This window comes from Microcaecilia unicolor, chromosome 12, assembly GCF_901765095.1.
Source record: "Microcaecilia unicolor chromosome 12, aMicUni1.1, whole genome shotgun sequence".
NCBI classification, from domain to species: domain Eukaryota; kingdom Metazoa; phylum Chordata; class Amphibia; order Gymnophiona; family Siphonopidae; genus Microcaecilia; species Microcaecilia unicolor.
The window spans coordinates 21018918-21083621 of record NC_044042.1 but is presented as its reverse complement, the minus strand read 5'-3'; the positions used below and the strand labels follow the sequence as shown (position 1 = coordinate 21083621).

Here is a 64704-nt window from a genome sequence, read left to right as displayed (position 1 = left end):
GTTGGCAGTATAAGAAGCCTCAGCCCTTAGAAGTGTTCCTGTGGGCCCCCAGCCCAAACTAAGTGGATAGCCAGATTGTAGTATGTTTTGGTAAATGCAACTACCTCTTTGATACCTCTTTAGAGGCTTATGTGGCAATAGAACAAAGATCTACAAGGAACATTAAAAAGGGCAGTAGTCCACCCTCTGCTGAAGAAAAACAACTTTGACCAGGACAAACTTGAAAATTACAGGCCAGTATCCAACATCCTGTTTCTAGGGAAACTCATAGAACAAACAGTCTGTGTTCAGCTTAATGACTGGTTAGAAAAGAGAAACTGGCAAGATCCATATCAATCTGGATTCAGACCTGGTTGGTACAGAAACTGTCCTTGTATCCCTACTAGGTGATTTTCACAGAAACCAAGACAAGGGATTCGCCTCGATGTTAGCACTGCTTGATTTCTCTGCAGCTTTTGACACCATGGATCATGATATGCTAGCATGACTGACAGAAACAAGTATCAGTGGAACAGTACTTGCTTGGTTCAGATCCTACCTATCAGGCAGGCAACAATCCATAATGTTTGGCAGCAACTCATCACCACCATGGACACTGACCTGCAGGGTACCACAAGGATCGGTACTGTCACCTATTCTGTTCAATATCTACCTCAAACCACTAGCTGAGCTGATTCGGTCAATGGACACTCAGCGGATGATGTGCAGCTACTCATACCTGACTTACCTACAGCCTTGAATAAACTGATTACCTGTCTAACATCAGTTTAAGAATGGGCTAAACACAACAAACTTTGCCTGAACCCAAGTAAAACTGAGCATCTCTGGGTCCCTAACACAAATGGATACATACCTGACATTAAAATCCCTTTTGGGAAGTATGAACTCCTCCTCAAATCACAAGTCAGAAACCTTGGAATTCAGTTAGATTCAACACTTACTCTGATTCCCCAAATCCAAGCAACATTCAAGAGCTGCTTCTACTATTTGCAACAGCTACGCTGCCTCTCTCCTTACATCGAGAAGGTAAATCTTATCCCACTTGTACATGCCATGAAAACATCAAGACTGGATTACTGCAATGCACTATACACTGGTCTGACTACAAAGGGCCTGCACCAGCTCCAGTTGATTCAGAATTCAGCAGCAAGACTCATAGAAGGTTGCAAGCGATGTGACCGCATCACACCATTTTTGCAAAAACTTCAATGGCTACCAGTACAATACAGGGCTAAATTTAAAACTCTATGTCTGATCTTCAAGGCCCTGAAAGGAAATGGCCCCCGAGTACTTGAAAAATAGGATGATTCTTCACACACCGTCAGGAACATTAAGGTCCTCCCAAGGACTTTCACTAACCACGCCCTCTCCAAAAGACATTACACAATGTAATACCCGCAAGCGGGCCTTCTCCGGAGTAGCCCCCACACTGTGGAATGCACTGCCTGAAAGGCTGCGCTTAACACAAGACTATCTGCACTTCAGGAAGCAGGTGAAAGCTTGGCTCTTCAACCAGGCCTTTACTGGAAGAAGTAACTAACTCGTTAGTCTCACTCACTCACACACACAAGGAGTACTCAGGCTGCATAAACTACAGCAGGCCATGTTTATCCACTCCTACCCTTGCTGAGATAACATTTAACCATTTCTCTGACCTCATGTGCAACTTTCTTTAAATCAATCACCTTACTTTCTTCTAACTCTTCCTACTTTCTTACCCTTCTATATGTTACATCTTTGCTTTACCCTTCGCTATCACTTAAAATGTTCTATTACGTATTTTGTTGACACTGTAAATACCATGCCATACTTTATATTGTTTTTGAATATTTTTACTGTTGTAATTGTCTATTGCTCATGTTTGATCTATTCTTACTGTACACCATCTTGAGTGAATTCTTTCAAAAAGGCGGTAAATAAATCCTAATAATAATAACAACATTGGATGTCTGGGAGATTATTTGGCCAGCAGCACATTCAGTTTCCATGTGTTGTTGAGTTGAATTTATGATTCAGGACTTACATCATACTTATAGGTCTCCCTAAAAGTGGAAGCCATTTCAACTCAGTGCTGGCAGCTTGTGGATGTCAAGAAGAGTAGGAGGTATTTTTTCAAAGCACTTAAGACTTACAAAGTTACATATATGTGGTAGTCTTGCCCTGTGGTAACATAGTTTTGGGAACAGGTACGTCATGTGGTTGGAGATATTTGGGGCAAGCACCATTATTCTGCCTTTTAGGATACTACTAGTAAAAAATGCCCATTTCAAAAGGCCAGGAAACGGGCGCTAGCAAGGCCATCCCCCACCCTCCCTCCCTCGCTGTTCCAGACTCTGCTGTGCCTCCGTTTCCCCCCCTTCCGCGACCCAGTCGACCCCCCTTTTCGGCGAAAACCGTCCCCCGCCGCCGTCCAGTACCTGTGCTGACGGGGGACCCCAACCCCCCTCAGCTGAAGTCCTGTGCTGGCCTTCGCGGCGTTGCTTATTCAATTATTTTGTGTTCAAGTTCCTCTGCGTGCGTCTGACGTGAGACTCACGCAGAGGAACTTGAACCGAAGATCACTGAAGAAGGAACGCAGCGAAGGCCAGCACAGGACTTCGGCTGACGGGGGTTGGGGTCCCCCATCAGCACAGGTAGTGGATGGCGGCAGGGGACGGTGTTCGCCGAGAATGGGGGGTCGACAGGGTTGCAGAAGGGGGGTCCATTGGCGTTTCGTCAAGTGTCAGTGCTCCGCCCTCATCATCACGTAGTGACGCGAGGGCGGGGCAAACACTCATGAGCAAAGGGGATATCTCGACGCCTCAACTTCCGGTGTTGGCTTCATTTAGAACGTTGGGGTTGCGAATTATGTGCGGATGGGGCGTGGCTGAGGGCGGGTCTTTGACTGACAGTGCGTGTGCATGAGAGTGAGTGTTGCTGACAGCTTAGCCTACCAACACTGCAGAGCTTCAGTGTTTCCCTCCCACAGAGTGAGCTTCAGAATGTTCCAGGTGAGAATTATTTATATAGATAGGAGAGGATCAGGTACCAGTGGGCTCTCTTATCCATGTGGCGAGTCATACCATTTCTACATTTTGGAAGGGAAGTCCATTCTTGGCTCTGAGTAGGCAGTGGAGATTGCTTCAATAGAAAAAGTTCTTTTATTTGCAGCTGTTAGGCCAGTGATGGGCAACCTTTTGAGTTTGGTGTGTCAAAATTCGCCAAAAAACCGAGCATAACTCGGGTGGTGTGTCACTTCGAGAAAAAAAACATAATTTTGCGATATTTATAGTTTAAATAACAAAAATGTATAATTGTAATATATAACTGTATTTAATAAACCAAAAACTAATTATTTAATTTACCTGCCGCTATTTCTAATGGCGGGAAACGGCACCCATGATTTATTCTCCCTTTTTGTTTTCCCTCTCTCATAATGAATTGCTATAAACAAGTAGTGAAAAGAGCATTATAAAAGTGATGAAAAGTGATTTCTTAGCTGGACTGGTATTTTTAGGAACGTCCCAAACAAGTGTGGAGCAGGAGCAGCAGTCAGTGTCCAAGCACAGCTGAGCTAAGGCTGCAACAGGATCACAGAGAGGAAGAAAGCGGCCGCTGACCCGACTTTATTTGTCTGAAGAGAGCAGCAGCTGCCTGGGTTACTCACACTCAGTACTCAGGTTCGACATTTAATCACAATTGCCTCGAGCCTCAGGCAGTTTTTTCACCTGGCTGAGCTACAACTGCAGTGAGCTGTGATTGGTTGTAGGGAGCCTGTCTGGCGCCTAAAAGGACACTCCTAATTGGATGATTCTGACGAAGAGGATTGCTGGTTACCAAGGCTGCGAGGTGGGGCGGAGCAGGGGGTTCCGACTCGGAGGGGGGTTCTGAAGCTGCGATAAGACCACCAACGCCCCTGTCGCCCCTGCCTAAGACCAGCCCTGGCAGTAAGAGCAGGTAGGCTGGGTTCTATTTGCTGCCGGCTTTCAACCCGCGTGTCATAGGTTCGCCATCATGGTGTTCAGCAAAAGTAACTTTGTGCGTCTCTCTGTCACTCAGTGTTGGTACTTATGTATGTGATTTATAGGATACATAGCTGCCCATGTACTGCATGAACGCAGGCACTCTGACTTGGCCATGTAAAATGCTCAAGTTGCTGGTACAATTAACCCTTCAGTGGCCAAAAGAAATAAATACATACAATTTCATAATCTATAAATCTGGTACAGATATTAGCAAAGTTTTTACCCAAGAGACAGTGCATGCATGTTTCTCAAGAGTTGTTCAGTGGGGTCCTGTGGGTATTTGGGAAAGAGGCCACTAAGCTAGAAAGCAAAGTCTGATTCCAGTTATCGTTCTTGAGAGCAGGTGGCTGGGCCAGGACATTTTTAGGTCTGCCTGTGTGCGTCTGTGTATATGATACGTTTTATTTTGAGAGATCATAAACAAGGTTATAGAAGTAAACAAGTAAAAACACTCTCCTCGAGCACCACTGTGAAATTGACCTCTAAGTCTGCATTCCCTCGACAGCAGCTTCTTGGGTAGGGTTCCTAAAAGGCTTTTCACATTTTGTATCTGTGGACAAAATGTTTAGCTAATCTGATCCACAGATATGTATCCATGCTGCATGCCATGCACAATAAATAATGAGCTGCTTTTCCTATTTACCTTGCAGTCAGTGGCGTAGGAAGGGGGAGGCGGTGGGGCGGTCCGCCCCGGGTGCACGCCGCTGGGGGGGTGTCGGCTCTGCTGGTTCCCTGCTCCCTCTGTCCCGGAACAGGTTACTTCCTGTTCCAGGGCAGAAAGAGCAGGGAACCAGCGGAGCCAACGCAGCTCCCAGCGACGTGCACTCGGGCCGGATCGGTGTTCCCGCCCGCCCCCCGCTTTCGTATGGCAGTAAGAATGCACTCGGGGGGGGGGTGCGCGCTGAGGGGGGTGCGCCGTGCTGCACCCCGGGGGGGGAGTGTGCAGCAGCGACCCGCCCTGGGTGTCAGCCGCCCTTGCTATGGCACTGCTTGCAGTGCTCCCTCCTCCTGATTCATGCGCCCCATTTCCTTCCACATAATGTGGGTAGAGGGAAAGAGAAAGGGGTTAGGGCAGTGGTTCTCAACCCAGTCTGGTTTTAGGATTTCCCCAGTGAATATACATTAGATCTATTTGCATACATTGGAGGCAGTGTATGCAAATAGGTTTCATGCATATTTATTGGGGAAATCCTGAAAACTTGTCTGGGTTGTGGCCCTTGAGGTCCGAGGCAAGGTTGCCCACTCCTGACCTTAAAGCGGTGTTTCTCAACTTGGGGCACATTGAGCCAATCAGGTTTTCAGGATATCCTCAATTAATAAACATGAGATAGATTTGCAAACTAAGAAGGCAGTGCATGCAAATCTAACTCATGAATATTCATTGTGGTTATCTGTGTTGAGAACCACTGGCCTAGAGTCAGTCCTGATCCATGAGCCTTTTCTTTGCCCTGGTCTGAGTATTCCACCTCATCATATGACCTACCCTGCTACTCCCACTGCTACATGAGAACTATTTAGCAAAACAGGTACCAGCAAGATTTAACTATAGGTCTTGCTGCTATGTCTGTATTATTTCTTAGGAACTGCCAAGACTGAAAATGTTAATGTTGTTGCCTCTTGCAGAGCTGCCAAGTTACCCTGTTCCAAGAGGGAAATTTTAGGTCAGCCCTGGCTTTCTGATAGGCCTATCCTGCTGCATCATGGCACCTGCAACACTGTTTTCAATGGGTAGACTCAGGGACCGCAAATCCCAAGATTCATTGGGATGTAAATTCAAACCCAGGACTGGCCAAAAAGTCTTCCTCCTGAAACTGGGTAAATTGGCAGCCCTGTTCTTTTGATGCAGAAGAAAGCTTCTGTGGTTCTCCAGGCTTCTGCTTGTTAATGATCTGCAAATTCAAACTACCTTTAAAAATTGTCTCTTATCACCTATGCAGCTAGGAAATCTCTCTCCATATACTGAAGAGATGAGTTTGACAACAGTGGTCCATCCATGCCATGATAACATCAGGACTGGACTATTGTAATAATGCCCTGTAAACTGGTTAAACCAAAAAGACTTTGTATCAGCTCCAACTACTTCAGAATGCAGCAGCACGACTGATAGAAAAACAAGGCGCAGTGCCCCCACGGGTGCACGGAGCCGCCTATAATATGGCGCCGTGCCCCGATGGGCATGCGCTCCGGGACAGAGGGGTGCAAGCGAGGCGTGATGGGCATGTTCCCACCGCCCGAATGGCACCCCGCTGAAAAAGGGGAAGAGCTACGAAGGGGGTTTTAAAAGCCCCTGGGCGGAGCCAGGACGGCCTCTTCAGGCGTCCGGGCACCAGCAGACAAGATGGGATTCGGCCTACGAGTCGAGCTCCAACCTCGTGGAGCACATCAGCCCACAGCGGCGACTCCGAAGGCGGATCGATACCAGTCTCGCAGCCCAGAGGCAAAGCAAGTGCCCAGTCGCCAGAGAGCAGTGGTGGGGAGCATGGAGCAGCAGGACTGATAGAAGGCTGTAAACAGCGTGACCACATCACACCTTCCTGCAAAAACTACACTGGCTACAACAGGGCTAAATTTAAAACTTTGATTTTCAAGGCTCTCAAACCAAATGGGCCACAGTACTTAAAAGTTAGCTGTTTACACACCTTTGAGACCTCTAAGATCCTCTTAAGCACCATCATTATCTGTCCCCTCATCAAAGGAAATTGTACAATGTGATACCCACCAGTGAGCCGCCTCACTCTGGAATTTACCCCCAGAGGGGCTATATCTAAATCAAGACTACCTCTACTTCAGGAAGCAGGTGAAAGCCTGGCTTTTCTCCCAAGCCTTTAATACATAGAGTTGACTGTACATTCATTCTGCACCTAGACTAGCTTGCCACACACACTTTGTATAATTAAGCTAGAGATAAAGAACTTATCAGTTCCTTAATTATACAAAGAACTTGCCTTGAGTTTAGCTAACCATCTAAATCCCAACTGCTTCTGTACCATCATGCATCTTGTTCCCATCATATATCTGTACTTGGTCCCTCAGCTATATGGTAAGTTGTATTTTTTTTTTTGTTACATTTGTACCCTGCGCTTTCCCACTCATGGCAGGCTCAATGCGGCTTACATGGGGCAATGGAGGGTTAAGTGACTTGCCCAGAGTCACAAGGAGCTGCCTGTGCCTAAAGTGGGAATCAAACTCAGTTCCTCAGGCCCAAAGTCCACCACCCTAACCACTAGGCCACTCCTCCACTGTTGCTACTATTTGAGATTCTACATGGAATGTTGCTATTCCACCAGCAACATTCCATGTAGAAGTCAGCCCTTGCAGATCACCAATGTGGCCGCGCAGGCTTCTGCTTCTGTGAGTCTGTGCAGGACGTCAGACTCAGACTCACAGAAACAGAAGCCTGCGCAGCCTTCTACATGGAATGTTGCTAGTGGAATAGCAACATTCCATGTAGAATCTCCAATAGTATCAATTTTATTTTTGTTACATTTGTACCCCACGCTTTCCCACTCATGGCAGGCTCAATGCGGCTTACATGGGGCAATGGAGGGTTAAGTGACTTGCCCAGAGTCACAAGGAGCTGCCTGTGCCTGCAGTGGGAATCGAACCCAGTTCCTCAGGCCCAAAGTCCACCACCCTAACCACTAGGCCCTAGGCCACTCCTCCACTCCAGAAAATCATTGGCATCATGTCTGTTTGTTGAATATTCTAATGCATGCTTATTAGGTGTATCAGTATTATACTGACAGTGTATTATATCTCTGGTATTTGAATTCCACTGCTGTTAAATGTGTATATTTTTGATACTGTTTCACAGTGGTTCTATTATTAGGTTTCAATTTGCTGTTTTCAAGTTTAGCTCATTTATTGTAGTTTTGTTTATTTTACTATTGTTATGCTGTTAAAAGTTTTTATGTTAAACTGTACCTACATTGCCTTGGGTGAATCTCTTCATAAAGGCCGTTAATAAATCTCAATAAAAAAAAACAATGAAGAAAATCTTCCTCAGCAGTTGTTCACTTGCTGATGGCTGTGATTTTGGCTAAATATACATAAAGCATTATTTTAAGTAAACAACAAGAAGAAATTATAAAGATCCTATTTAATTACAGGAATAGTCTTTTAAGCTGTAGCAAACCTGCGGGGCGGCATTAAAAGAAATTCAGCCCCACCTGGAGTATTGTGTTCAGTTTTGGAGTCCGTATCTTTGCACCGCTTCAATTCTTTTTACGTCCTTAGCAAGATACGGACTACAAATGTACCACTACAAATCTATGGGAAATATGTTTAATATACAGAGAAGTCGTTATAACTTAATATCAGCCTCAACAAGCCTATGGTTTTAGACTGGATTTGCCACTGCTCAGCATCTCTGGTGAAACTTGAAGTTCAGGTTAACAATTAAGGGGGAAAAATCCCCAGCCCTGCAACTTGCCTCACTTTCACCATTTTAAGAAGGCTTATCATTTTCCTAAGACTCGCTTCCTGCAGCAGCTTGAAGGAGAAATAAAAAGAACATTCTACAGAAAATACAGTGCAAGCTAAAACTTGTACATAAGCATAATAGCCCCTCAAGGACAAGAGTCCTCGCATTCATTTTGAGACAATTTCAGGGATTTGTTTTGTTTTGGGTTTTTTTGGTAGCAGTTTTCCTTCCTTGAGATTCTGTGAAATTAAAGCCATGGGCAAAAAGATGCTCCATTGCAGAACTGCCTAAGTTGAAGTAACTTTTTGTATTTTCGGTTGTCCAGTTCTTAAATGTAGCCTCAGGCCTGAATTCCATTTCTATATCCATCATCTCCACCATCTCCACTGAGTTCACAATTATGTTCCCTCCCCCCCCCCCCCCCCCCCCCACACACACTTTATGCCTCTAATCTATTGTAAACCTTTGGGGGGGGGGGTTAATTTCTTTTCCTAGTGGCTCAGTGGATGACCTGAGATACATTTCTGAGCTTGGCCTTTGCTCCATGTGGATATAGGGATGCTGCAGAGGCTATGATCACAATCTCTAGGTGAAGGTGGTGGGCAGTGGTGACATCTAGTGGTAGAATTAGGGCATAGTTTGGGGTGAGTGATAATGCTGAATTGGCTGTCTTCCCTATACTTCCAATATGACTTCCTTACTCCTCCCCCTCCCCAAAGAAAAAGAATAAGGTGGAGGGTCGAAGTGCATGGAGCCACCCATAACATGGCACCCTGCACCCATGCTCCAGCTGTGAGGGGAAGGGTGAGCTGCAATAACCAAGGACCCATGATGACCAGAAGAGAGTTTTTGCACCATGAGGGCTCCCTGCAGGGAAGGAGGGGCTGGAGCTGTGGGCTTATAGCTCACAGAGTTACTGCATGCTCCCTCTTTCTTCCCTGAGGACATGAACGGTAACAGCCTACCCTCCCACCCACCCCTTTCTCTACTTATTGGTTTATATTATATTACGCATATCGCAGCTTGGCGGGTGGGAATATCTGAGCCTGAGTGATTGGAGGAGCGCTAATTCACCAAGTTACGGTTTGGTGCAGATGGGTTCACTGCACCTGGGTTTGACGTACCTTGCTGGGTGGCGGGAGCGTCCTGTGTACTGTCTATAGTGCATTTGTCAGTCTTGCTTATGGCTGCCTACTGGGTGCTTTAACTGTAGCTTTTTAAGAGCTTACAGTGTGGTTGGGGTATCCTGTTTTGATTGTTTGTATTATATACAGTTATGTCCTTCTAATAAAGCTGCGGCCAAGCTGTTCCCACTTAATCCAAAGTGAATATGTTATTTATTATTTTGTCTTGCAGGCAGCTCTGTTAAGCACAGGCTGTATAGAAAGAGGTGTGACCAGCAGGAGAAAAGAGGTTTTAATGCCCCTGTATAAGTCGTTGGTGAGGCCCCACCTGGAGTATTGTGTTCAGTTTTGGAGGCCGTATCTTGCTAAGGATGTAAAAAGAATTGAAGCGGTGCAAAGAAAAGCTACGAGAATGATATGGGATTTGCATTACAAGACGTATGAGGAGAGACTTGCTGACCTGAACATGTATACCCTGGAGGAAAGGAGAAACAGGGGTGATATGATACAGACGTTCAAATAATTTAAAGGTATTAATCTGCAAATGAACCTTTTCCATAGACGGGAAGGCGGTAGAACTAGAGGACATGAAATGAGATTGAAGGGGGGCAGACTCAAGAAAAATGTCAGGAAGTATTTTTTTCACGGAGAGAGTGGTGGATACTTGGAATGCCCTCCCACGGGAGGTGGTGGAGATGAAAACGGTAACGGAATTCAAGCATGCGTGGGATAAACATAAAGGAATCCTGTTCAGAAGGAAGGGATCCTCAGAAGCTTAGCCGAGATTGGGTGGCAGAGTCAGTGGTGGGAGGTGGGACTAGTGGTTGGGGGCGGGGCTAGTGCTGGGCAGACTTCTACGGTCTGTGCCCAGAAAATGGCAGATACAAATCAAGGTCAGGTATATATATAAAGTAGCACATATGAGTTTATCTTGTTGGGCAGACTGGATGGACCGTGCAGGTCTTTTTCTGCCGTCATCTACTATGTTACTATGTCTTCAGTGTATTAAGGGACTGGGACAGGGTGTCACGGTTGCCTATGTTAGACGCAAACTGCACCTAGGAATTAGGGTACCTGTCAGAAGCTGGGAATGCTGCAGGGCCAGTGCTCATAGTTAGTTAAGTCAGAGAGCTGGGCACCTGCCTACACACAGCAGTGACCAGGTAGTTGTGGTTCAGCATACAGGAGTGGCCCTTGGTCGACTGGCAGCCAGACTTAACTGTTGGTTTTACACTTGTGCTGCATGGAAGCAGTTTCAGGTGTGTCTCCTGGATCACACAGTAACAGATAAAGACAAACACAGTCTACCTAGTTTGCCCAGCGAATCATCTAGAGTCCTACATGCCACTGTGCAGAACATGCAGTTTCTGCCTTTGTTTAGGATCGTACCTGCCACTCTGCTCTGTACAGGACACGTTCTTTATGTCATTTGTTGTCCTTTGATCCCATCCTCTTGTTCGATAGGAATCCTCCGCGTTTTGAGTTCTGTTTTTGTTCCAGGCATCCACTACCCTTTCCTAGTGTGGCTTTTTAAGTTTACCTTCTTGTAGTTTCATTTCATATCCTCTAGTTCTACTCTTTCCTCTTACTACAAAAAAATTGCTCATTAATACTTTTCAAGTATTGAAACATCCTGCCTTTTCTCTCCTGGAGTGGCCTAGTGCAGCTAGACCTTGAGCCTGCAGAACTGGGTTCAATTCCTACCACAGCACCCTGTGACTCTGGGTAAGTCACGTAACCCTCCATTGCCCCAGGGACAAATAAGTACCTGTACATACCCTGTAAACCACCTTGAAATAGTTGTAAAAACCACAGAAAGGTGGTATATCAAGTCCCATTCCTCCCTCGCCAGGGTTTACTCATTCAGGTCTTACATCTTCTAGCATAGATCTTAAACTATTTTGGTTGATTTCCTCTAATTTTATTCAGACTACCAGATCTCCATATGAAACCTGCAGAGTTTGTGACTGTGAGAACCCAACAGAAAGGACTTAACAAGGATCTGGGGTTCCTAGCCCATTATAAAGCATAAAGCTGTATGTCTCTGTTGATCACCCCACCCCTCACCTATCCACACCCATCCTGTTAGAATATCAATGATATGCTTTGATGTCCCCATGCATACCTCCGACCCACCCCGTCAGACTGTCATAGTAATGCTTGAATGTTTTCACTTATATACACTGTCAGCTAGCACATTTGCTTATTTTCGATCTGACGAAGAAGGGCAACCTTCGAAAGCTAATCAAAAAATGTATTAAGTTATGTCCAATAAAAAAGGTATCATCATATTTTATTTTCCATGTTTTATTTTGTTTGATTTCTATTGATGACTGTGAGAACAAGCTTATCCATATCTGGCATGATGCTTGGGGATCTGAAGCTCTGTTTTTTTTTTTTGTTTTTTTTTTTTGGGGGGGGGGGGGCAAAATCAGGACTGGATTAGCCTGCTCTCAAGAAAGGGAGCTGTGTGGCAACCCTATGGCTGGTCCTCGCTTAATTTACACATCAGTAAATCCTGTATATTTCTCAGCACTATAAACAGTGTTTAAAAAAATATGCAAGAGGTATTCCCAAGAAAAAGCAATCTGTTTCCTTTATGTTCAGATAAACCTTTCATCAACAGGACATTAACCCAAACCTGACACACCAAAGAACACAAACTCCACTAAAAGTCCTTATTTTAAATGACATTCCCCTCATCTCAGATTTCCCCTTGATTAGTTTGAGCCACTATGGATGCACCCAATGATTCCCTGGGACTTAAGGGAAAAGGGTGGATCCTCCCTTTGGCTCTTCAGCTTTATAGGCTCACAGAGCTAAGGGGTGGTTCCACAGTGCCCCATTTCTATTAGCTACCTCTAGAGGATAGATTTGGCCCTGGAGGGCTCCAGTACTTAAATACTGTCTAGAAGCTGATTCTCCTAGCTTTTAACGTGTATAGTAGGAAGGAATACCAGATGGAGCCTGAGCCAATGGCAGCAGGAGCAGCAGCAGCTACACCAGCCAGGGTCTCTGGCAGAGGAACGTCTTCCAGGGTCCTGTGCAGGTACACAGTAAATGGGGAGAGTTCCTAATTTAAGCATGAATTACCTCGTGGAAAAGATTTCTGTGGAATCTTACTTCTCTGCTTCCCTAGCCATGCCTTTATTAATACTTCTCTTTTTTTTGTTCTCTGCTGTATGCCTTTTGTACTTCGTAAGGGCCTTTTATCTGTTGGGTCTTTGCTTTCTGATTGTACTCAGCATTCAAGGGCTAAGGTTTTGTGAGGTGTTTCTGTTGCTGAAACTACTTGGCTATGTGCTGTGTTGGCCTAGCAGGTCTGTAAAAGAATGGCTGTACCTTTAAATATCTTGTGTGTTGCAGAACCACGTGCACAGTAGGTCACCCTAGACTAGAGGGCTCTCTTCCCGTGTCTGTTCAAACTTAAAAATGAGTGAGAACTAAATTTTTGTCCACCACCAACAGAGTGGATTTAAAGTTTCACGGTCAACGACTTTCTTCTGTAAGAAAACGAGGGATACCGTTAAGGGAGGAGTGTAACTTGAGCTAAGTAAAGGTAATTAGCAAGTGACTGATAACAGCTGGCAGGCAGGATTGGTTTTTATTGTCCTAGATGGACAGTGGGAAGCCTTTTTAAAAGGAAACAAGCCCCCCCCTCCCCCAATAAAGCTGCCGCCGCCTCCTTCTTCATGGTTGAGGTGTCAAAGGAATGCACAGCCCTTCTATTAAGAAACCATGAGAACACTTTAGCTAGTCCTGTATTGTGTAAATGTAATTATGCGTGCCACAATAAAGAAAGCTCAGGCTGTGTTTTTTCTTCCTTCAAAAATAGGAGGAACTCCTAACATATGGTAGAGCCACAGTGACTGACAATATGGTTTGCAAATATTTCACTGTAGAGTCGCTTTCTCTCTCCCCCCCCCCCCCCCCCATCCATCCCTTTTCTTCATTGAATGTGAGTTGAGCAGTGGTAGTGAAGAGAGAGGGACCTTAACCTGAGAGGGGGAAAGGGAAATGGGACTTGATATACCGCCTGTCTGAGGTTTTTGCAACTACATTCAAAGCGGTTTACATATATTCAGGTACTTATTTTGTACCAGGGGCAATGGAGGGTTAAGTGACTTGCCCAGAGTCACAAGGAGCTGCAGTTCCCTAGGATCGAACTCAGTTCCCCAGGATCAAAGTCCACTGCACTAACCACTAGGCTACTCCTTCACTAGCAACATTCCATGTAGAAGCCTGCCCTTGCAGATCAGCAATGCAGCCACGCAGGACATCAGACTCACAGAAACAGAAGCCTGCGCGGCCGTGTTGCTGATCTGCAAGGGCAGGCTTCTACATGGAATGTTGCTAGTGGAATAGCAACATTAACATTCCATGTAGAATCTCAAAGAGTAGCAACATTCCATGTAGAATCTCAAATAGGGAAATGGGACTTTGATATACTGCCTTTCTGTGGTATTTTGCAACTACATTCAAAGCGGTTTATATATATTACTACTACTTATTTCTATACGCAGCACTTTACACTTGAACATGGAGATACAGTCCCTGCTGGACAGAGCTTACAATCTAATTAGGACAGACAGGACAGGTAAGGGATAAGGGTTAGGACAGACAGGGCATATAAGGGATAAGAGACAGTTGAAGTGAGGATAAGGTGAGGGTTCTGAACAGGTCAGTGGGGGTTAGGACTTAAAAGCAGTGTCAAAAAGGTGGGTTTTTAGCTTAGATTTGAAGATGACCAGAGAAAGTCTATTCCAGGCATATGGTGTAGCAAGATAAAAGGAACGGAGTCTGGAGTTAGCAGTGGAGGAGAAGGGTGCAGATAAGAGAGATTTACCCAGCGAGCGAAGTTCATGGGAGGGGTGTAGGGAGAGATGAGCGTGGAGAGGTACTGAGGAGCTGCAGAGTGAATGCATTTATAAGTCAGTAAGAGGAGTTTGAACTGTATGCAGAAACGGCTAAGGAGCCAATGAAGTGACTTGAGGAGAGGGGTAATATGAGCATAACAACATTGTCGGAATATTAGGTGTGCTGCCGAATTTTGAACAGCTTGAAGAGGAGACAGATGGCTAAGTGGGAGACCTATGAGAAGCATGTTGCAGTAGTCTAAGTGGGAGGTGATAAGAGTGTGGATGAGGGTTCTGGTTGTGTACTCGGAAAGGAAAGGGTGAATTTTAGTGATGTTATAGAGGAAGAAACCACAGGTTTTAGCAGTCTGTTGAAGATGTGAAGAGAAGGAGAGGGAGGAGTTGAAGATGACCCCAAGTTTGCCTGCTGATGAGACAGGAAGGATGAGCATGTTATCCACAGAAATAGAGAATGGGGGGAGAGGAGAGGTTGGTTTAGGTGGAAAGATAAGGAGCTCGGTCTTGGTCATGTTTAGCTTCAGATGGCGGTGAGACATCCAGGCAGCAATGTTGGACAGACAGGCTTATTTACAGGTACTTATTTTGTACCAGGGGCAATGGAGGGTTAAGTGACTTGCCCAGAGTCACAAGGAGCTGCAGTGGGAATTGAACTCAGTTCCCCAGGATAAAAGTCCACTGCACTAACCACTAGGCTACTCCTCCACTCATTCCACCAATAAGAGCCAACCTTATCAGTGATGTCAGAATGGCTTGATTGCCCCATACTTGGCTCACTTCTGATATTGTGATGTCATAAGGGATAGGGAAATGGGACTTGATATACTGCCTTTCTGAGGTTTTTGCAACTACATTCAAAGTGGTTTACATATATTCATGTACTTATTTTGTACCAGGGGCAATGGAGGGTTAGATGACTTGCCCAGAGTCACAAGGAGCTGCAGTGGGAATTGAACTCTGTTCCCCAGGATCAAAGTCCACTGCACTAACCACTAGGCTACTCCTCCGCAAGCTAGTCCCAGGGATGTTGTACTGTACATCCAGCTAAACAGCATTGGAAGGTCAACAAGAAATGCACATAAAACTTATATATATTTTTACAGCAATATAAAACTTTGAATATAAAGGAAATCTGCTTCCAGCATAATAGTGAAAAAGTGTTTTTCATCCTCTTCTTCCTAACCCCTATTCTAGAACCGGTCTTAAGAGCCCTTCTCAGGCACCGGTGTGACCAGATGTGGCAGCTATGAGGATGGGCAGACTGGTTGGGCCATTTGGCCCTCATCTGCTCTCATATTTACATATGTCCCCTGTGATACATAAATCATCATTTTTGACTGTTAACATCTGTGACTTCAGTCTGGTCCTTCTGAATATCTTCCGCTTGACTTGTTGTTTCCCTGTGATGCCTACAAAACAGAGTATGTTTATGTAAGTGTAATACAGAAGGGTTTCGGATCATTGTGTGCAGACAAAATAAAAAAAAAAAGTGTTCACATTGGTGAAAAAGAGTCTACAAATGAAGACCACCCAGAAACCTTGTTTAAAAAAAAAAAAAAAAAGGCATTTCTTATATTTTTCTTAGAAGGTCTTGTTACTTTGGATAGTTTTACCTCCTTATGAACCAGAAAGGAGAGCTAAGGGGGTCTCTTACTAAACCTTGACTCGCGTTATCTGCGGCAGGGCCCATAGGAATAAAATGAGCCTTGCTGCAGATAACTTGAAGCTACGCTTTAGTTAAAAGACCCCCTAAGTAACTCTTCTTAAAGGTCATGAATAAATCTGAGAGAATATGTATTTTGAATTTAATTGTCTTTACAAATACAAGCTGAAGGTAAGCTTCTGATCCAATGGAGGGTGCAGTGACTTACCCAAAGTCACAAAGAACCTTAGTGGGAGAAAGTGGATTTGAATCCCCACTTGCTTTCTCAAGTGGAGGAGTGGCCTAGTGGTTAGGGTGGTGGACTTTGGTCCTGAGGAACTGAGTTTGATTTCCCACTTCAGGCACAGGCAGCTCCTTGTGACTCTGGGCAAGTCACTTAACCCTCCATTGCCCCATGTAAGCCGCATTGAGCCTGCCATGAGTGGGAAAGCGCAGGGTAGAAATGTAACAAAAATAAAATAGATACTATTGGAGATTCTACATGGAATGTTGCTACTATTGGAGATTCTACATGGAATTTTGCTATTCCACTAGCAACATTCCAAGTAGAAGGCTGCACAGGCTTCTGTTTCTGTGAGTCTGCAGGACGTCAGACTCACAGAAGCAGAAGCCTGCGCGGCCACATTGGTGATCTGCAAGGGCCGACTTCTACATGGAATGTTGCTAGTGGAATAGCAACATTCCATGTAGAATCTCAAATAGTAGCAACAGTGGAGGAGTGGCCTAGTGGTTAGGGTGGCGGACTTTGGTCCCGGGGAACTGAGGAACTGAGTTCGATTCCCACTTCAGGCACAGGCAGCTCCTTGTGACTCTGGGCAAGTCACTTAACCCTCCATTGCCCCATGTAAGCCGCATTGAGCCTGCCATGAGTGGGAAAGCGCAGGGTACAAATGTAACAAAAAAAAAAAACATTTCAGAGTAATCTTGATGTTCTTGCACGCACTAGTATTACACTGGAAACCACACACTGTACCTGCCTTCTGTTATCTGGTCCCTACTTATTGGAATGCCTTGCTCCTATACCCCAATTTAAACCCGGGATCAAGAGCTAGCAGTTTTCGCTAGTAGACAAAGTATTCAGGACTTGTATGGCTACTGCTGTCCCCAGCCTTGCTTGAGCTCTGTATTGACTACTAATGTTTATAAGCCTTTTGTTATTATAGAACTTGCTTTCTTTTCTCCTTCTGTCAAGGGATCATTCTGCAGTTTACAATTAATAATTGTACTTTTCTACACCAACATTTTGTGTGTTTTGATGTGTTAATGCCTGACGTTTTCAGAGCTGTTTATATTCTGCTGAATGTCTGACTATCCTTAACAGATTATTTGAGCAGGTGATTCTTTTTCTCTCTTCCCCCCCCCCCCCCCCCCCCCCCAGGGAAGGAGGTAATTTACATCAGTAGCTGTAATAAGCTTACCCAAAGAGTTTGTGCATGTATTTTATTTATTAGGATTTATTTACTGCCTTTTTGAAGGAATTCACTCAAGGCGGTGTACAGTAAGATGTACCACTCCTGCTGGATTATTGCATAGTTCTCAAACCTGCCCTGAGGGCTTTCCAGCCCTGGGTTTTCAAGATACCCACAATAAACATGCATAAACTATCTTCTTTGTATGCAAATCTATCTTGTGCAGTGGATTGGTGTGTCCTGAGGACTGGATTGAGAACTCTTGCTTTAAGGTGTATGCCAGTGTGCTGGGGATTTTGACGCTAAAATGATGCAATGGGTTGAATTTGAGGCAATATCGCTGTTTAAATAGCTTTAAAAGGAAACGTGACTGGGTTTCATAATTTCTTTGTATGGAGTTTGGCAATGTTTTTTTTTTTTTTTTTTTTTGAGCTTCAACCTTTGTCCCTTCATAGCCACAGCTGCCCTCTGGTCTTTCCCAGAGTCCCTTAATTCTTGGGTATTCACTCCAGTCCTCAAGTGCCACCAGCTAATCAGGTTTTTCGGATATCCCTAATGGAATATGCATGAGAGATTTGCATACATTGGAGGTAGTAGGCATTCAGTCTTTCTCATGCATGTTCGTTAGGGGGTATCCTGAAAACCTAACCCGTTGGTGGCCCTCCTTAGACTTAGGCGTGAATACCTATACGTGTATTGCTGTTATGACAATTGGGGTGGTTACATGGGTGCTCGGTGTAGGGTAGAAACTAAGGAATGGGCCTGGCCTATGCCAGGTGCCCTGACGGTCTTAACTAGGTGATGGCCCTCAGCTTTGCTCTCTATCTTGGCCCAAAGGTGGAATGAAAATCTGATATGATTGGGGTTGGGACTCTAGATGACCTGATAAAAGATGCTATTACAGTCTTTGATAAAATTACTCGAGGAAGATGGCGCTCGCCAGTTGCTATCAACAGGATGCCTGTCGAGCACTGCTGCCGAGACCCTCCAAACTCTGATGTTCCATTACAAATATATACAGACTGATCAATTAAAATACTTGATTAAAAAAAAAAAATCTAATTTAAGAGCCCTTTAAGGCGCAGTGACATCTGGGCTTGGCGTATCCTAATGCAGACTAAGCCCAAGTTTACTGTGCCATTAGTCGGGTTTGTGGTTTTTTTTTTTTTGCAGATCATATACTAATATTCCCATTCATACACATCACCTGCCACAGGAAGGCTTTACTGCCGCCTGTTTAAAACCAGTGTAATTCAGTTAGCACGCAGTAATCCCCAACGCCAATGCTATAGAGGTGATTAGTGCCAGCGTTAATGTGTGCAGAAGGCTCTAGCACAGGAAACAGTGTGCATTAAAGATGAGCACAAATCATGTTAATGTAGGCAAAGTGATGTAAATGAGGTCATTTAGCTTAGGGCAGGGTTTTTCGAGCGCTGTTTCTAACGCTGGAAACTACCACCAGCTCCGAGGTCCTGTTGAGGGGTTAGAGAGGATTTCTCATGATATTCCTCTTTAAAATCTGCCTGATTTTTATTTTATTTGAAAGTGGAAAGGAAGCCTTTGCAAGCCTCTAAGAGCCAGTGGTGAGGGACAAATGTGTGGGAGTCTGAGCAGAAGCAGGGCCGGTCAAACCCAGTAAGCGGGGTAAGCACAGCAGGGGGCGCCTGCCTTCAAGGGCGCCGCTGCGGTGCCATACCGCGCCGTCCTTGGGGCTTTAAATCTTTAATTTACCTCCGTCCCAGCAGCTGCGTCATTTGAAAGCCCTGCCCCGTCTCTAGCCTTCCCTCCCTTCGTGAGTTTGTTCCGCTGAGTCCCGCCTTCTGATGTCATTTCCTCGAGGGCGGGACTCTGAGGGAACGAACTCACGAAGGGAGAGAAGGCTAGAGACGGGGCAGGGCTTTCAAATGACATGGCTGCTGGGACGGAGGTAAATTAAAAAAGACAACATGCAGGGAAGAAAAAGGGGGATGTTGGGGGAGGAGAAGAGGGCGGGCAGGTGGGCATAAATGGGAGGGAGATGGGGGCGAAGGAGAATCGCTGGGCAGGGTGGGAGAAGAGAGAAAGGAGATGGGGGGGGGGGGGGGGGGGCGCGTGCGTGCGTGCATGCCAACTCATATTCTGCAGGGGGGCACCAGAGACCCTAGGACCGGCCCTGAGCAGAAGCACACATGGACACCTGTTCTGCGTTTTCAAGAGAAGAAAAACTTGAAAAGCTTAAGAAGCAGCACAGCCTTCTCAGATTGGAGAAGGGGCGTGGGGAGGGGGTTCTCAGATGGGAGAAGGGGGCTGGAACTAGGGTCTGAGAAGGGGCCATGAGGGAAAATGGGGGCCATGCCTGGAGTTGGTGGGAAAATGGGGGCATGCCTGGGTCTAGGGCTGAATAGGGGGGCCCTAATGCAAGGCATGTAGATGAAGGGGGCTGAAAAGGAGGGTAGGTGGGATAAGGGGGCTAGTACTGGGACTGGGGGTTGAAAAGGAGACTAGGAGAAGTGGCTGGGGCTGAAGCTCGGCACTGGTTAGAGAAAAGGGCTGGGGTTGAAACTGGGGGCTGAAAAGGGGACAGGGAGAAGTGGCTGGGGCTGAAACTGGAGGCCGAAAAGGGGGGCAGGTGGGAGATGTGGGCTGGGACTAGAACTAGGGGCAGGTGGGATAAGGGGGCTGAAAAAAAGGGATGGATGGATGGGAGAGGGCGGGCAAATGGTGGATTGAAGGGGCAGAGAGAAAGGGCAGACAGTGGATGGAAGGGATAGAAAGGGCAGGCAGTGAATGGAAGGGGGAGAGAGAGACGGCAGACGGGCAGATGTGGATGGAAGGGGCAGGGAGAGAACGAAGACATGCTGGATGGAAGGAAGATGAGGAAAGCAGAAACCAGAGACAATAAACTGTAAATAAAATATATATATTTTTTGCTTTAGGATAAAGTAGTATTGTAGCTGTGTTAATGTTTATAATAGAACATGTAAACAAGGTAATCTTTTTATTGGACTAATTTTAATACATTTTGACTTTTGCAGAACAAAACCCCCTTCCTCAGGTCAGGATAGTATACTCAGTGGCGTTCCTAGGGGGGGCGGTGGATGCGGTCCGCCCCGGAACAGGTTACTTCCTGTTCCGGGGCAGAGGGAGCATGGAACGAGCGAAGCAGACAGGCACGCAGCACCCCCCCCCCCCCCCGCAGGTAAAAATGCACCTTGGGGGGTGTCCTTTCGCCGGTGGGGGGGGCATCGGCGATCCGCCCCGGGTGTCAGCCACCCTAGGAATGCAACTGAGGATACTGTAACAGCACTATAGTGTATTGACCTGAGGAAGGAGTTTTGCCCTCTGAAAGCTAAATGTATTAGTCCAATAAAATGGTATTTTATTTTCTATATTTTATTTCTATTCGTTAATTTGTAAAGTGGTGATAGGTACTTTTTTCAAATGTACATCTGCTGTCTTTATATTTTGCACAGTATTAGGGGACATTTTCGGTTTCTGTGGTGTTGCATTGAGGCATATTTTCAAAGTTCCAGAGGTTTCTAAGGAGCTTTGGAAGGCTAAGTGCTTTGAAAATATGCCTCTTGTGGTATGCAGAGTCTGTGGCATCTTGGGGGTTCAGTTTAATGTTTATCTAAATAGAAAGTTTATGATTACTTATTCTATAGTGGATTAGGGTGTATCTGTGTTTGTGAAAAAGACATGGCTTTCAGTTGGCATTGACTGTGCAGGATCGACGATCTGTACTATTCTGTCAGGTTTCATTTTACAATAGGTGAATTGATGTTCTAGTGCTCACTGTAGTGTTTTAAGATGTTTTCCTTTTCTTTGTGTGATTCGTAGAAATGACTGCTTATGGTATGGTAGAATTGCTCTATAGGTCCTGAGTGTTTTGTATTCTCGGCATACCTAGTACTGGATTTGGGGTGGGGGGGGGGGGGGATTAAAAAATGACCGGCCCCGGGTGTCAACTACCCTAGGTACGCCACTGGGAGCCCCATAAACAATTTTGTGTATCATGCCATGGAGCAGTTAAGCACCACCTTGTATATAAGGTGCCTGGGTGTTTGCAGGACTGTCAAACCGTATCTCATCTTGTGGCTAAACTCACTGACCTGGATTTTGGTTACACAGATGCTTCTATTCATTTTTTCCCCTTCTGCATTTGCACAAGATTGCAGAAATGTGGTTGGTTGTGGGTTTTTTTTTTTTTTTTTTGTAGCTGAAGTGTGGCATAAACAATTTGCTTAGGCTGACCCAAGTGCAATCCAGGAAAACTGTCTGCTGCTCTGTCCATGAGAATCAAGATCCTGATTGAGGGGGTTTTGTTCTGCCTATTCTTGTTGGGTCTGTCTTAGCTCCCTTAGGAGTTACAAGTGTTATGGCATTGGGTAAGCTGGGACGTGATGCTGTTCAGTGGGTGAAAGAAAAAGATCCAAGGTTAAAACCAGGCACACGGGGACTCTGGCAGCCTCAAGTTCTAGATAAACGAATCCTTGCCTGATTGTAAGGAATTTTTTTTTATTTTATTTTTTTATTTTTTTTACTGAATCTCATTTCAGGAATTTCATCCGTGGAGCTTGCAGATGGGGACAGAGCTGCCGTTTTTCTCATGACAGAAAGTCGTCCCAGATCTGCAGGTTTTTCCAGAATGGCTTCTGTGGCTACGGAGACCGCTGCAGGTAAGCTTGTCATGGAACTGAATGTATTGCAAACTAACCTCTGCACAGCAGCTGAAACCAACCTGGCTCCAGGATGGCTTGTGAATTTAATTCTTTCAACTAGGTTAGCATTTTATTTTCGTGGATTTCCCCAAAACAAGACCACTACTCTAGTGAGACTTTTTTTTTAGTCACTTAAGCTTCATAAATGGGTAAACTTTGCACTGGGGTGAGGGGGGGGGGGAGAGAGACATTTATCCATATTAAAAAGGAATCATAATTCTTTAACATCAACTTATTATTATTTTTATTATTTGTGACATATCACACATTATACCAAACAAGTTTGAGTTAAATGTGACTTACAATAAACAGTATAGGATACATAACAGAATAATGCATAAAGTAATTTGTTGTAAGAATCCAATTTTACTATAAAATATCACAAGCAAACTTGGATAGCTATGGATGTTTTAACATTTAGAAAATCTACTATGAATAAGAAATTGGACATGAAGCAAAGAGAAAGTTAATGGTAAATAGAGTAATAATCTCAACAATATAACAAAGCGAGCATATGTCATGGTATGATTTAACAACATACAATTAAAAAGTAAAAAAAAACGGGGAAAAGACCTCAAAGTGGTGACCTTCATCTCCGAAAATGAAGTAACTGAAACGTACTGGTCACAATTCTCCTCTGTAATCATCGGTCAAAACCTCCCAACCAACCTGAATGATTTCTTCTTATTGCATTGTGTGAATACCCAAAACAAATGCCAAGAAACGGAATTGCAATCATCAAATGCTCCCCATTGCAAAGCTGTAGTTTTATATTTTGATGTAAAAGTTCAACTTAACTGACTGAGCTTGACTGCATGCGTTAGTCACAAAAAGGCATCCAAACCCGACCATAGGTGGTCTTCAGGGGATGCAGGATACCAGTCTCTTCAATGCAGTTTGACTCTGCAGTGGCTGCTCATCTCGTGAAAAGGAATAAAAGCTCCCCTATCAATAATACACAGATTACAGATGAGCAGCGGGATTCTAGCCTGCGCCACTGCTGAGTCAAAATCTGCATTGAAGAGACTGGTATCCTGCATCCCCTGAAGAAGCCCTATGTTCGGGTTCGGATGCCTTTTTGTGACTAATGCATGTAGTCAAGCTCAGTCAGTTAAGTTGAACGTTTACATCAAAATACAGCTTTGCAGTGGGGAGCGTTTGTTGATTGCAATTCCCTTTCTTTTTCCTTGACATTTTGTTTTGGGTATTCAAACAATGCAATAAGAAAAATCAAAAAGATTAAGTTTTTTTGCAGAACCATTCAGTTTGGTTGGGGTTTTTTGACCGATTACAGAGAAGAATTGTGACCAGTATGTTTCAGTTACTCCAGTTTTGGAGCTGAAGGTCACCACTTTTCTGAGGTCTTTTCCCCCGCTTGTTACTTTTTAATTGTATGTTGTTAAATCATCCCATGACATATGCTCGCTTTTTGTTATATTGTTGAGGTTGACTTTAGGCAAGCTCCCCTTTTTGCGTTTTGTAAATAGAGTAATAACCAATTCAGGTAATTAGTTGTTTGAGATATGGTTGTTCTCTGTGAGGGTTTGTTTGAATAGGAACGATTTGAGGATTTTGCGGAATCTAGTATATTCCTGTATATTTCTTATTTTGGGTGCTAAGGAGTGCCACCATTTGGTTCCTAGGTAAGTGAAGTCTGCAGAGTGGGCAGTTTTGTAGATCACTTTTTTTGCAATTTGGGCGGTGTAGTCGGAGAGTTTCTTGCCTCATACTTAGTGTTTCTTTGAGGTAAGTTTATTTACTTGATCGTTCCTACAGCTTCCAGCATATATATCGACCTGATGGCCAATGTGGAAGCAGACGTAGTTCTGACCCTGCTGTCTTTGTGCCTGGAGGCACGCTGTTGCCCCATCGACGTGGCTCGGAGCCTTCCATCTTGCCACAACCATCGGCAGTGGCACTCCAGAACTCGGGAAGTCGCTATGGATCGGAACCCACTATCCCCAGCATGGCACAGCTGCAGAGAAGCTTTGAACGGCTGAACACAGAAGAGAGTGAGGATGAAGATGGAGAGAACACCTCTCGAAAGTCCCCAGAACTCTGCGCCCAAGCTGCAGAGTTTGTCCCTCGACAACCTATCTTGGAAAGAAGTAAGATTTAAAAAATGTGCATTCGATCTGTTTAGACTCTTCAGAAGGAGTGATATGTACATCAAAATAGCTGATGTCAAATGTTTTTTTTTTTGGGGGGGGGGGTTCTGCCTTAATGTTACCTGGTTTTCTTATCGAAGGTCACCTGTTAACTCATTCACTGGAAATGATTGTAGAGAGATGTGGTAGCTGTGTTAGTCCACTTTTGAAGGTAATCAATAGAAATAAAATAAAACATGGAAAAGAAAAATAAGATACCTTTTTTTTTTTTTTTTTAATTGGACTAGCTTAATACACTTTTTGATTTAACTTTCAAAGGTAGCCCTTCTTAGTCAGATCAGAACTAAGCAAGTGTTGATAGATAGCAGTATATATTAGTGGGATAGATTCAAGTACTTTTTTCTGTGCCACAGCTATTTTGAGAGTTGTTTTTTTTTTTTTTATTTTTTTTATTACTTAGTATATATAAGTGAAACATCAAAGCACTTCAGTGACACTCTAGCAGGATGAGGGTGGGTTAGGTGAGGGACAGGGAGATATGTATGGTGATAAGAGGGTGACAAAGCAGTAGAATTTTATGGTTTATAATGGGCTAGAAAACCCAGATCTTTAAGTCCTGTCTGGTGAGTGTCAAAATATTTATCATTCTGACTTCAAAGGTCTTACATTCCTGTATTGTTGCAAGTTCCCTTTTAGTATTCTCACCATAAAATCATTGGTACAATGTTCTGGTTTTGTAAAGTGCGCCCCACAGAGGTGACATTCTGGTCGGTACTAGCATTTTTCATATGTCTATGTAAATTAAATCTCTTCTTTAGCATCTGACTTGTTTCTCCAATGTAGCAGCCTTCATCACATTTTTTACACTGAATGATATATACCACATTAGAAGATGAGCATGTGAAAGATTCCTTAATGTTGAATATTTTTCCTTTGTGAATGACCATGGGGTCCTGCGAGATATTTTGGCATAGTTTGCAGCTGAATATATTGCAAGGATGTGTGCCATTCTCTTTTTGATTTCATGGTGAGAATACTAAAAGGGAACTTTAAAACAATACAGGAACGTAAGATCTTTGAAGTCAGAATGATTAAATATTTTGACACCCACCAGATCTGGGTTTTCTAGCCCATTATAAACCATAAAATTCAACTGTTTGTCACCCTCTTATCACCATGCACATCTCCCTGTCCCTCACCCACTCTCATCCTGTTAGACTGAAATGTGTTGATGTTTCGCTTATGTATATGTATGTCATCTATCAACATTTGCTTATTTCTGATACCATGAAGAAGGGCTGCCTTTGAAACCTAATCAACAAATGTATTAGTCCAATAAAAAAGGTAGAATCTTATTTTCTTTTCCATTTTTTATGATTTAGATTGTCTCTGTGACATCAGCCCTTTTCTAACGGGCAGAGGCTCTTGATCAAAGGGCTTTGCACATACTATTCTGGTAGATTTCCTCAGGCTTTTTCTGTCACGCTGTTGGTGAATTGCAGTGGTATATATAATTCTCACCTCCAACGTTCTGTCTTGCTGCCTGTGTTCGTGGCTGAGTTGGTCTGCTAGGCTCCGAAGCCAGGCTGACGTCACCTTCCCAGCAAGACGTCCACATGGCGAGTTGGCTGCCTTCCCTTCTCTTCGCTCTCAGCTCCTCCGAGTTCCAGACCCTCCCCCGCCGCTGTCGCATACCTGTGCCGAAGTCCTCTTGGCTGCACGGCGTTGCTTGCTGAATGATCTGATCAAGTTTCTGTGCGTTCGTCTCACATCGTGCAGGATGTCAGACGCACGCACAGAAACAGATTCAAACTTGATCAGATCATTTGTCAACGCCACGCAGCCGAGAAGAGGACTTCGGCTGGCCGGGGTTGGTGTCCCCCGCTAGCACAGGTATGCAGCGGGAAGGGGGGGTCCAGAGAGGGTCGTGGCAGGAGGGTCCAGGGGTCAAGAACTCAGAGGGGGGGTTTTGAAATCAGAGGGAGGGAGGCAGGGGGCTCGGAGGGGAGAGAGCGAGGGAGTGTGGGGGATAACCTTGCTAGCACCAGTTTCATTTCATACAGAAATGGGCCTTTTGTACTAGTATAGAATAAAGGATTTTGATATTCAGTTGGCATGTTTTTTAGCATCGCATACTAACATCTATTGCTATCACTCAGGTTTTAGATCACAGGAGCTTGGCTTGGTGAGATCTGTTTCTGAACCAGCTCTGCAGGACCAAGAAGAATCTTGTGAAACTGGTATTGGGTTTGCAGAGGCTTCTTCCAAGGAGAACCTGGCAGATAGTTCAAGCAGGAATGAAGCCAAGGTAGATGCTTAAGCCCTATATACAAGAGTGAGAATTGCTAAAAAAAAAAAAAAGAGCCTAGTGTGATTGTTTATATAAAGAGCCAAAGACCTTCAGTTTGCAGAATTGTCATCTTGGCTGCAGGGTGGCATGGCTTCTCCATCCCTAGACCTTGGCTGCTTGGTAGAAAGTGTGCTTCAAATGCAAGCTTGCAGTGTAATAGTTGAGGAAGATGAGAACAGACAAACATCCTTCTGTGCTTTCTGGCAAAGTAGAATTTGAGTCCAATTCAGCTAAATAGCTGGCAGGTGGGAGATGGTTTACTTGACTGCACTAGGAAACTACTGTTTAATTTTTAACCTTTTAGTTGGGAAGTGTAATCAATCCGCCTACTAGGGTGCTTGCCACCTTCATAATTATATCCATGTACAGAGCCCTGCTGTCATCTGCAGATGCACATTATAATTAAAAAATCAACCCTGTTCTGACCCATCTTTCCTGTCCCAGAAGACTGGATGGCTCAGATATGCAGACCTTTTCACTTCTGAGTTTGAAGATGGAGGAGTGGCCTAGTGGTTAGAGTGGTGGACTTTGGTCCTGGGGAACTGGGTTCGATTCCCACTGCAGGCACAGGCAGCTCCTTGTGACTCTGGGCAAGTCACTTAACCCTCCATTGCCCAAGGTACAAATAACTACCTAAGCCGCATTGAGCCTGCCATGAGTGGGAAAGTGTGGGGGTACAAAAAAAAAAAAAAAAAATTCAGCTGAGGCCAGTGGTGATGGGAAAACAGCCAGTCAATATGTTAGCTCAGTTTCCTTGAGCTGAATGCAATCTGTAAGTTAGGTTACTCCCTTTTTACGTCTGGCGTGATGAGAATATTACCGTTGTGCTGATCTCACAATGCGTACCTCTGTACTTAAGCAGCTAGTTTAAGAAAGCAACTCCTTCCTTTGGATGTTAGCTTGGATTATTTTTAACTCTTTGTTACAAATAAGTGAACCAAATAGTTAAAAAAAAAAAAAAAAAAAAAAAAGAGTTCTGTCCAGGCTGGATGCTGATCAATTGGATGAGAGACGGCAGACTAAAGGAGTGGAAGTTGAATGACAGGAGAGCTGGAATCTGAAGCTCTGAACTCTTGCAGAGGTGGGAGTTAAACTTTAGCGGGAAAAGGGTGTGTGGATAAATGCAGCGTTCTATACAGGGAAGATGCTAGGACTTGTGAAAGTGCTCTCATCAGAAGGGAGGAACAGAGCCGAGGACAGCTTGCTTTTGAGCCCAAGATGGAGACTTCTGCTCTGCAGAGAGGGGATCAGAAAAGACTCCAACCAATAGGGTCAGAGTATGAAATTGGAATGAAGCAGAACCCAGCAGAGATGTGACCCATGAAAACAAGATTACGAGTCCTACCAGGAAGTTAATGTTTACGTTTATTGTAATAAACATCCCCACAATTGTGTGGAGATAGAATGACTATTACTAAGCACTGGCCATGTTTTTCTTTGTTCTTGTCACGTCTCTGTCTCAAATATGCTATAGTAGACTAAACTATTCCAGTATCTACCATTCTTCATGAAGATTTTCATCGCATTCTACCAAGTCTCACCAACTTCGTGTTATGAATCATTGATAGTGCATCAGATTAATGTTGAATCTTTAAAAAAAAACAACAAAAAACTTTCCAATTAGCCATATTTTCATAATGCTTGAAGCTGACCAAAGAATTCCACTATCTTGGACCTGCAATATAAAAATCAAGAGTTCCTATACTTAAAAAAAAGCAACATAAAGCATAGTAGAAGAAACTGTAAGGACCAGGAAGGCTGATGTAAATGCAAACTTTCTGAAATCACTGGAGAAATTTTTAAGTCATCACTTTGAATCAGGGGCGTAGCCAGACTTCAGCGTGAGGGGGCACGTTAGCCCCTCCCCCGCCGTCGCCGTGGGCTACCTTTGCTGGCGGGGGACCCTAATCCCCGCCAGCCGAGGAGGTCCTCTTCTTCCTTCGAAGGCTTCGTTCTGTTTCTGACGTCCTGCATGTTGTACGTGCAAGACGTCAGACTCTCACAGAAACAGAACGAAGCCTTTGGGGGAAGAAGGACCTTGGCTGGCGGGGATTGGGGTCCCCCGCCAGCAAAGGTAGCCCACGGCGGGGGGGGGGGGGGGGGAGGTTGAGCGGGTCGTCGGTAGGGGGGTCCAGGCCTAAATCTACAGGGGCCCTGGCCCCACGTAGCTACGCCACTGCTTTGAATACCAATAATAAGATCTTTATATTTCACTCTATAAACAATAGGAATTCAATGTGTTTAAAAAAAATGTTCCAAAAAGCACACAGGCAGCAGCATTTTGTGTAATCTGTAATGATACACACATTTGTGTAACCCTAGAAACAGAGCATTACAGTAATCAGTGAGGAATTACTATGCTTTGAACCAGTAATCGAAAATTCTGAAAGGATAAAAAAAATCCTTCATCCTCCTGACAAGTCTTAATTAAAAAAAAATACAGTACTAACCACCTTTTTCATATTTGGTGATGAATCTAACGGCACTCCCGAATATCAAATTTTCTTACGAAAGGCAATCTTAATACCATCTAGATAGAAAAAAAAAATATCTGGAACATCAGTCAATTCAGAACAAGATACAGCAATACCTGTGTTTGGTTTTTTTTTTTTGCCATATTCAGACTAGGATGGTTCACTCTCATCCACTGCTTTAATTGTCTTCAAATATAAGCATAACACCCGAATCCTTAACTGAATTCTCAATTTTGTAAAATAAAAATCTAATATCATCCACATAAATACAGTACTGAATTCCCAAACCTTTAAGAAGAGTATATAATGGAAGGAGAAAAACAGAATTGCAGATAAGGCAGAACCTTGAACACCAGTAGTCAACTGGTGGAGTGGCCTAGTGGTTAGAGCACCGGTCTTGCAATCCAGAGGTGGCCAGTTCAAACCCCACTGCTGCTCCTTGTGATCTTGGGCAAGTCACTTAACCCTCCATTGCCTCAGGTACAAACTTAGATAGTGAGCCCTCCTGGGACAGAGAAATATCCAGAGTACCTGAATGTAACTCACCTTGAGATTCTACATGGAATGTTGCTACTATAGGAGATTCTACATGGAATGTTAATGTTGCTATTCCACTAGCAACATTCCATATAGAAGCCTGCCCTTGCAGATCAGCAATGCGGCCGCGCAGGCTTCTGTTTCTGTGAGTCTGACGTCCTGCACGTACGTGCAGGACGTCAGACTCACAGAAACAGAAGCCTGCGCGGCCGCATTGCTGATCTGCAAGGGCAGGCATCTATATGGAATGTTACTAGTAGAGGAGTAGCCTAGTGGTTAGTGCAGTGGAACATGGAATGTTGCTACTACCTGAGATTCTACACAGAATGTTGCTAGTGGAGGAGTGGCCTAGTGGTTAGAGCACTGGTTTTGCAATCCCGAGGTGGCCGGTTCAAATCCCACCGCTGCTCCTTGTGATCTTGGGCAAGTCACTTAACCCTCCATTTCCTCAGGTACAAACTTAGATAGTGAGCCCTCCTGGGACAGAGAAATATCCAGAGTACCTGAATGTAACTCTTCTTGAGCTACTACTGAAAAGGTGTGAACAAAATCTAAATAAATAATTATCTTGGATATTTTTCCTCCACTAAACAGAAATGTTCTAAAAATGACATCTATGGAAACTAGAAACCTAGTTTGACTACTGCTAAGGGCCATGAAACTTAACGATGCAGAGTGCAATTGGACAGCAGTCAATAACCCCCAGATTCTGATTTATGCTCCATCGGCAGGTTGAACCCAGCAAGTACGTGCTTTTAGAAAAGCATCAAGACGCTATCCAACCTGTAGTATCAGTCTTATCCAAATTAAATGTTTTGTTCCAGAGGATTCAGTATCCACCTCTTTTCGTGGGTTAAATTTTCCCCTGAACGCTTCATTCCTCCATTCATGTCCCATCTTTCAAGAAGATATGAGCCTTTTTTTTTTTTTTATTTGTAATAAGTCGTTATTTGAAATTCACAATAAACATACAATAGGTATCAAGCTTTAGCTTTCTGTGCATATCGACTCCAGAAATCAAGTAAGCATAAGACCAGCCAACATTCGTTGCTATTACATTTGTCACATGTACCCTCTGATAGAAGATATGAGCCTTTTAACAGGACATCATATGGACAGTTAATGGCACATTGTGTCTTTTTGTTGCTTTGCTTTATATAATCTGAAGTTTGTTTTTTAGGATGGGAGGGTGGGGGCTATATTAAGAGGAAAAGGACTATAATAGAAACATGGTGATCAGTACTAAAGGACCTGTGAGCTGGCTGGAAGAGATGGTCTAGATACACCTGACAATCCTGAGGACTGTTACTGGGGTTTTGTTTTTTTTCTTCTAGGTGGCTGTTAGTGCCTTTGAGCAGAGTAAGGATGTCGTCTGTGGAATCTGTATGGATAAAGTATATGAGAAGCTGCTTCCTGAAGAACGTCTTTTTGGCATATTGCCCAACTGCAGTCATGCCTACTGCATCGGCTGTATTCGGCAGTGGCGCAAGAGCCGTGACTTCCAAAGCGAGGTGATCAAGTAAGTAATAGAATTGCTCTGGTCGGTGGCCCATCGCTGCCATTTAAAAAGGCTGCTTCAAATCTAAAACTAGTAGGTTTAGGACATTCAGGGCTTGGGAGCAACGTTTGGCTCATAAACTGCTGGAAACTTTGATTTCCTTTCTGGAATAACATCCCAGCAACCATTCAGCCACAGATCTCAATATTCAAACTAATTTAAACATTCTTACCTTGTTCTCTTAACAAGCTGCAGTAGGATTATAACAAAAAGGCTGACATGGAAATCATACTTTTATAACGTGTCCTGAATGTTGTACAGAAAGGAAAGCACACTAAACTGTTGTCCAGAAGCTCCCAACGCTGGCTGTTAACAAGGTTTGCTGTAGCATGTTACCCAGTTCCAGGAGGAGGATTTTTGTGGTCAATTCTGGTTTTAAACTTCTATTGCAAAGCAATGTGGTATCTGCAATCCCTGATTCTACCCATGGATGTCAGAGCTGCAAGCCTCATCATGCATTAGGATTAGGTTTGCAGAAATCCAGGACCAACCTAGTGTCTGCCTCCTGGAACCGAGTAACTTAGAACCCTCTGCAATAGGTGTGCATGGAGCAATCACCTTTGCGCCCTTTCCACATACTTTGGTGGGAGTAGTGAAGTCTGTCCTAGTTTTTCAGTAGAATGGCGCAGGAAGTGCAGATTTCTTTTTAACCTAGGATTGTCTAAACCACTGTTTCTCAGACTTGTCTTTGGGACACACTAGGGCAGGGGTAGGGCAACTCCGGTCCTCGAGAGCCGCAGGCAGGTCAGGTTTTCAGAATATCCACCAGTGGCGTTCCTAGGGGGGCTGACACCCGGGGCGGATCGCCGATGTGCAGTGCCCCCCCCCCCCCCCGGGTGCACGCCGCTGGGGGGGGGGGGGGGTGCTGCGTGCCTGCTGGCTCTTTGTTTTCATGCTTCCTCTTTCCCGGAACAGGAAGTAACCTGTTCCGGGGCAAAGGAAGCATGAAAACGAAGAGCTGACAGGCGCGCGGCACCCCCCCCCCAGCGGTGTGCACTCGGGGCGGACCGCCCCCACCGATGAATATGCAAGAGAGATTTGCAAGCACTGCCTCCATGGTATGCAAATCTATCTCCTGCATATTCATTGTGGATATCCTGAAAACCTGACCTGCCTGCGGCTCTCGAGGACTGGAGTTGCCTACCCCTGAACTAGGACATTCCGTAAATATACATGGGATTGCACATGTCCTGTTTGCAATCTATGCAAACTGCAGTGTGCACATTGTATTCTGAAAACCATACTAGCCAGGTAGTCCGAGGTATTAATTGAGAACTCATCTATCCCATCATTGGGGTGAGACCAGTTTTTAATTCCTCTCTGTCTTCGGAACTGCAAAGTATCCCTCTTTTTTTTTTTTTTTTTTTTGCGGCTCACTTCCTGCCAAGAAGTTGGGATCTCCTGAGTGGCCTCCCATCCAGCAGCAGCAGCAGGAAACGCCTTTATAAAGCACCATCTTCTGCTACTGCAGATCCCACTCCCCACGGCAGCAGGAGATGAAAACGTTTTATGAAGGCATTTCCTGCTGCTACTGGACAGGGAGAGCACTCCGTAGCCGCTGGCCGTGAATCAGCTGTGCTGGTGATGGAGAAATGAGTGGAGCAAAGGCAGGGCGGAGCTCTGTACCTTGCCAGTATGGTGTGTATATATCTTTTTTTTTTTTTTTTTTGTACTATGGACACCTGGTCTGGATGGAAAGTCCAGTTTTCATGTAATCTGCTATGCATTAAAATAATCCAGTGCTAAAAGCTTTGCGCCTCCTGCCACCTCAGTAAGATGTGTCCAATCTTATAAAAGCGCACAGGAGGTTGCCTGGCTGAGGGTGCTAATGCAGTTTGGAAAGCATAGTGAAGCATATAAAATCTGAATACCAAGCAGGGTATCATTTTCACAGCTCACTATAGCTGAAACAAATTTACTTTTTTTAAATGCCATCATTCTCCATTATTCCTTTTTCAGTCTTGAACTTTTTGATTGGTCCCAAGACACTGTTTTTGAAGGGGGGAGGGTTATAAATAAATAAACTTGATTTAGATAGTAATGAAAACTTTTCTTGGCTTGTAGGAGCTGTCCTCTCTGCAGGATCAAATCAAGCTTTTTTATTCCACACAAGTTCTGGATCAGCAATGCAGAGGAGAAGATGAAGCTAATAGAGACCTTCAAGGCTCGGACAAGGTATAAGCAGTAAGACACTACAGACTGAGGAAAGGCTTAGATGGGTGCAGTGATTCCACCCCACCCCTTTTTTTTTTTTTTCTTTCATTTGAGCAAAGTTCAGGTGTTGCCCTGTTGACTGTTCTCCAATGTCTTCCAATGAATAGGCAACGGGTCTTAAAAAGTTTGGGCCTGGTTTGGTTGCACGACTGAATAACAGCTTGTTTAGTATCAATGCTAATAAGAAAGATTAAAAAATAATGCCCCTTTCAAACTTGATTTGATACCTTACACCCTCTTTTTTTTATGGGGGGGGGGGGGGGGGGGAATGCAAACTACAACAGAAACTGATCTTCTGTCTGTCTCTTTTTCAGTAAAATAAGATGCCGATTCTTTGTGCGTGGAAATGGGCACTGTCCCTTTAAATCAGACTGTATTTACTTGCATGAGCTTCCTGCAGGACAGCATCCCAGAAAAAGACATGAGCGGAGAAGATCCGGTGCAGCCTCGGTAAGTACAGCATAAAGCAAATCTGCCAAATTAAAAAGGGCAATGACACTTGTAGTCATGTACGGTGTTAACGTATTTGACAGTTACTTCAATGGACCAATATTTCATGCCGTCTACTAGCGGAGATTTTTTACTGTGGCACATTCTACAAATGTCTGTTTTCACAACTCCCTTAGATCAGAACTTTGATCTCTTAGTGAAAAGAATGGTATCTTTTGGCTATTGAAAATCACTCCCAGGGAGTGGAGGAGTGGCCTAGTGGTCAGGGTGGTGGACTTTGGTCCTGGGGAACTGAGTTGGATTCCCACTTCAGGCACAGGCAGCTCCTTGTGACTCTGGGCAAGTCACTTAACCCTCCATTGCCCCATGTAAGCTGCATTGAGCCTGCCATGAGTGGGAAAGCGCGGGGTACAAATGTAACAAAAATAAAATAGATACTATTGGAGATTCTACATGGAATGTTGCTACTATTGGAGATTCTACATGGAATATTCCTATTCCACTAGCAACATTCCATGTAGAAGACTGCGCAGGCTTCTGTTTCTGTGAGTATGACGTCCTGCACGTACGTGCAGGACGTCAGACTCGCAGAAGCCTGCGCGGCCACATTGGTGATCTGCAAGGGCCGACTTCTACATGGAATGTTGCTAGTGGAGGAGTGGCCTAGTGGTTAGGGTGGTGGACTTTGGTCCTGGGGAACTGAGTTGGATTCCCACTTCAGGCACAGGCAGCTCCTTGTGACTCTGGGCAAGTCACTTAACCCTCCATTGCCCCATGTAAGCTGCATTGAGCCTGCCATGAGTGGGAAAGCGCGGGGTACAAATGTAACAAAAATAAAATAGATACTATTGGAGATTCTACATGGAATGTTGCTACTATTGGAGATTCTACATGGAATGTTCCTATTCCACTAGCAACATTCCATGTACAAGGCTGCGCAGGCTTCTGTTTCTGTGAGTCTGACGTCCTGCACGTACGTGCAGGACGTCAGACTCACAGAAGCAGAAGCCTGCGCGGCCACATTGGTGATCTGCAAGGGCCGACTTCTACATGGAATGTTGCTAGTGGAATAGCAACATTCCATGTAGAATCTCAAATAGTAGCAACAGTGGAGGTGTGGCCTAGTGGTTAGGGTGGTGGACTTTGGTCCTGGGGAACTGAGTTCAATTCCCACTTCAGGCACAGGCAGCTCCTTGTGACTCTGGGCAAGTCACTTAACCCTCCATTGCCCCATGTAAGCCGCATTGAGCCTGCCATGAGTGGGAAAGCGCGGGGTACAAATGTAACAAAATAAATAAAAAAATGTAATAGTTTTTCTCCTGTGTTTTGGGCTTTTTAAAAGCTCTGAGTAATCTAAAACTACATCAGCCCAAAGCTCCCATGTTACTGCAGTGCTCTCTGGCAGATTTTTGTCCCACGTTTCTCATACTGCTTGTTTCATCAGGTGAGCACCATCTCTTTACTTTTAGAGGTGACCTGACTCCACTTGTTCTGTAGGGGAAGGGGCAAGGTAAAACTGGCCTGAATTTTTACTGCATAATGTAATTTTGGTTCCAGTCTTTATGGGTGTTAACTGAGAGGAACTAACAGTGTGTTCTAGAAGTGTGTTTTTTTTTTTTGTGTTTTTTTTTTGTACAGAATTTTCTGAATGATGTCAACCATTCATTGCTATAGAGAATCTACAATTTAAGTCCTCCCCTTCTTGTGGAGAAACTTTTTTAAACTCCTGGATTTGTAAATTATTCTCAAGTAGAGGAGTGTGGTAGCCGTGTTAGTCCACTCTTAAGGTTATCAATAGAAATCAAACAAAATAAAACATGGACAAAAATAAGATACCTTTTTTATTGGACATAATACATTTCTTGATCATGTATTAAGTTATGTAATTATTACATAATTATAATAATGTATTAAGTTATGTCCAATAAAAAAGGTATATTTTCTTTTCCATGTTTTATTTTGTTTGTTTTTCTATTGATAAATTATTCTCATAACAAGTAGTCTCCTTAAATTGCAGGTTCTACAAGTCTAGCTAGGATAATCTCAATATATCCCTGTTATCTTTATAAGCTATGTGTACCTTTTTTTTTTTTTTTTTTTTTTTTTTTTTGTCGCTTACTTTACGTAGAAGGGAAGAATCTCATTTCTTTTTTTTTTTTTCCTTCCCTCCCCTCAAATTGGTGTTCAGTCGTACAGTCAGTTTTCAACGGAGCTGCTAGAGTTGGAGGAAGAATTGTACATGCTTCATTCCCTCGCAATTGCAATCCTGGAGAGTGAAGTTGAAAACCTGGATTGCTCACAGGAGGTGGAGATCATTCTGGAGTGCAGTGACTCAGACTAGAGTGGTAGTGCCATCTCCGATGCCCAGCTGTGACTCCTACACTGTCACAACATGACTTAATTGACTGTTCAAGACATCACTTCGGCTAACGCATGGAGCTAGAGATACTTGCCAAATGAACTCAAGTGCAAGGACCTATGCTCCATTCACATCACTGCTTTCACAAGCTGGTGGAAAGACTCCTTTACCCCCCCCCCCCCCCCCCCCCCCACCCACCACCACCACCAATACTGCTGGGAGCTTGTAGCTCCATCGATCTTGGGACACTGTTCTGCTGCTAAACTGTTTGATTGCTGAATCTCACAAACACTTGTTTTATCTTCTGACACGTTGAACTGCAGTGTTGTCACACCTGGCTTTAGCATATACATTGCAGGTGTTGGGTTTTTAAGGCAGCTCATTGCATCATATGTGGCTAGAAAACATTTTTGTTTCTGATGGTGTGATCCATTGGTACATTCTGGGCTGTTGTCTGATTTCTTTTTGTTAGGAATTTCTTTTGGAGCAGTGCTATAGGGTACAGCAGGCATTAAAGTGCTTTAGTTTTGTATTGCAGTGCTGTGGGTTATGACTATAGTAGGCTTACTGCAAAGGAATTTAAAAAATTTTTGTAAACCCTGTACTTATTTGGAATAAAAAAAATTCAGTTGTCTGTTGTCTTGACTTCTAATCCTTGTACCAAATGATTTCAGGCTTTAATTTCAGTAGATTTAGGGATAGGGTTGCTGTTAGTACACTTGCATGTAGAGAAATAAAGACCTTTTCCGTTGATTACCTTACCTTTTAATAAAGATTGAAGAGCTTTGGCTGCCGCCACCTCCTCTTGGGTCCGAAGAGGTTGAGCAAAATGCTATTTCCAGAATATATAAGGAGACCATGTAAAGCAGAGCTTGGCCAATCCTTGTGGCTATGACCCTGATTCACGTGGCCACAGGATGCTGTGGAGCACACTCCTACTAATGCTATCCTATGGAATACCAGCCCCACTTGCAATGCCAAATTCAGGTTCTGTGACCCTATTTGGGAAGCTCTAATGTAAAGCATTCCAGTGATAAGACTGAACCTCTTCTAATTCTGATACTTTTTTTTTTTTTAGATATGGTGAACTGAACCCAATATTCAAGGTGAGGTTGCACAGTGGAGTGATACAGAGGTCTTAACATTTGTGGGTCTTATTTTGCATCCCTTTCCTAATAATTTCTATTTTTTTTTTTTTTTTTTTTTTGGGGGGGGGGGGGGGGGGGTTGGCGGCTGCTACACACTGGGCACAAGATTCGGTGCTTGGTCTACAGCAATCCCTGGATCTTTGTCTTGAGTGCTGACTTCTAAGGTAGACCCTAGCAACAGGTAACTGATTCAGATTATGCTTCCCAATGTTCATCACTTTTTTTTTTTTGCATTGGCCCACATTAAATTTCATCTATTTGGATGCCCCAATCTGCATGTGTGTTTTTTTTTTGTTTTGTTTTGTTTCAGCTGCAAATGTAATTACCTCAGTTCTGTTTTCAAAATCATTTACAAATATGTTAATCAGGGGTGTAGTCAGACCTTGAGGTGGTGGGGGGGATGCCATACTCTGTCGCCGCCCTGCTCACCACCCACTGCCGGCTGTTAACATATCTTAGTTGGCACTGGGCTCAACCCCTGCCAGCTGAAGCCTTTGTCCAGTGCTGGTCTTGGACAACGCAGCATTGCCTGCGCTATTCTCTCTTCCCCTCACGTCCGGTATGCTTCTTTTAGTGAAACTGAGCATGCTCAATTTCAGTAAAAGGAACATGCCAGATGTGAGGTGAAGACAGCAGGCCAGGCAATGCTGTGGTGCTGGACAAAAGGCTTCAGCTGGCAGGAGTTGGGGACCCCTGTCAGCCAAACCAGGGGCCCAGAGCAAATTTGAAGGTGAGGCCCCTGTGGCAGCACGTAGCTACGCCACTGTTAAATAGCACCAGTTGCAGTACAGATCCCTGCAGCACTCTACTACACCCTCCTCCATTGAAGAAAAATGGCCATTTAACCCTATCCTCTGTTTTATGCCCTATAACCAATTTCTAAACCAGAGAAGGATATTGCCTCTTAACCATGCCTTTTTAATATTTGCAGGAGTTTCTCATGAGGAACTTTGTCAAGCTTTCTGAAAATCTAGATATAGTACATCAACCAGTTCACCTTTATCCATGTTTGTTTACACCTTCAAACAAATGAAGCAAATGGGTAAAGCAAGACTTCCCTTAGCTGAACCCATGCTGACTCTGTCCCATTAACCCATGTCTGTCTGTTCTGTAACTTTCTTTATAAATCGGTTAGAGGCTGGTCTCCAGATGGTCCTGCTATGTGTAGGATGTACCTTCCCAAGGTTATGGGTTTTAAGTCTTGTTATGCAAAAGTAATGTCCTTCAAATCACTTAAGGGGTTAAGTGACTGTCCTTCAGATGAACAAAAGGATCATTTCCTTTCACTGGAACGGCTGTGGGGAGTAACAGTCTTCATGGTGTATGGTCCAACATAGACTGGATCCTTCCATGTCTTGTGGGTAAAGTTTTTCCGGTAGACCTTGTCTCTGGGTGAAATGCTGGGGGGGGGGAAGCAAAGGAGATGGTTTGGTCTGTAAGGCAGACATCTGGGTTATAACGTTTTGCAGGGCAGTGACATAAGTTCTTATAGAGGTGGAAGGTATGCCAGATGGTGTTCCAATGATTGTTTGTTTGCTTATTAAATTCCAGGAATTTTAATAGATTACTCATATGGCCAGGACAAGAAAGCATCCTTCGCAGTCCATTTAACCCATTTCCGGTTTGTATCTATAATCTCCATTTTACTAAGGGGAAAAAGTTTACAGACTTCCTGAACAGGGCTCAAAGTGGACATCGTGTCTACTCTGCACTAATACACAGTCAACAAGCAATATGTTGTGAGTGCACTCCCTCTGAAGTTCTAAAAGGAATTGCCGCTGAGGGAGACATTAGGTCTAACGGACCCGCCTTAGTCCATCGCCAAGGAAGAGATACCAGCCTTATGACAAACTGGATTTAGATAAGCTTTGTTTTGCTGCACTGTGTTAATTGCTATTAGAGCAAAAGCAATCATATTTACAGTCCTGAGACAAAAATCATCAAAACCGGAGGCAGTAGGCCAGGAAGTCAATTTCATGGTACCAATTCCACAATTTCAAGCCTCATATTTCTCCATAAACCTGGTGTCGGGCTCCCCTGTCCAGGACCAGGGCAAATCAAATCCTTGTGCTCTTGGGCAAGTCACTTAACCATCAGGTACAAACTTAGATTGTGAGCCTGACAGGGAAATTCAGTGCCCAGTGTACCTGACTATAACTCACCTTGAGCTACTACTGAAAAAGGTGTGAGCAAAATCTAAATAAATAAAATCACGTGGCATGTTACCAAATGTTCAGGGTCCAAGGCATGCAGTACCTTCGGGACCTGAGGCTGTTTACCTGAAATAAATTGAGTCTACAAAGTAGTAGTAGTAAATCAAATTAAGCTGGCTTTATTTTGTATTACAAAAGAGAATGAAAGGGAAATGGGACTTTATATACTGCCTTTCTGAGGTTTTTGCAACTACATTCAAAGCGGTTTACATATATTTAGGTACTTATTTTGTACCAGGGGCAATGGAGGGTTAAGTGACTTGCCCAGAGTCACAAGGAGCTGCAGTGGGAATCGAACTCAGTTCCCCAGGATCAAAGTCCACTGCACTAACCACTAGGCTACTCCTCCACTAGCAATGTTCCAGGTAGAAGCCTGCCCTTGCAGATCACCAAGGCGGGCGCGCAGGCTTCTGTTTCTGTGAGTCTGATGTCCTGCACATATGTGCAGGTTGTCAGACTCACAGAAACAGAAGCCTGTGTAGCTGCGTTGCTGATCTGCAAGGGCAGGCTTCTACATGGAATGTTGCTAGTGGAATAGCAACATTCCAGAATCTTGTTAATGGGACTTGATATACTGCCTTTCTGAGGTTTTTGCAACTACATTCAAAGTGGTTTACATAGATTCAGGTACTTATTTTGTACCAGGGGCAATGGAGGGTTAAAAGTCTTACGGTCGTTCTTAAGGGAGCATAATCACAAGCACTCACAAATCTAGGAGCCAGGAAATAATGCTCCGTTCCTATTACTGCGCAGTTACATATATACTAAATTTTTGTTTCCATATACGTGCATCCTGTACAAACTGTTTCCTCCAAGCCTGTTCAAGCCAGCTCTATATCAGTGCCTTTACATTTTCTTTCTTCATAAGCTTAAAGGTGGTGATGTTACAGGAAGCACAAAGCTAGCCCTGCTGCTAGGCTATGGGCCGTGCCCTTTTTCTGAATCATCTCTCAACAACACTGCTCATTTTCTTCAGTGAGATCTTTTTCCATTCTTTACAGGATGCTCTTTTGGTTCTAATAGCCTCTTTCACTTCACCTTTTAACCATGCTGGCTGCTGTTTTGCTGTTCTTTACACCTTTGTTAATACTTCATTTTCATTTTCTGGATCTTCTGTTCACCAGAGAAGTAAAGTCAGATGCACTGTGTGTGATGTATGCCACAGGGGTGAGCAGGGTCCTAACACACACACAGCCCCTCTTACCCATTATGAAGAAGTTGGGAGATGAAAGTCTGTGGCTGTTCTGGTCCTAAAGCTCACCAGGTCTTCAGGTCTAAGAAGCAGAAAGCAGGCCATACTGGCACCACTGAGGGCTGGGACAAGCCAAGCCAGAACTGTAGTCTTCAGCAGTTGCTAGAATTCATCAGGCTCTGCTCCAATCCAGCACACGTTCCTAAATCCTACCTCCCAAGAAATGAAGCAAACTTAAGCTGAGAGGTGGGGTGGTGGGAGTCAGTGAGGTTAGAGGGGGAGCTTTATTGTGTGATTAGGGTGGGGTTGCTTGTGTAATTTCATACCTGGGGGAGGGCATGTAGATCAGCACCCTCTGATGACCACTGCTACCATTTTCCTCTTTGGGGCAGGTCAAAAGAACAGGCCACTATCAGTGTCTGAGGTCACATTCCCTGAACAGACCAGGGGTTAGAAATTTTATTTATTTATTTATTTTTTTTTTTGGGGGGGGGGGGGGGGGGGGGTCTTATTTCTGAGTTAATTGTCTTTTTAGCATCTAGACTGTCTCTTAACAAAATTGAAAACGAATTAATGTATGTGCATACTAGATACTGCGGGACTCGGGAGCAGATCTACTTATGCGGAAGTCAAAACGTAAAAGATGGATACAGTGGGATCCCCATGTGGATGTCGCTGGTTCTGCGCATATAGGTGCCAACTCGGTGGGTGCATGACCACCCCCACTATTAAGCAAACGACATCCAACGGTGGCGCCATTTGTTTTCAGTTTATAACACCCCCATTTTTTTTCATTTTTATTACATTTTAATAACAGGGGTAGGAAATACAAATTACAAGAAATAATCAGGTAATCACACCAAACAATAACAGTGGACAGGTAACAGAGGGAGGAAAAGGAGGGAGGCAGGAGCGTAGGGGGGAAGCAATTTGTGAATGCATTCAAAGCAAAACCTGCAATTCACACTCGAGTACTATGAAGAACTCTTGTTTAAAGAAAGATAGGTTGTTAAAGGCAATTTTGAACTTTGAGGGCTAAAGATAGCTCAAATTTGTGGATCTGTAAGCCAGAATGCCACCAAAAGGGAGAATTAAGAAAAGGAGTTATCCTTCCAATTTGTTAAAACCATTTTTAAGCCTACAGCAATGAACGTATCATATAGTTGGAAGGAATATTTGGCTAGAGCACATTCAATAATAGGCGAACCAAATATGATCTTACTAACTGAAAGTGCTTCACCCCCAATCATTTTGAAAAAAATTGGGTCCTATGATGCCTGAGCTACTGATACCACTTGCAGCATGGCGGCCTGGAGTAATAGTGCTAAAGGAGCCAGGGGAAGACAGTAAGCAATATGGGCACAAAAAAACATAAGCCCGCCTCGCGTCATCTCATGCGTACTAGACATAGACAGGGAAATGGATCGGAAATGACGTTCCGTCCCGTCGTGTTTTTTGTGCGGCTTTTTCGGCCGCGGGGGGCGGGGTTAGTGACGTTTTTGGGCGGGGTTAGTGACGTAGGAGGCGGGGCCGGTGACGGCGGGGGCGGGGTTAATGACGGCGGGGGCGGGGTGATGACGCGGGGGTGGGGGTGTCAGGGCGGGGTTTGAGTTTGGGCGGGTTTTGTGCTGCATTGGGTGGGAAAAAAATTTTCCACCTGGCAACACTGTCTGTGGACGGACCGGAAGTGACGTTAGATACGTGGGCGGAAGGTTTGAATTTGGAAGTTTGCTCAGGGCGCTGACTTGTCTCTACTACTACTGACCGTTTCTAAAGCTGGGGGAAAAGTGTCAGGGAGTTGATATTTGCCCGCGGATGGTTATCTTTTTTTTTGTGGTACTTTGTTTTCAGCACGTCCTGGTTGGATCCTGTGGGACGGAGGTGGCTTTGACATGAAAGTCTTCCTGGGGGATGGAGGGACAGGGAACTCTCTTGCTCGGCCGCTTTGACCGGCCCTCCCGCCTTTTGCTGCACGTTCTCATGTCTGGTTCCTGGGGGTCTCTGGCCGCCTGTAAGTTCCTCCGGCGTATCCGGACCGGGCAGGAGCCAGGGAAGCGGCCCTTCTGCTGGAGGACCTTCACGGAGACCTTGTGTAGAAAAGAGCCCACCCTGGAGGGACCTGAGAAGACCCTGATCCTGTAAGAAATCTGAGCACTTTACTATTGCTACTACTTAGCATTTCTATAGCGCTGCCAGGGTTAGACAAGGGGAAGGACAGTCCCTGCTCAAGAGAGCTTACTTTACCGTTTTCTGCACGGAATAATTGAATTCTTTCGCCGTTAAATGTATGGTGCTTTTTTTTTTTTTCTTTTATGATTCAACAAATTTTTATTGATAAGTCAATGGTAAGAAATTCACCAGCGAATAAACCGAAGTTCCAAAATCAAGACATACATAAAAAAAAGATATAACAGTACAGGCAGTCATCAAACTTTTGACAATGACTTCCCCCCTCCCCTACTCACTATAGTTCTGATGTTATGTTACAACTTTTTGTGTTTAACAATTCTATTTGAAATTCCTACATTACACCTCTTGCTTAAACCAGTTCCTTATGCAAATTCCACCAGCCAACCAACCCTGCTGCTGAAGACTACATACCCATAATCAGCAGTCAATCATATTTGGAACCATTGTGCTTCCCAGATCTCCATACCCCTCCCCCTCCTCTCACTATCATTGCCAGACCCTTCACCAGTGACTAGCCCGATTACTTTCCTCTTCTTCTAATGCAACGCTCCCCCATCACGGCTCGCAGGATTAGAGCCTTTTTTTTCTCTCTTTTAAATAATGAATGTGTGTACACCCTGTCCAGCTTCACTAACATAGGAGCTGACTCTGTGGGTGCTTGAGCACCCCAATATTGATAAATTTGTTTGTATTTGTCCAGGGAGGGGTTATTTCCATTGAGCTTAGTACTCCCAATAATTTTGAAAAGTTGCCTCCAATGTTCACTAATGTGTCACCCAATCGGAGTCTTGTTCATTGTTATATCTATCGAGGAAGGTGCTAGGGCTTTGAGATCTCCTTTGGTTTTCTTTTTAATTTCATTTAATAGACCTAAAGTTTTGCATTTGAGAAACAGGGAATATGGTGATGAAAGGATCTACAGCTAAACAGATTTTTTGGGGGGTGGGGGGGGTGGACTAATGGGAATATTTAAGGTCAATACTACAACAAATTGGGGGGACCCTTTTACAGAGTCATGTAAGGGCCTCCGTGCACGTCAAATCGGCACTACCGGCTAGTGCGTGCACCTGGGAATAATTCTGAGTTTGCTGTGCGCCAAAAACCTGTGGTAGAAAATCATTTTCTACCGCAGGAGCGTTCCCAGTGGTAATCGGCAGTTAGCGCGTACTGGACGGTTACCGGGTGGGTAATGTGTAAGCCCTTACGCTAAATCAGTGGGTGGCGTTAAGGGCTCAGGCTGTAAATAGACGTGCCCTGTTTTCATTTTGCTGCATGTCCATTTTCTGGCCCAAACCCCTCCCTTTTTTCCAGACGCGGTAGAGAGATGGTCCAGCACGCATCCCATACATTCGCCCATACTACCCGCAGGCTACTTTTTGTTGCGCCTTTGTAAAAGGGCCCCTAAGTTTTTAAGCCGACTGCTTTTCTGTTACTCTATTCTGTAACTTGTAGTTCTCCTTTTTATTTTTTTTTTTTTCTTGGTCTCCCTTTGGTTGAAATGTAATTCTGTTTGTGGCACTTATGTATAGTGTATTCTTTAATTACTTTTCAAGGTGGTGATGGCATAGACGTAGCTCATTTTATGTATATTCATAACAGATGTAGATAAGTACAACTAATTAAAAACTAGAAAGCAAAAGAGAACTGTTGCTTTCCTTTGGTCTGAATGCTTTTCGTATTAAATGTTCTATGAGCAATTGGGTTTATTTATGGTTATAGGTTTGTTATAGGAAAATTTTAACTGGTCAAAGAGTAATTTTAGGAGATAAGACTTCTGTGGTTGGGAGGCGGGGTTGGTGGTTGGGAGGCGGGGATAGTGCTGGGCAGACTTATACGGTCTGTGCCAGAGCCGGTGGTGGGTGGCAGGGATAGTGCTGGGCAGACTTATACGGTCTGTGCCAGAGCTGGTGGTTGGGAGGCGGGGATAGGGCTGGCCAGACTTATACGGTCTGTGCACTGAAGAGGACAGTACAAATAAAAAAAGTAGCACATATGAATTTATCTTCTTGGGCAGACTGGATGGACCGTGCGGGTCTTTTTCTGCCGTCATCTACTATGTTACTATGTTTATAGAAACGTTTAACTTGGTATTATAGCTTTCAGAGAGATCAGTTCTCTCAGAACCAGTATACTACTAGAGCTATGTGCCTTGAGCTTGTGTGGATGGACAGTTAATAAATTAAAAATAGCCACTGTATCAAAACCAGTTTTTGGTAGTAATGCTCTCTTTTACAAACTGAATATTTATTTCTATTCCCTAGAAAACCTGTACTTCTGCTACTGCCATTACTGTGTCAAAGAAACCTCCTCTCTTTATTGCATGCAATACATTCTGTTGTACCAAGGGACTGTCTACATCGAGTGCTCCAGACTATAAGCCAAGATACTAGCTGCGACCCATGGATGGTAGCATACAGAGATCTATTTCAGAGAGACCTTGGAGAAGGTAGCTACTCAGCCCTTCTTCCTCTATCAGACACTTGCCAGCAGCAACTTAAAAATATGTGCCAGAAACTTGCCACAGCAGGTATGGGCAGAGTGGACTGTAAACGGCAGCTAAGTTGGTTCAAGGACACATGTTGTGAAAGTGATCCAGAATGCGCCAAAAGTGCAGAGTCCCAGAGCTCCAGGAAACGTAAGAGGTCACCAGAGGAAAACCTCAGTCTTAGTTCCTGTGATTCTGAAACAGAAGGACCAACAAAATGGAGCAGGTCCGTGGGAGATGGGATGGTCTTCGAGCCTTTCGGTGGTCATGCCTCCCAAACAGTAGCCACTGCTGCCGACAAAGACAAGAATATTGTTGTTGATGTACCAGTGCTTCAGATGGTTCAAGAGCAAAAAAGCAGTGCCAGGCAAGACAGCTCCCAGTCTGAAAAAGCACAAGTACTACCTGACTTTATAAAGGTATCTGCAAGACTGTCACATGGAATGATGTGGGATGGGGTAACGGAGTGGAGGAGTGGCCTAGTGGTTAGTGCAGTGGACTTTGATCCTGGGGAACTCCTTGTGACTCTGGGCAAGTCACTTAACCCTCCATTGCCCCTGGTACAAATAAGTACCTGAATATACTATGTAAACCGCTTTGAATGTAGTTGCAAAAACCTCAGAAAGGCGGTATATCAAGTCCCATTTCCCTTTCCCTTTTAGATATTTTAGTAAAGTGCATTTCTTTTCTAGACTTTATCATTTTTTCTTGTTATCACTGCTTATCTCATTTCTGCTTTTGTGGGTGGGTGGTTGGTTTGCCTTGCTTATCATACTGGGAGATGGAATCACATTATGGCTAACTCCATCTCCCAGTATTCTACAGTATAATCTATAGCAATGTAAAGAATCATGTTGTGGGCTCCTCACTACAATATAAATACTTTTTTTTTACCCTCTTTCTTTCTCCCCCCCCCCCCCCCATTTTTCTTTTATTCACATGATTTGATGCCTGTAACTTGCCTTGAACATTCTTGAAAAAGTGTGTAATCAAATTGAAATGAATAAAACCGTCATATCCCCCACATCTACTGGCATAATCACCATCATCACCCTTGGCTGATCCACTCCAGCAGACAGGAGTCAGCAAGTAGTATTTCCCTACCTGCTGCTGCGCACTCCTCTGCTGGCTTTTCTCTGCAGTCAGAACTGCGTGGGACTGACCAGTCTTGTGAAACTGTGGGGGCCTGTTCAGGTCCAACTGCAAAGGGAAACTGACAAACAAGGAGGCAGCAGCAGGTGAGAAGTGCTCCTCGTTGACTTCACTTGCCGGTTGCAGAACATACAGAGAGGGTGAGGAGGATAGACAGGCAGACTTCAGCAAGTAGTGGCAACTTTGGCCTGCCTCTGCTCTTTTCTGTGATAGCTCCTCCAAGCATACCGATCGGGAACCGCTGAATTTAGCACATCTGTCAGGGCCATCCTAAATATTTGGGTTCTAGGCACATGCCTAGTCTGCCTATGCCTTAATCTTGCCCTGGCTATGATGGTTTAGCCATGGGTTGTAACATTTGGGGATCTCCTAGGTAATTCTTGGATTCTCCTTTGTTTTAGCATTTTTATCATACACAAAGAACGTGATTCTATTCCAACTGTCCATCTATGTCTTTTGCCCTTGGTAGTGTTCAGAGAATCTGAGCTATTAGGTAACACTTTTAACAGTTTAATCTCTTTTTTTTTTTCTCCTCCTCTCCAAGTCATCAGTGCCCAGACTAAAGGAACTTTTGCAGACTGAAACTGATGTAAGTATTGTGCATTCTCATGATTTCTCATCTGATGGGGTCAAAACAAATGCCGCTTTTGCATCCCAGCAAGAGATGAGGGGTATAAATGCCTTTCGTTGGTCAATGATAATTTGCACTTATGTCATATCTGTTGAGGTACCACCACAAACAGTTTTACATGGCCACCCACCAAATGCAGTCACATATCTGGGATGCAAGATGAACGCATATGATCCAAAATACTGCTCAAAGAGGTGGCAGGAGAGAGTAGAATTAATGCAAAAATGAACCACTACAGGTAGAGAAATGGTACCCTCTGCATCCTTTATCCTGCTCTTTCATTTAGCACACTTGACTTACTTTCAGCATTGTTGAAGCCTCTCTACTGGGATTCCCTAAATGTCCTGTTTCAGTAGTATCCTTCATAGTACATAAGTACATAAGTAGTGCCATACTGGGAAAGACCAAAGATCCATCTAGCCCAGCATCCTGTCACCGACAGTGGCCAATCCAGGTCAAGGGCACCTGGCACGCTCCCCAAACGTAAAAACATTCCAGACAAGTTATACCTAAAAATGCGGAATTTTTCCAAGTCCATTTAATAGCGGTCTATGGACTTGTCCTTTAGGAATCTATCTAACCCCTTTTTAAACTCCGTCAAGCTAACCGCCCATACCACGTTCTCCGGCAACGAATTCCAGAGTCTAATTACACGTTGGGTGAAGAAAAATTTTCTCCGATTCGTTTTAAATTTACCACACTGTAGCTTCAACTCATGCCCTCTAGTCCTATTATTTTTGGATAGCGTGAACAGTCGCTTCACATCCACCCGATCCATTCCACTCATTATTTTATACACTTCTATCATATCTCCCCTCAGCCGTCTCTTCTCCAAGCTGAAAAGCCCTAGCCTTCTCAGCCTCTCTTCATAGGAAAGTCGTCCCATCCCCACTTTCATTTTCGTCGCCCTTCGCTGTACCTTTTCCAATTCTACTATATCTTTTTTGAGATACGGAGACCAGTACTGAACACAATACTCCAGGTGCGGTCGCACCATGGAGCGATACAACGGCATTATAACATCCGCACACCTGGACTCCATACCCTTCCTAATAACACCCAACATTCTATTCGCTTTCCTAGCCGCAGCAGCACACTGAGCAGAAGGTTTCAGCGTATCATCGACGACGACACCCAGATCCCTTTCTTGATCCGTAACTCCTAACGCGGAACCTTGCAAGACGTAGCTATAATTCGGGTTCCTCTTACCCACATGCATCACTTTGCACTTGTCAACATTGAACTTCATCTGCCACTTGCACGCCCATTCTCCCAGTCTCGCAAGGTCCTCCTGTAATCGTTCACATTCCTCCTGCGACTTGACGACCCTGAATAATTTTGTGTCATCGGCGAATTTAATTACCTCACTAGTTATTCCCATCTCTAGGTCATTCAAGGGCTAGATCTTTGTCAGGTGACTAGATTTCAGTACTAGGCAATCTGAAACTGAATGACTTTTTTTTTTTTTCTCTTTGCCGCTTGTTTTTCATTGTAGATATCTGATGTAGTTGCTCCACCTGAGTTGCAAGTCCTGAATGAATGTGAACCAGCCCAGGTTAGTAAAAGAGATGTGACTGGGTTATAAATGTGGAAAATAATAAATAATATTGTGTGGTCCACTTCCATACCAGTGGTTCTCAGGACACACCCAGGCAGTCAGATTTTCAGGATACCCACAATGAATATGAATGAGAGAGATTTGTGTACAGTGGATGTAGTGCATTCAAATTTATCATATGCATATTCATTGTGGACGTCCTGAAAACCTGACTAGCTATGTGTGTTCATAGCTTCAAAGTTGGTGCATCTCTGTAGCTAGCCCTCACGTGTGCATTATTTCACTCCCGGGGTGTATTTGTGTTCTTGCTGTAAACGTAAAAAGAAATGGGCTCTAGCACCTAAATCAGCTTGGCTTTATTTTATTTTATACTAGTAAAAAAGGCCCGTTTCTGTGAGCAATGAAACGGGCGCTAGCAAGGTTTTCCTGCGGCAGCGTCGGGAGGGTGCAGGTGGGTAGTTTTTTTTGTGGAGGGCGGCAGGTTCGGGGTCCCGGCGGATCAGGTGTTCGGACGGCACTCCTCCCTCTGCGTAGCGGTGTTTGTCGCTGTGCGTCGGTGGGGGGTGGAGGCCCTACGTAGGTCGCTGTTTGTGGCTGTGCATCGGTGGGGGGAAGCGTCGGAGGGGCGGTGGAACTGGCGATTGGCTGAGTGTCATAGCCCCGCCCTCCACTTCATCACGTTGTGACGCGAGGGCGGGCAGACACTCATGGGATCTTGCAACTACAAATTTACATTTAGAATGTTGTGGTTGTGAATTATATGTGGATGGGGTGTGGTTGAGGGTGGGTCTGTGCGTGAGAGTGAGTGGTGATGACAGCCTAGAAGACTACAGGGCTTCAGTGTTTCCCTGCCACACAGTGAGATTCAGAACATTGGAGGTGAGAATTATTTATATAGATGTATTTATTTTGCAAAATAAGGGCATTGACAGTAATGACCCATTGTCCCCTCCTCTCTAGCTGACGGAGCTTTGTTCATTGCTGCAGTTATCGGAGCTTTCCGAACAGTCTGTATTGCATTTCTGCACCAGGCTCCAGACCCTCACACCTGACCTCAGCTTCAGCAGTGCAAGAATTCTGACCACAAGCCTCTTTCTGCACAGAGTAAGTATGAGAGAGCTCTGCTCCTGGGGGTGATCAGAAGTATGAGAAAGCAGGGGAGTATTCAGCACATCTGCGATCTCTTGCACGCTTGCGAGTGGGTCTCAAGCTGCTGCCATTTGTCCTGGATGGGAATGAAATGTCTTCAAAACAGGATTGGATGGTAACAGAGGCTGTGCTGGTCTATCTGTCTGGTGATAAAGGAGGGCATTGAGTGAGATGAGCGTAAAAACTTAGCTTTTCCTTCACTGCTGAAAGAGGTTGTGTAAATTTTGCCTGCAGGTTCTTTCACTGACAGAACCTGCCTCACGGCTTCTCATCAGCACCCTGACCTTGTTCTGCTCCAAGTATGCTGGTTCCATTTGCTGTGGTCTGATTAACCCCATCCTGCAGTCTCCAGAGAGAGGTCTGTCAGATTCAGAACATCTCATTTCTTTTGTAATAACTAGTTCCCAATCTTCATGGCCCCTTTATGTTACAGTAGTTGCACAATAAATACTTCATCTGTAGTTCATTTATAATATTTGCATTAAAATGTTTTCACCCTCGTAGGTACTTCAGCCTCTGTTATGGTATTTGGCTATGTAGTTCATTCCCTTATGCTGTATAGTGACAGTACCGATGCCAACGTGTTGCATGCTGTACCTTGGCCCACCGTACACCTTATACCTGGCTGTCTGAAGCAGAAGGGAGCTGAACGCCTCTCTGTTTCTTGCTATTGCAGGGTCCTTGCAGCTGGAACTGCTTTGCCGGATGATAGAAGAATGTCTAGAGCCTGAGCATCTCGTGCTGGTTTTCAGGTACATTAATAGTAAGAAACAGTAGGGAGAGTGGCTCGTTGGTTCACGATTATGGTGACACCTGGACAACCCAAGATCATCCATATGGTGGTTTCCGGAGCAAGTTATGATCTACATTTCTTAGGCTGGATGCTCAAATGTGCCTCCTGCCAAAAATGAAAAGAAAAACACCAAGAACTGTGACCACCTCCTTGTGTACTCACAAAACTCCAAAGAGCTCATGTGTTGACAGATGGAAAAGATGGCAATCTTGGCTAAAAATTGCTTTGATAACCAGATTAATAAGAAAATGGGCACCCAGGATATGTGCTGTTTGCCCACTTCATTTCATGGCTCTGTCTATACAGTGGTTGGCTGTTATGGAGGAGAAGCCACTTCTTTTGATTGCTACAGTGCTCGGGTATGTGTGTCAGCGTATAGTGACTATTTTTGGCTGTATACGTGGATAGGAGTGTGCATCTTTATGACTGGGTGTATGTGAAGGGGGTGGTGGTGGTTAAGCAGCTGCTATTTAGCACTGATGGAAATTGTTGCTTTTCGTTGTCACTGCTTTCATTCTCCCACTGGCAGTCTGAGCCCAAATGCCCATATGTGTGTGTGTTTCTGTTATTTGCACTTGGGGTGCAGTAGTGGGAGGTAAGTGGATGGTCCCTTCTTTGTGTCATATTGAGTTTTCTTTCCTGTTCTCTGCTTACAGACAGGTCCTGGAGGTGCCTTGGTCTGAACAGGATATTTCTGTACTGCATGCACTGCTAGGAAAAAAGGTGAGTTGGACAATTGCTGTGAAGTAAACCAGAGCAGCAAAACAAAACAGCTGGATTCGTGAGAGTCATCTAATATAATAATTTGCTCCTCCAGCATTCCAGTGTGTCTCACTGGGATCGTAACTACCTGCTGACATCACTCCTCCAACGTTCTCCATCCCCCTCCCTCCCAGTTCCATGGAACCCTGGAACTGGGAGGGAGGGACAGAGGGGGGGGGGGGGGGGACCCTGGAAATGGGAGGGAGGGGGACACTGGAACTCGGAGGGAGGGAGAGGGCATGGAACTCGGAGGGAGGTGGAGGGGGCAGGGCACAGAGGATGTTGCCTGCATATGGATGAATGCAGGGGAGGGAGGCAGGGAGGGGACGACCCTGGAACTCGGAGGGAGGGAGGGGATGACCCTGGAACTCGGAGGGAGGGAGGGGGACAACAACCCTGGAACTCGGAGGGCGGGAGGGAGGGGGGACCCTGGAACTGGGAGGGAGGGGAAGGCCCTGGCACACACTCTCATGCTCACACACACTCTCTCTCACAGACACACTCGCACCCAGTCTCTCACACTCTGTCACACACACACACTCGCACATTCACTCTCTCTCACACAGTCACACACACTCTCTCAAACATACACCAAGGAAAACCTTGCTAGCACCCGTTTCATTTGTGTCAGAAACGGCCTTTTTTACTAGTTGCAAAATATATGAAACATGCAGAAGGGCTCGCAGGTATGATGTTGTGTTGGAGAAGAACACGACTGTAATGAAAGGCACATTTGTCTTCTTTCAGGTGGTGCTGAGCCCTGACCATTTTGATCTCTTGATCAGGCATCTCTGCCAGCGAGCGCCTGAGTTCACCAAGTCAGTGAAATTTGCTAAGTTGATGCTAACGGTGCTGACTAAGTATCAGAGCTGTGTGAGTAAGATGGGGAGCATGACATGGGGTGTTTCAAGTACTCAAGGTTGGCTGTTGCGAAAGATCCCTAGGGCATCTGGAATACACAAGATGAGATTTTCAGAGAGGAGCTTGGGGCATCTGGAATATCCAAGGTTGGGAGAGGCAGGATATAGGTGCTAGGAGTACTCAAGGTGAGGCTGGGAAGGGACCTGGGATACTTTGGGGCTCATTTTAAAAGCACTTAGACTTACAAAGTTCCATAGGTTCCTATGTAACTTTGTTAGTCTACGTTCTTTGAAAATACGCCTCTATGTAATGTAAGTCTAAGTGCTTTGAAAATACGCCTTCTTGAGCGCTAGAGGTGGGATGCTGGATGAGGTGGGGAAATGTGGAAGTTGCTGAAAGTTGTTGTTCATGTTTTAGATTTTAACCTGTAGGATACATGTGATCTCATTCACCTAGGTGCCTATTTTATACTAAGTTGTCAGATCTGTTAATTACACACACAGTATGAGGTATGTAATTAACATAAGTATGACCCTAAACTGCTGACCCTGGTGAGTGATTCTGAATCTTTCTAATTCTAAACCAACTAATTAAATGACAACACACTGTCCTCTAACTTTTGCAGCTTTTCTTATACTCTATGGTCTTATTTTCCCATTTTTTTTGTAAAGTTTTGAAGAAAAATGTATTTTAATATAAGAAACAGCTGTGGAAGTTTCTTACGTAATCATAGGGAGTCCTAAGATTTAACAGCAAGCTAAAGAGTACTTTTCTCCCCCCTCCCCCCCTTTTTTTCTTCCTAGATTACAACTGCCCACTGGAGTCCCCTGGCCAGTGCTCTAACCCTGAATGATACGTTTCTTAGGAAATCTCTCCAGGCTACCCTGAAACGCCTATCTGTTTCATAAAAACGACCGTTTCTTTGTTGCTATTCCTTCTTGGACTTGTTGTATATGACATTAATGCCTGATTTCTGACCTTGGTCTGGATCGGTGGAAGTGTGCATGGCAGACTGTAAGAACTATTAGAGCTTCAGAGGCAACAGGAACTGTTGAAGACAAAATGTCATAAGGAAAATGAGATGTCTAAGGCATAAAATTAAAATAGAATTATTTAAATGTCATAGATTAATGATAATGGAATTACAGTAAGTGTGGGATAACTGGAAGGTTCTCCTGGAGCTGTGACTGCATCTTACAAGTTCTGTAATGCTGTACAGATGTACATAAGAGAAGGTTTCTGCTCTAAGGAGTTTAGTTGGTGTCACCCTATGGATTAGAACACTGTCTCTTAATCTAACCTTCAGAACCTACCTCACAACTGTGGGTTTGACTAGCGATAGAAAATGACTTAATTTGTTCAAAATTTGTATAATAACTTAATCCAAGGTGCAGCAAATTATACGCATGTCCCTTCCCAAAAGAGCGTCAGTTTAGAGACTTTTTCTGTGGTAAAAATTTCACTTTGTTCCTGACCACAGTAAGGCCCGATTGTGTTCTGTACCTGTAGATCAGCTCTTCATTTTGTTTTATTCCCTGGCACTATTCAGCAGTTGTGGTAGATCAGGAACATTAAATTATTTAAACATTTGAATATGTGTTTTCTCCTTTGTTCCTGTACATCCATCAGTATAGCAATGCAAAGGACACGTGTAATAAAACAAGCATAAGGTTCTGTGATATATATAATGACATCTTATTAGCTTAGTGTTCTTTAGTGCAAGGCCTGGGGGCCGATAGTGGCCCCTGGAGACCTCTGGGATGGCCCTCATTGCCATTCTGGCTTTTTCTTTCTACTATGCTCTGCCTCTCTACCCAAGCTCACCATAGAAAGAGGGAAGTGGATGGGAGGAAGAGCCGCATGCTTGTAGGACAATGCATTTCTCAATAGACAAAGAGAATGTATTTGGAAATGCCATCCTCGAGGATACACCCAATAAAAAGTTTGAAGCTAGGCTGGTGTGGTGGATGTTATTATCACACACTGGTCAGCAGTGTTGAGGTCTCACAGGGGAAGATTCTCCTTCAGCTCATTTGGATCCAAAGTGGCCATTACTTAAAAATTAGTTAAGAGCACTGCATTACCTCCTAACTGGTCAAATTCTAATTGGACTAGTTAGACACTTAATGTAAGCCCAATGTTGAAAAAGGCATTGAATTCAGATACTGAGTCAAGATGGAATTTGTTGCCGGAGAATGTGGTGAAGGCAGTTAGCTTAGCAGAGTTTAAAAAGGGGTTAGACGGTTTCCTAAAGGACAAGTCTATAAACCACTACTAAATGGACTTGGAAAAAATCCACAATTCCAGGAATAACATGTATAGAATATTTGTACGTTTGGGAAGCTTGCCAGGTGCCCTTGGCCTGGATTGGCCGCTGTCGTGGACAGGATGCTGGGCTCGATGGACCCTTGGTCTTTCCCAGTGTGGCATTACTTATGTACTTATGGCAAAAAGTTGTAATGGAATAAATAGGTAGGTTTAACACACGTGGAGAATTTGATAATATCTATTTGTAAGTCTTTATGAAGAATTAATGACACAGTAACCAAAGTTCTAGAAAGCTTGAGGTGAGAGTAGAGGATTTTGAGTAGCAGAAGCATGAAAAGTATTATTTGTCATTGTTCCTCAAGAGCAGTCTAGACATGTGGATATACATTCTCCTGCCAACAGGTGCAGAGTATTCTGTTCAGCCCTCTGCCAGCCAGTATTTCTCAGTATCTAATAGATGGCAGGTGAGGTATCCTGTGCAGCTGGTTTCGTAGTCAGGCCAAGGGGATCCCTATGTCAATGGGGACCGAAAATAAAAGGAAACAGGAGGCCTGAGTTGTCTCTGGGGAAGGGCTCACTTTGCTTGTGGCTGTTACACCTGGGGGTCCTGGTTCCCGTCCTCATTTTGCTCTACCCCCTCTCATCCCCATGAACACACCCAGGTGCTATCAGGTCTGGCCTCAGTTTCTCTCCTCCCTTACAGTGACTGCAGCAAGAGGAGGAAGTAAACTGCTGTACATTGGCCCAGTCCCAACTGTTTATGTGAATGGTGCCAGCTCACAGCCCTGCAGGTCACATAAACAGTTGTGTCTAGGCAGTCAGAGGAGGAGAAAGTGGCTCGATGTGCAGCAGTTTATTTCCTTCTCCCTTTGCCATGTGATCTCTGTGAGGGAGAGAGTCTGAAGAACCTGACGCCACCTGAGTGTGTGCCATGGGGATGGTGGTGGGGGGGGGGGGGGGGCAGACCTAGGTGAAAATGTGCCAATGGTATTGGGGAAGTAGGGAAGGCTATAAGTGTGCCATGGGAAGGGGTAGAGAAAGCTAAGAGTGTACCATGGAGTCGGGAGGAGGACCAAGAAAGCTGAGTATGTCATGGGGGGGGGGGGGCACAGAAAGCTGAGATTGGGTCTGGCGGTTGGGGTAGGGGAAGAACAAGCTGAAACTGTGTCACTGGTGTAGGGGGGGACCAGGCTTGCAGGTGTGTCATGCTGGAGAAATACAGTAATAACTGGGGAAGAGAGAAGAAAGAATGATGTTGGGAGGAGGAAGAATAAGAGGTGAGGTATTGCATGTGGGAGACAACTTTGGGGGTAGAAAGAATTAGGGGTCTTGCTGGGAGATGGAGAGAGAACTGGGGAAAGTGGAGCCTAAGGGGGGGAAAAGGCAGGAGAGGATTTCACACCTTATGATGGAGAAAAACGAGAATACTGCACCTTGGAACAAGATGGCCGCCGAGCGTACCTGCTAACAGCCACCATTACTACTGCTCTCTGATTTCCTTACGATGCCGAAGCGAAGGGGCAAGTCCGCCTCCAGTGCTCCGCAGCGATCGGCTCCTACTTCGCATGATATTCGGCCCTTTTTCCAGACGCCAGTAGCTTCATCTACCGCAGTGCTCGGAGTGCCGGGAGGTAGCCCGTTGATACGCGCCGGTGCGAATGGAGGCACGGCGGCGTCTCTAGGGCTAGAGCTTACGCTCAGCCCCGACACAAGGGAACCACCCCCTCAGCCGTTGTGCTGTAGCACCCCGTCAGAGTCGACTTTGAATCGGTCCCCCAGAAGCGGAGAGACCAGTCCTAGTCGGGAGGCAGATCATCCTCTGGCTGGAGAGCAAGAAGCCTTGATGGCTACACCGAAATTTACAACGAATTCGGTGGGGAATTCAGCAAACTTGAATCTGGTAGGACCACCACTCCCTTCTTTTGATACGCACAAGCCAGCAGAAGTTACTCTAGACTTTTTGTGGACTCTGATTGTAGATCTAGGGAAATCAATTACTCCACAAATAAATAGACTAAACCAGGAAATGTTAAAACAAGAGGAAAAAAAAAAATAACGGACTTAAAAATTGTTAAACTGGAACAGATAGAAGAACAAAAAGATTTGGATATGAAAAGATTGCTTACCCAGCAGGAGGTTATGATTAAAGATTTGACTTTATTGAGAAGAAAAACTGAACTGCTTGAGAACAATATTAGAAGCAATAATTTACGTTTGATAAACTTTCCTAAACAAACTGTTATATCTCCCAGGGAAATGTTAAAAAAATACATAATGGAAATTTTAGGTGTAGGGGAGGATTTAATTCCTCCTTTCTCCCAAGTGTATTATCTTCCAGTTAAAGAAAGAGGTGATCAAAAAATAACAGGCCAAGAACAACCATTGAATGTCACTGATTTATTAGAATCATCAGATAATGAAAATGTAATTTCATCAACATTAATAGCCACAGTGGCATTGGCACCTGATAAGAAAAATACACAGTGGATCCAAAAAAGTCCTCTCACAATGAGTGTCTTCCTGAACAAGGTCTTTATTAATAGTAGCTGAATTGACCCGACACGTGACGTGTTTCGGCCGTAAGGCCTGCGTCAGGGGTCTATAAAACAATATACATAGAAATGCATCAAAATACAAATGTGATAAAAACAACAATGAAAATAAAAATGAAAATTAAAAATTAAGAATAAAAACATAGACTTATATATGTGTATGAAACATTAAAACATGAAAATATAAAAGGAATGTATAAATGTAAATTTAGATCAATGAGAAAATACACTTATCAACACAGAGATAATGAGGAGAGATAATGAAATACACAACATTGTATGATATCATAATGAAGAACATACCTAGTATATCTGTAGATAAAAGTACCTCGTAGGTCAAGTAAAGATACAGCACTAAAAACGAGAATACTGCACCTTGGAACAAGATGGCCGCCGAGCGTACCTGCTAACAGCCACCATTACTACTGCTCTCTGATTTCCTTACGATGCCGAAGCGAAGGGGCAAGTCCGCCTCCAGTGTAAGTGTGTGGTGAGATACCAGGCAAATAAGTATGTGTTTTTTGATCCAGCGCAGCTGACAATATTCCTTACCTCAAGGCAAAATAGGGGTACTTAAAACACCTTTTCCCTTTAAATATGTGAAAAACACTGTGCAATGATGGCTGTTATCATTTAGTGCTCTATCTTTGAAATTTATGTCTATAAATAATTCCATTTCTTAAAATCTTGTCTCAATAATGTGGACTTGAGCAAGAAATTTCAAATAATTATTTTCATGTTATACTTTCTTTGAAATGACTGAAATGTATTGCTTTTCAAACAAGTATTTTGCTTGATTATAAATGTATAAATTTCTATAAATAAATAAATAAATAAATGATGGAGAAAAACACTACAAATAATGCAGAGTATAGAAGTATGTATGTTACAATCCAATTTATTACTCAGAAATCTTCATGCATTACCATAATGTATTCTTCCTTATCATGTATATACGCACATGATACATATTTTATACCATGATCTGTACCATGTAATGATTCCATGTATGTTGCCATATATGTATGCACCTTATTGCAATACCACTTGTAATTCCATCACCCGGAAATGGCAACCGCCATTATGGCAAATGTAAGCCACATTGAGCCAGCAAATAGGTGGGAAAATGTGGGATACAAATGCTACAAATAAATTAAGTAAAAGATGTAGAACGCATTTCCATTTGTCTTATGGCTGGTTATGGAGAGGGCTAAATGAAATGAGGTTACACCACCTTGTGTTCCAAAATGGTCTCCTAATTCTTAGCTTATGCATGGGTTTGAAAGAGTTTAGAAGCATAGTGGCTAGAGCATCACATGGTTTCCCTTACAGTGTTTTGGTGATTTAACCTGTCAATATTTAGCTGGGAATGGTTGCATTGTTTTTATGTGCTGACCTTTGCTTGTTAAATTAGACACAGATAACAATGCTGGGTAGCAGCAAGGAATATCTGTTTCGGACTGAAGTGCACCTGGCCGCTGGGAATTAAAAGGGTCCCGGATGATATTCAGCCAGGACCCGCATTAGACACTTATGCGGGACCTGCTGCATATCAACTAGAGCTGTATAGCAACATGACATCGTAATGATATCACTACTTTCCTACCCCCCCCCCCCCAAAAAAAAAGGCTCTCGCCTCAAAATCCCCCTTCCAAAAAAAAAAAAAAAAAGCAATAGGCCCCCTCCTTCCAAGAGCAACAGTCCCTGATTCCCAGTTCCCCCTCATGTATATGAGTAAAATCCGACTGATTGGTTTTGAGAATGACATCTCTCAATCTGCCACTACCAACATGGCCTCCGACAAGCGACGCTTTACTCAAGCGTCTCGCGAGCGTTCTTTGCATATTTAATACGTCAGCGAGTTCTTCGTTTTCTCTCTTCCGGTCCACGTACGAGGAGGCAAAATGAGGTGAGGTGCTGATGGTTTCTATCCGTGTCCATCCGTAGCAATCAGGTTCTGGGGTTGGGAGAAGAGACCTTATCCTTGGTATCTAGACGCTCTAAAGCGTGTTAATTCCCCTGATGTGAGATAAAATCAAGTGCGGGTGTGTAGGATGCTGGTGGGACGGATCACAGGGCCCTTGACCGGTTAGTGCTGGTGGTGGAGGTTCTGGCTGTAGGCCTGAGGGGGCTTAAAATGGGATCGCGGGGGAGATAGTGTAAGAAATGTCTTTTTGATAGACAGTGCGATACTTCAGTATGTTACATATTCTCTGCTTCGCTGTTCTATATTTTTATGCCACGAGCGCTTCGGAAGTGCGAGTCTGATAATTATGTATGAAGTAATGAATCTTGTGTGATCTCTCGAGTGGTTTTTCTGGTCTAAAAAAAAAAAATGCCTAGCTGCATGTACACAACTTTCATTGCTTTTGAGGTTGCAGGTGGTATACAACAAGAAATATAAAAACATCTCTCTATATAAAAGGCAACACCAACGTTCTATGAAGCCTCCAGCCGGAAGTGTGAAGGGGGCGAGATATCCGGTTTCCCTATGAGTGTCTGCCCTGCCCTCTCTGTAACGCAGTCAGTGAAGGAAAACAGCAGAGCACGAAATCAAATCGCTGGCTCTGTAACAGTGAAGGACTCAGAGGGGGGAGGGGAGAGAGGGCAGGGACACACACACTCCCACATGCACACAGAAGAAAACATTGCTAGCCCCCGTTTCATTTGCATCAGAAACGGGGCTTTTTTACTAGTAATAAAATAAAATTACCTGTAGTTGAGTATTGGTGGTTAGCCCGGTAGTTTGGAAGCCAGGGTTCAAGTTGCACCCTCCCACTCGTTCGATATTTATTCATGGTGCACAAATTGCTGTGCCTGCCTTAAATATCTAATTTATGCTAACCTTTTGAAAAAGGTCTTAGTATTCGAGGTAGTAGAACGATATAGTGAGCTGCCTTGAGTGGCGAAATAGCTTAATGGCCAGAGCAGTAAGCTGAGAACCAGGAAAGCCTGGTTCAAATCCCACTACTGCTTCTTATGACTTGGGTAGGAACAGAAGACTAGCCACACTGGTTCAGATCAATGGTCTGTCTAGCTCCCTGCTTCAACAATGGCCAATCCAGGTCACAAGTACTTGGTTGAAACTCAAAATAGTAGTAATATGCTTTCCCTATTCCTTTCTCAATAACAGACTTTGGACTCTTTCTCCAGGAACTTCTCCAAACCTTTTTAAAAACCATATATGCTAATGGCTGTTTTATAGAATATCCCCAGGTCTTTTTGAAAGAATGAAAACTTGATTTACGTAATTTTCTATTGCTTCAGTTAGGTTTGGATTGCATCCCCGTTAGGGATGGGGACATGCCTAGTGTACTTGAATGTAATGCACTTTGAGTTACTATTGAAAAAGGCATATTTATTTATGTTAAATCAACTTTGATAAGGCAGGATACAAATCCAGACTACTATAATGTACCTGCCTGAAACCATAGGCTTACACTTTATTTTGGATTAGAATTTAGCTCATAATTTTCTTAGTAGCCCAAGGTGACTTGCATTCAGGTACACTAGGTCCAGAGTCATCATACTAGGGTTACTCAAAAGGTGGACAGCAGTCCACAATGTGGACCACTGAGCCTTTGCACGTGGCTTTCACTGATGCTGCTTTTTTGGCTCTATATAGGTCAGTGGGAGTAATTTGCAAAGGCTGTTTGCTGTCGTGTCCTGAACTTACTACTACTACTTAACATTTCTAAAGCGCTACTAGGGTTACGCAGCGCTGTACAATTTAACATAGAGGGACGGTCCCTGCTCAAGGATCTTACAATGTAAGAGACAAGTGAACGGACAGTCCGATAGGGGCGGTCAAATTGGGGCAGTCTGGATTTAGTGAACGGTAAGAGTTAGGTGTCGAATGCAGCATTGAAGAGGTGGGTTTTAAGCAAAGACTTGAAGATGGGCAGGGAGGGGGCTTGGCGTAAGGGCTCAGGAAGGTTGTTCCAAGCATAGGGTGAGGCGAGGCAGAATGAGCGGAGCCTGGAGTTGGCGGTGTTGGAGAAGGGTACAGAGAGGAGGGACTTGCTCTCTGCTGCATCCTGCCCTCTTCTAACTAGAGGCCCACTGAGACTGGTGGTTTTTTCTGTGGATGAAATCAAATCTGCTGCCAGAATACCAGGCTCGGTTTTGACTGGAACCAAAGCCAAAACTACAAAGGTTGTGCCTGTGGGCCTGGCTCTCCTCTCCCCCTGCAGAAGATGCGTCCCTCTGGGCCACTGCCTCCTGAACATCAACGGGCCCTCCGCAGGCCTACCTTAACAAGCCCTGGTAGTCTAATGGCCTCTTCAGGGGCAGGAAAGAACCCTACTCTTTCCAGTTCCTTAAGAGGTCACTAGTCAACTAGGGCTTGTTAATGTGTTCCTGGGGAGGACCCACGGATGGTCAGGAGGGTGGGGGGAGTATTTTGGTCTCAGCAAAAATGCACTGCCAAATCCGGGTTTCGGTACCAAAACCAAAATTTGGTTGGCCTCACTTCTGCAAGGGTGGGATGCAGTAGAGAGCAGGCTGCTGACCACTGCTGGTGACCTGGACAGAGAAGGATCTGGGGCCAGAAGGGAGAGGGAGAAAGATACTGGACAGTAGAAGGGAGGATAGGAAATAAGCAAGATGATGTTGTACCCGGGGGGAGGGGGAAAGGTGGCAGAAGGGATATGAGGTAGTTTGTAGACCCCAGGTTTCAGATAGTTGAAGTTTCTTGACCTCCACTCTTGAGTAACCCTGTTTCACAATCTAATTTTGTACCTGAGGCAGTGGAGAGTTACATTACTTGCTCATGATCACAAAGAGTGGCAGTGGATTTGACTTCCTGGATCTCGGCCTACACTTAGTCCGTGCATTGCTCTTTCACCCCAAGGAATGGTTCTCAGTTTTACCATTGAGTTCCATAACAATAAGAATTACAAATCGTGTGTGTTGTGGAACAAAACTGCATAAATCTAATCAGTTGATGTGATGTGAGGTTTAGTCTTTCAGCATGTGGTTGAGGATGAAAGTTTATTGGGTGAGAACTCTGTTATTTGGGGAGCTAAGTGAGTTTTTTTGTAAGAAACTAGATGTAGGCAATGCAAGGAGGAAGGGAGGATAACTATTTTCTCACCTTACAGTACCCAGCTAAGAACTTGACCTTACTGACTCTTTGTTTTTCTTTTAAACCCATGCAGCAGCAAAGTCTCTCGTGATACCCTGTACGAAGCTGTGCGGGAAACCCTGCAAGGATCCAAGCAAAAACATCGCAAGTATGAAACTCGGGTGCTTGTTTCACACAGCTCTCTTCAGCTATGCATTTGAGAGCTACCTAAATAGGAAAAGGTCATGGAAATGAAAGAAAAGGCTAGGAAGTTTTACTGACGTAATAAAACATTGGTACTTGCATGAAACTTTAGAAGCACTGCTTAAATTTTATAAATTTCTGTAGCTTTAGTGCATCATCTTACACGGACTATCTTTTACTTGCCTTTCCACTAACAAAATTAATAAACTAACATTAATTCATTTGGCTTACACCTATGACTTGATATATAAATGCCTTTGTTTCTCTGCCAGCGGGAGAAACCAAAATGCTAATGTAGGAGTACTTGTTATATGTGGGATTCCTAGCCTGTCAGTTTAGGGATTCTCAACTCTGTCCTTGGGATGCACTTAGCTAGTCAAGTTTTCAGGATATCCACAATGAATGTGCTTGAGATTTGCATGTTCTACGTCCATGATATGCAGATTCATTGTGAGTAACTAACTGACCGGCTAGGCGTGACCTGAGGACTGGGTTGAGAATCCCTGGTTTAGCTACTGAACTGCTGTTCTTTTATTTGAAAGAAACATGACCTTTAGCCATTAGGTCTGTCCAGGGGTTCATATGGTAAGTGCTGGGCATTTCCAGCAGTAGGTTTCCGTTTGTTTCAGTGCTTCAGCTCTCTGGGGCAGTGTTTACAGACCTGGGGGCGGGAACTCTGCCTTTGGTCCTGGGGAACTGGGTTCGATTCCCACTGCAGCTCCTTGTGACTCTGGGCAAGTTACTTAATCCTCCACTCCATTGTCCCAGGTACAAATACCTGTATATGCTATGTAAACCGCTTTGAATGTAGTTGTAAAAACTACAGAAAAGCGGTATATAGAGTCCCATTTCCCCAGTATGCGGCATGCATCATGGCTAGTTAGGAGCTTATGGTTTAAGTTACTACTACTACTATTAAACATTTCTATAGCGCTACTAGACTTACGCCGCGCTGTACAAATTAACATGAAAAGACAGTCCCTGCTCAACAGAGCTTACAATCTAAATTGGACAGATAAACAGACAGCTAGTTCTGAAATTTAGCAGTGATCCTGGGCTGAGCTGTGTATAAGAAGGGAGGTAGCAAGAGCAAAGTCCCAGATAATGCAAATGAGGGCCCATGGGGCCTGGTTCCGCTAGCTGGAAGAGGAGTGGGAGAGAGCGGATGGATTCAGATCGTCTGTTCAGTTCCTGTTGGAGCTGAAGTTTAGATTTGAGGAAGTGATCACAGCGTACACACCAGTTGGAAGTGTGACCAAGCACAGGCTTTTCATTTTAGTTTTAAACAATTTTTTATCAAAGAAAGCTGCGTTCAGTCCAACATTTAGTCAGGTTTTCAGTATTTTTAGGTCATTCCCTACCCTAGCCTCCCCCACCGTACTAATGTACAATAAACTCATTGAATATCTTCAATGAAAATAAGACAAAGAGAAAATATCTTAAGCATTAAATCTCCCCTTACAACCTTTTATGCTTTTCAACATTTGTGTTTTTTTTTTTTTAAATTAGATTGGTTAACATTTTTAGAAAGCTTCAAATCAGAAATGAAGAATGGTTTCTTTGCCAGTACACTGTATGCATTTACTCACGTCTCTCTTGTGACTTAAGAATAGCATCAGGAGTGCAGTCATTAGTGACGCTGGATGGCCTGTTGAGGGTTTATCTCCCTTTTTCTGTGTTGCTTTTAGGTTCTTGGAATCTGTGGAGCTGCAGATCAGCCTGAAGAACTATGACCCTCAGAAGGACAAGCGTTTCTCTGGCACAGTCAGGTTCGGCACTTTCCTGGTTCAACCCAGCGTTCAGTCTGCATCTACCTCTTCACCCTTCTGTCATGCTTTGTAAGCATAGCAGCTCTGAGAGAGCCATCCCTCCCTCGGATGCAGATTAAATTGCAAGTGAAGAGGTTGATGCAGTGCTGAATTGCTTGGGTAGTTCAGACCACTCTACCGGAGAGTAGGTGTGGCTGGACGGACCCCTACCCTGGGTCTTAAAACATGAGGGGAGGTAAGGAGAGGCCTTTGTGCCAATCCTACCGACCAGTAAAAAGCAAATTAATTGATGGATGACAACGCCACTGGCTGTGGTAAGTCTCCCTTGGCTGGACTTCCACATGCTTGCTGTTGGGTTTGTTTTAACCTCTGGTATTTGACCTCTGTTCTCCTTAGGCTTAAGTCTACTCCGCGCCCAAAGTTCTCCGTTTGTGTGCTGGGAGATCAGCAGCATTGTGACGAGGC

The 64704-nt window shown here is 44.3% G+C and overlaps 3 protein-coding genes across 4 annotated transcripts in view; all 3 read left to right on the top strand.

Moving 5' to 3' along the window:
* Window positions 1-12377: 12377 nt before the first annotated feature.
* LOC115482113 (probable E3 ubiquitin-protein ligase makorin-1) lies at window positions 12378-36881 on the top strand. Its single transcript, XM_030221682.1, has 8 exons — window positions 12378-12600; window positions 22036-22155; window positions 23974-24305; window positions 26465-26613; window positions 31001-31185; window positions 33289-33399; window positions 33753-33888; window positions 36077-36881. Exons 1-8 carry the CDS (start codon window positions 12512-12514, stop codon window positions 36227-36229), a joined length of 1275 nt encoding a protein of 424 aa, XP_030077542.1. The 5' UTR covers window positions 12378-12511; the 3' UTR covers window positions 36230-36881.
* Window positions 36882-42480: 5599 nt separating this feature from the next.
* On the top strand, window positions 42481-53944 carry FANCE (FA complementation group E). Of its 2 annotated transcripts, none has more exons than XM_030221681.1 (10): window positions 42481-42938; window positions 45252-45894; window positions 47172-47216; window positions 48754-48813; window positions 49804-49920; window positions 50200-50323; window positions 50642-50717; window positions 51415-51481; window positions 52268-52393; window positions 53185-53944. In XM_030221681.1, the coding sequence occupies exons 1-10, from the start codon at window positions 42712-42714 to the stop codon at window positions 53287-53289; spliced, it is 1590 nt and encodes a 529-aa protein (XP_030077541.1). In that variant the 5' UTR covers window positions 42481-42711; the 3' UTR covers window positions 53290-53944. The 2 variants fall into 2 exon arrangements, with proteins under 2 accessions (XP_030077541.1, XP_030077540.1); XM_030221680.1 differs by having other exon boundaries at window positions 49777-49920.
* A 5120-nt stretch (window positions 53945-59064) lies between these two features.
* The window catches only part of RPL10A (ribosomal protein L10a), a 12673-nt gene continuing 7033 nt past the window's right edge, over window positions 59065-64704 (top strand). Inside the window, exons 1-4 of the mRNA XM_030221054.1 lie at window positions 59065-59110; window positions 62361-62435; window positions 64159-64239; window positions 64636-64704. The exon at window positions 64636-64704 is cut by the window's right edge and continues 80 nt beyond it. Of these exons, the coding sequence (XP_030076914.1) occupies window positions 59106-59110; window positions 62361-62435; window positions 64159-64239; window positions 64636-64704 (230 nt within the window). The 5' untranslated portion in view covers window positions 59065-59105. The remainder of the gene's footprint in view (window positions 59111-62360; window positions 62436-64158; window positions 64240-64635) is intronic.

Coding starts and splice junctions, on each gene's coding strand:
- LOC115482113 (XM_030221682.1), top strand. CDS start 12,512: ATGGAGCCTGAGCCAATGGCAGCAGGAGCAGCAGCAGCTACACCAGCC. Junction 12,601..22,035: donor TCTTCCAGGGTCCTGTGCAG/GTACACAGTAAA, acceptor ATCTCATTTCAG/GAATTTCATCCGTGGAGCTT. Junction 26,614..31,000: donor CAAGCAGGAATGAAGCCAAG/GTAGATGCTTAA, acceptor TTTTTCTTCTAG/GTGGCTGTTAGTGCCTTTGA.
- FANCE (XM_030221680.1), top strand. CDS start 42,712: ATGGAGGGACAGGGAACTCTCTTGCTCGGCCGCTTTGACCGGCCCTCC. Junction 42,939..45,251: donor CCTGAGAAGACCCTGATCCT/GTAAGAAATCTG, acceptor TCTATTCCCTAG/AAAACCTGTACTTCTGCTAC. Junction 51,482..52,267: donor ATGCACTGCTAGGAAAAAAG/GTGAGTTGGACA, acceptor GTCTTCTTTCAG/GTGGTGCTGAGCCCTGACCA.